This window comes from Ovis canadensis, chromosome 5 (genome assembly GCF_042477335.2).
Source record: "Ovis canadensis isolate MfBH-ARS-UI-01 breed Bighorn chromosome 5, ARS-UI_OviCan_v2, whole genome shotgun sequence".
Lineage (NCBI taxonomy): Eukaryota > Metazoa > Chordata > Mammalia > Artiodactyla > Bovidae > Ovis > Ovis canadensis.
Genome location: NC_091249.1, coordinates 54,053,254 through 54,125,342, shown reverse-complemented (window position 1 = coordinate 54,125,342; position 72,089 = coordinate 54,053,254). Strand labels below are relative to the sequence as shown.

Genomic DNA, 72,089 nt, shown 5'->3' with positions numbered 1-72,089 from the left:
CAAAGTAATTCAGCTAGATAGCTAGATACGGATATGGGTATAGATATAGATAAATACATATACATAACTATTATTTTTAATATTCTTTTCCATGATGATTTATTATAGGACATTGAATATAGTTCCCTCTGCTATACAGTAGGACATTTTTTTTTTATTTTATATATAATAGTTTATGTCTGCTAACTCCAGACTCCTAATTTATCCCCCTCTTTCCCCTTTGGTAAACATAAATTTGTTTTCTATGCCTGTGACTCTGTTTCCGTCTTATAAATAAGTTCATTTGTATTTTATTTTAGATTCCATATATAAGTGATGTCATATGATATATGTCTTTCTCTGTTTGAGCTATTTCACTTAGTGTTATAATCTCTATGTCCATCCATGATGTAGCAAGTGGCATCATTTCATTCATTTATATGGCTAAGCAGTATCCCATTGTTGATTTTCATTTCAGCAGTTGTATCTTGCATTTTCATTGTTCCTTTTCCCCGAGTCTATATTGATCATTCACTGAGCTAAGGTTGTCTAATATCCTCTGTAGACACAACCTCAACATCATTGGCTTTGTAAAGGATGCCGACATCCAGAGTACTTCTTTGTTTCTTAGAGGGAATTCAGAAAGAAAATGTGAAGCAGAGAAGTTTCCTTGTGACTGTGAGTGAGAACCTAGGGTTTCTAAGGTACTGATCTGTGCAGTGGAAAAAATGCTTGCCTGTGGGCTGTTTTCTGTGCATATGAGCTCCAATCATCACATGTACATGTTAACAAAAGTAGATTTACTCCCAAATGTTATACTTTAAAATGGATTTACATTAAGAATTTTAAGGTCATTTGATAGATTCAAGGAAAAGAATATTATCTCATTCATATTTTAATTCCAGAGTCTTTTACTCTGGGCTTCATAGAGTAAGGGCCCCCTATAGCTGATGGAATAAATTAAATAATATATGCAATGTCCTGTGTGAGATTTGCAATCACTGTCTAAAGAAGGTATTGTAAACCACATTTGTATATTAAATATGAGAAATCTGCGATGTGAGCAGATCCAAGGTATACAAATTTACCTTGTCTTAGCTCTAATTCTAGGTGTAGTGTTTGATGATGCTTCTGGTGTGCTCTACACACCCCATCAGGTCTCACATCTTCTTTCTATAAACATGCAGGAATTACAAGATCTGGATGTGGGATCAGATATGAAAACCAAACCCCAAAGAGTAAACTATCATGCAGTCCATAAATGTTAATTATTTTCCCCAAATTCAACAGCATGTGAAAAGATCTATGATGTAAATTATCTGTAAAATTTTCTGCAAAAAAAAAGGGCAAGATTCAGGCTTAAAAAGTTATCTGTCAATATCCCAAGATATTGGGGCTTCCTAGATGTTACTATAGGTAAAGAACCCACCTCCCAATACAGGAGACATAAGAGACGCAGGTTTGATCCTTGGGTCAGGAAGACACCCCAGAAGAGGGCATGGCAACCCACTCCAGTGTTCTTGCCTGGAGAACCAATGGACAGAGGAGCCCGGCAGGCAACACTCCATAGGGTTGCAGAGTCGGATACAACTGAAGTCAGACGCAACTTGACTTAGCACGCATGCGTGCATGCCAAGATATAGACTATACAGTGGTGGTGGTTGTGGTTTAGTCGCTAAGTCGTGTCCGACTCTTGTGACGCCAGGATACAGTCCATAGGATTCTCAGGCAAGAATACTGGAGTAGGTTGCCATTTCCTTCTCCAGGGGATCTTCCTGACCCAGAAATCAAACCTGGGTCTCCTGCATTGCAGGCAGGTTCTCTACGGACTGAGCAGGAAGGGAAACCCAGGTATACAGTAGTAATGCAATTATACTACGCCACTTGAGGGACACAAAAAAATATGGAAGGCAAAGTATGAGGTGTCTAATTCTGGGAGACAGTACTATAGATATTTAAAAGAATACATTTTTAATCTGCATATTCTTTCCTTCTCAAAGTCTTGTAAAATATATATACACAGGAATCACACTATTTTAAAATCATTAGTTTAAATATTTTTAAATTATATTAAGTAAGTCAAACACCAATAAATTATGTCAGCCTACCTCATCAGAGTATAGTGTTTGTGTGATTCACTGGTGAATTCCAATGCCTGGATGAGCTCCAAGCACATAGTAGGTACCAAATGCATACTTGCTGAATAAATTAATGATAAACCCATCCAAAATAAATGAAACTGTAATTTGTTTTTCTTTTTTCATTTGTTCAATCTTTTAATATGTTATTTTAAATTAAAAGATTCAAACAACTAAAATATTAATCAATTGCATGTGATATTAATAAGTATTAATAAGTTGCTTCAGTCATGTCCCACTCTTTGTGATCTATGTACTGTAGCCTGCCAGGCTCCTCTATCCATGGGATTCACCAGGCAAGAATACTGGAGTAGGTTGCCATGCCCTCTTCCAGGGGATCTTAATAAATTAGATCTTCTTAATTAAATAGACTTTAATACACTTGACTTTTTAATATTGCTATATTATGGATGGATTAAAACCTTTTTCTTTTTCAGCTCATCTCCTAATTCTCAGATTCACATATTGTATATTTTTTGTTAGATTGACAGAGTAACACTCAGAATGAATTGTGTATAGATTGCTTTAATTGAATGAATGAAAACAATTATTTCAGTCATGACTTTTTTTGTAAATTTAGCCTCACCTGTAATTAGTTTGATGAAGAAATACCATGCAACAAAACCCAACTGTCATACATTCAGTCCTCTCACTGATTACCTGCTTGTTAGATTTAAAAAACACTTCTTAATTTGATTTAACTTTTAGTCATACATCATTAGGATTGATATTAAGTTAAATTTTAAAAATATACTTTCAAAAGAATTTAATAATTGCATCTATCCTGAGTGTTACTGACATATAAACCTCAATGGGCAGAGTTGAATCTCAGAAGGTTGGTTCCATTGTTTACTAGCATGATTGGCAAATTACAGAAAAAAAAAAAAAAATATATATATATATCTGGGGAACAGAGTACTTGGAAAAGCCAGGTCCCTAAGAAACACAGAGTTATTGAAAGGAAAAGTCTGCTTTCTACAGCATCAAACTCTAATAGAAGATGGCAAATTTCCACTCAAGAAAAAAGCACAGCCCACATTTGGGTTCCAGAAGGGCAAGGTGGATATGGTATCCATGATTTAGGGCTCTTCATGCTGTGGTTATTGACAGGTAGGGGAGGTTCTTGTGGACAGGCTTGAAGTTTTTCCTAAAGAAATCTAAATGGTACGTTTGGTGTTGATGACACAAATTTTATTTTGGTTGTTGTGAGTGAATATATTGAATTCTAAAGACTAGTCTTCATTACCAAGGCAATTTTAGCCTTTGCTGATACTCTATCTACTTTGAGACAAATTATCTTGCCTAAATTGTTTAACATATAAAACTGAAAGTAATCAAAAATGTCTTGAGATGCCAAAGGCCATTTAGATGATTGTGCGACATTACATATAAAAACAATAACATTCTTGATTATATTTATTTTTGTATAATTTCATACATATAATTCTCATAATAAAGCTACAGCATTTGATCTGAGGTTACACTGTTTATTCTAGTGCTACGTAAACTCAGTACAGCATTTTAGAAAACAGATTTTTTCTTTTTAAATCTTAATGCAGTTAAGGTGACTCTAACTCTTGGAAATAAACAGTAAATGATCATTATTTCATTAGGGGTTGAGTTCCTCATTTCTGAAAGTATTTAACCAAAGAATGGTGATTAGTAAAGTTCAGCTTCCTTGTTCCCTTGGATGTGAATTATGGGAGAAATTTTATATGACTAGGAAATTGGGCCAAATGCCTTATAAACTTAGTCAATTATAATACAAAGCTCCTTTGCTTTCCCTGTGAGCTCCCTGTGGGCCCTTATTGTTCTCCATGTTTATTTTTTTAATCTACTCATTGTTTATATTTAATTGAGTCCCATGGTAATATACTTACAAAAAAGTGAAAAGATTAAAAAAAGAGATCCGTTAGTGTGTCCCTGGTAACAAATGCATGAAAGTGAAAATGTGAGTCCCTCAGTCCTGTTCGACTGTTTGCAGTCCAGTCCCATGGACTGTAGCCCACCAGGCTTCCCTGCCCATGGAATTCTCGAGGCAAGAATACTGAAGTGGGTAGCCATTCCCTTCTCCAGGGGTCAACTCAACCCAGGAACTGAATCCAAATCTCCTGCATTTTAGGCAGATTCTTTAATGTCTGAGCCACCAGGAAAGCCCAACATGGATTTGGTTAAAATACCATTTTTACTCTATATGACTATTTAATTGTCAAATGAAGATAATATTCCTAGTGACTTTAGCCAAGTGTTTAGAAGTGAAAACAAAACATAGCAAAAATGGAGAACTATGAAACTTAAGAATAAGCTGATTATATATATGGAATTTAGGAAGATGGCAATGACGACCCTGTATGCAAGACAGGGAAAGAGACACAGATGTGTATAACGGACTTTTGGACTCAGAGGGAGAGGGAGAGGGTGGGATGATTTGGGAGAATGGCATTCTAACATGTATACTATCATGTAAGAATTGAATTGCCAGTCTATGTCTGATGCAGGATGCAGCATGCTTGGGGCTGGTGCATGGGGATGACCCAGAAAGATGTTATGGGGAGGGAGGTGGGAGGGGGGTTCATGTTTGGCAATGCATGTAAGAATTAAAGATTTTAAAATGTAAAAAATAAAAAACTAAAAATAAAAAAAATAAAAAATAAAAAAAAAAATAAAAAAAAAAAAAAGAATAAGCTGATTGGCCACATTTTTTCATTTCCTTATCAGAAACAGTTCAGGGATATTTATGTTTCCTGTAGAATCTGGGTGTTGCTGTGGGCTTTAAGCAGAGGAATGGCATACTCTGTGCTAAAAGTTTTACTCTGGCTGTTTTACTGAGGATTTACTGAAGAAGGAAGGGCAAGGAGCTGTGGAGGGACTGCAAGGAGTCTGTTGAACAATCCAGGTAAGAGTAAGTGGAACTTTTTTTTTCCCCCAGAGAGGATGCGATGTAGTTGCCAAATGGTGAGCAGTTTCTGGATATACTTTCGGGTGAAGCCAGGCAATTTTGGTGAGAAATCCGATACTGGGTCTTTGACAAACAAGAATCAAATTTAATTCTGGCTTGAGTAAGTGGGAGGATGGAGGGACCTAATGAGATGAGAGAGACTTGCTTAGAGGAGACTGGGGGGTGAGGCAGGAATGCAGGATAGTTTGTTTTGTTTCAGATGCTGATTGAACGTGTCAGTATGCACTTCAAATAAGGCAGTTGTTTGCATGAGTCTTATATTCAGGCTTGATTCACACTTTAGGGGGTTAAAGGCCAAGCGATGACATTTAAAATCAAGAGACTGCTTGAAATCATGAGGGAAATGAGGTAGATTGAGAGGTGATCAGCCTCATAGTGATATATTTTACAGGTTAGAAGATGTGGAGATGCTAGAAAAAGGAAATGGATAAAATAGGGAAAGAAAAGTTTATAGCTGAACTCAGAGAGCACATGGTCATGCACAGTAGCCCCAGAAAGAGGGAAAAATCAAATGTGCCATACCATCAACACATCAGGACGATTAGGAACGAGGATGAATGATTGAAGGGCAATAGCGCAGCAGAATGATTTTGGTGTCGTGAAGAGGGCAAAGCATAATTCAGTGGATTCAAGAGGGAATACAGGCAGTGAAGAGAGACTCCCTTCCAGAATGGAGCAGGTTAAAATGAACAGACAAATGCAGGTAGTATTTGGAGAAAAGAAAAGCATCAAGAACTTTTATTGCTCTGGTTGCCTTTATAAAAGAGAGAGAAAGCCAGCATGCTGACAAGGTGAGGAAATGATCCAACTGAGAGGGGGCCACTGTTTATTAAGGGACTAAGGGGGTGTAATACTAGCAATACCTTCAACGATGTGGGAGGATGCAACACCTGAAGCACCTGTAGAGGGATTTGCCTTAACCTGGGCTTATGCTGTTTATTCAGAGGAAGAAATAGGGAGCAGACGCACAGGAACTCATAGTCGGGGAATTTAGTGGCCTGAGAGTTTGGATGTTCTCTTTGGAGGATTTCAGTTTTGTTTTTCTGGTTATTTTGTTGTTGTTGCTGCTGTTTAATAGTACAGTAGGTATTGATATTTTGCTGAGGGTATAGATACACAACAAGAAAGTGTTGGGAGTTTGAAAAGAGAAGACCATTATGATACAATCACTAAGGAAAATGGAAAGTGAATAGATAAAGGAAATGTAGAATGAATGCTCCAACCAATAAGGATGCATTGGAATGTATTGGTTGCAAATTTTAAAATGGCTACATTGTTGTCTCTCATCTCCTTTACAGAAAGAAAACTCATGTATGGCAGGTGAATGTTGACTAATAAAAACTGATTATGACAATGAATTGAATGAAAGCAAAAGAAAAATTTGGGCTTTCCTTGTGGTTTAGCTGGTAAAGAATCTGCCCGCAATGCGAGAGACCTGGATTCGATCCCTGGGTTGGGAAGATCCTCTGGAGAAGGGAAAGGCTACCCACTCCAGTATTCTCGCCTGGAGAATTCCATGGACTATATAGTCCATGGGGTCGCAAAGAGTTGGACACAACTGAGTGAATTTCACTTTCACTTCACTTTCAAAGGAAAAAATTTACTGTTGAATATATACACCAATACAATGGACATGAATTTAAGTAGGCTCCAGGAGTTGGTAATGGATAGGGAAGACTGGCATGCTGCAGTCATGGGGTCACGAAGAGTTGGACGTGACTGAGTGACTGAACTGAAGCGTATACAGAAAGGAGTGATTACAGTGGCTGAGCATGGTATCCAACTGGACAAGGACAGCAATGAAGGTGCAAGTTAGCTCAGTACAAGGCTTCACAAAGCTGTACACACACTCATGCACATGGAGAGCAGGTTATCCTTAAATATTGTTTGAAAGGGGAAAATTTCCCAAGATATCTTAGGAGTTATGCTGTGTCTAACTTATTTTTCAGACAAAGCCCACACATGAGAAAAGGAAGGTATTTGCTTCCTTATGTGATTGACTTTTTTTAACTTTGCTATTATTGTTAGTTTTGAAGTTTGATTTCAGTCAGAGTCCTTTTTGGCCTATGTTTTTGAACCTGAGACCACTTGTAGAATTCAGAAAATCCAACAAATGAAGTTTTCGGAAGTTCTTTCCAAGCCTTCATATCCACATTCAGCTTCTGATCTCAAAAGTATTCTTTAAAAGCAAGATGAAGTCTTGCATTTGCTCTTCTAAAATGCAGTACCTAAAGATCTGAACTAATTTAAAAATTAGTCTCTGAAGTTCCAGATGTCAGTATTTATAAATATTTTTATGCCTTGCAAACAATGTTTTTCCAAAATGTTTTCTTCTTCTACAGGCAATGAAGTCCCAAAATTTGTCCACTGTTACTGTGTTTCAGCTGCTGGGATTCCAGAACCTTCTTGAGTGGCAGACCTTGCTTTTTATCATTTTCTTGTTCATCTACTTCCTCACAGTGACAGGGAATATTGTCATTATTGTAGTGGTGAGCCAGAACCAGCGGTTGCACTCGCCGATGTACACATTCCTCAAACATCTCTCCTTTTTGGAGATCTGGTATACATCCACCATTGTGCCCCTTCTCCTAGCCACTCTGGTCTCCCAGGGCCAAGCCATCTCCTTCCATGCCTGTATAGCACAGCTGTACTTCTTTGTGTTCTTCGGGGCTACTGAGTGCTTTCTTCTGGCTGTGATGGCCTATGACCGATATCTGGCGATCTGTAGTCCACTGCACTACTCTTTCCTGATGAGTCCTGAGATCTGCACCAAGTTGGTGGCTATCTCCTGGTTGACAGGAGTTGGCACAGGATTTCTGCCCTCTCTAATGATTTCCAGATTGGACTTTTGTGGGCCCAACCAGATCAATCATTTTTTCTGTGACCTCCCTCCCCTCATGCAGCTCTCGTGTTCCAGTGTTTATGTCACTGAGATGGTCATCTTTATCCTGTCAATTGCTGTGCTGTGCCTTTGTTTTATTCTTACACTGGTGTCCTATGTTTTTATTGTGTCATCAATACTGAGAATTCCTTCAGCCTCTGGCCGAATGAAAACCTTTTCCACATGTGGCTCCCATTTAGCTGTTGTGACTATCTACTATGGAACCATGATCTCCATGTATGTTCACCCCAGTGCCCACCCGTCACCAGATATCAACAAGATTATTTCTGTCTTCTATACTGTGGTCACCCCACTGTTGAACCCTGTCATCTACAGCTTGAGGAACAAAGACTTTAAAGATGCTCTTAGAAAAGTCATGAGAAGAAATTGTGGCATCTATGGGGTAAGAATGAAGGAAAATCTGTTTATCAGATAAAGAAAATCAACATAGAATACACAGTGAAGGAAAGTTCAAGAAAAGTGAACGGCAGGTTCAGAACCTTGAAACATGATTGCCATCATTTTCATTACATTAAATTCCACAAGTTAATTGGAGGGCATCACTAACTCGATGGACATGAGTTTGAGCAGGCTTCAGGAGTTGATGATGGGCAGGGAAGCCTGGTGTGCTGCAGTCCATGGGGTCACAAAGAGTTAGACATGACTGAGTGACTGAACTGAACTGAAATTCCATAAGTCATAATAAAAGAGTGTCTGCATGACCCTTTGCCAACAACTGCTCAGAAGATAAATTGCCTCTTTCAAACTAATTTGGGTACAATTTTGTCCTGGACACGTTCTTTCATTTTTGATGGGAATCTGATTGTGTAATTCCAACACATGAAGATTACATATATAATATTCTCAGATTCTACGAAAGGGTTACTGTTAGTTTCATAACCCTGTGTACAAAAAATTATGCATCTTTTAAATACTATTAGGAAATTGGTCATGTAGACTCAGCTTCTGATGTTATTGGTCCTTGTTAAATATCTGTGAAATGAATGAATGAAAAAAGAAAAGATAAATGAAATATGTGTTGACCTGAATTATCTTCTAGTGACAGGAAAAAGCAAAGTAGGATTTTTGAAGTGCCAAAGATTAAGTATAGTGGTTTAGAGTTTTTCTGTTTTTTTTTCTTTTTTTTTTTAATGAAATTATATGAAAGAAAAGAAGGAAGGGAGGGAGAGGAGATAGAAGAGGAATAACTGGTGAGAGGAAACTTCTGTTCAGTTCAGTTCAGTCACTCAGTCATGTCCAACTTTGCAACCCCATGGACTGTGGCACACCAGGCCTCCCTGTCCATCAGCAGCTCCCAGAGACTACTCAGACTCATGTCCATTGAGTCAGTGATGCCATCCAACCACCTGATCCTCTGCCGACCCCTTCTCCCACCTTTCTTCTTTCCCAGCATCAGGGTCTTTTCCAATGAGTCAGTTCTTCACATCAGGTGACCAGAGTATTGGAGTTTCAGCTTCAGCATCAGTCCTTCCAATGAGTATTCAAGACTGATTTCCTTTAGGATGGACTGTTTGGATCTCCTTGTAGTCTAAGGGACTCTCAAGATGTCTTCTCCAACACCACAGTTCAAAAGCATCAAGTATTCAATGCTCAGCTTTCTTCACAGTCCAACTCTCACATCCATACATGACTACTGGAAAAACCATAGCCTTGACTAGGTGGACCTTTGTTGGCAAAGTAATGTCTCTGTTTTTTAATATGCTGTCTAGGTTGGTCGTAGTTTTTCTTCCAAGGAGCAAGCATCTTTTAATCTCGTGCCTGCAATCACCATCTGCAGCGATTTTGGAGCCCCCCAAAATAAAGCTTGTCACTATTTCCATTGTTTCCCCATCTATTTGCCATGAAGTGATGAGACCAGATGCCATGATCTTAGTTTTCTGAGCGTTGAGCTTTAAGCCAACTTTTTCACTCTCCTCTTTCACTTTCATCAAGAGGCTCTTTAGTTCTTCTTCACTTTCTGCCATAAGGGTGGTGTCATCTGCATATCTGAGGTTATTGATATTTCTCCCAGCAATCTTGAGTCCAGCTTATACTTCATCCAGCATTTCTCATGATTTTCTCTGCAGAGAAGTTAAATAAGCAGGGTGACAATATACATCCTTGATGTACTCCTTTCCCTATTTGATACCAGTCTGTTGTTCCACGTCCAATTCTAACTGTTGCTTCCTGACCTGCATACAGATTTCTCAAGAGGCAGGTCAGGTGGTCCAGTATTCCAATCTCTTTCAGAATTTTCCACAGTTTGTTGTGATCCACATAGTCAAAGGCTTTAGCAGAGTCAATAAAGCAGAAATAGATGTGTTTTCTGGAACTCTCTTGCTTTTTCCATGATCCAGTGGATGTTGGCAATTTGATCTCTTGTTCCTCTGCCTTTTCTAAAACCAGCTTGAACATCAGGAAGTTCACAGTTCATGTATTGGTGAAGCCTGGCTTGGAGAATTTTGAGCATTACTTTACTAGCATGTGAGATGAGTGCAATTGTGCGGTAGTTTGAGCATTCTTTGGCATTGCCCTTCTCTGGGATTGGAATGAAAACTGACCTTTTCCAGTTCTGTGGCCTCTGCTGCATTTTCAAAATTTGAAGGAAAATGAGAGAGAAAAGACAAAGGAAAGAAAGGAATGACAAGGGAAGAAAAGAGAAAGAAAAGGAAGGAAAAGAAAAATCCAAAGTATATATATTCTTGTGAGCCCTAGAAGTCAAAGACTGTACATCAAAAGGCTTTCATATTGTCTTTCATACTGTTTAAGTCAATTGATGTCTGTGGATTAAGAAGGTATGGCACATATATATAATGGCATAATTACCCAACTATGTTAAGAAATGAAATTGTGCTATTTGCAGAGAGAGGAATGGACCTAGAATCTATCATACAGAGTGAAGTAAGTCAGAAAAAGAAAAAACAACAATACTGTACATCAACTCATATATGTGGTATCTAGAAAAATGGTACACTTGAACCTGTTTCCAGGAGAGGAGTAGAGATGCAGTCACAGAGAAAGGATGTGTGGACAAGGTGGAGGGAAGGGGGTGTGGAATGAATGGGGAGACTGGGATTGACATGTATACACTGCCATGTGTAAAATAAATTGCTAGTGGGAATGTGCTGAGTAGCACAGGGAGCTCAGCTTGGTGCTCGGTGATGACCAAATGGGTGGCACAGTGGGGGTGGGAGGGAGGTCCAAGAGGGAGAGATATTTGTATACATACAGCTGATTCTCTTTGTTATACAGCAGGAACCAACACAACACTGTAAAGCAACTATACTATAATTAAAAAAAGAAGGCCTCTACTCATCTTGCTTACTATTTCACTGATTAATTCCACACATATTTTCAACCACTTGGTATATGCCAGTCTGCTTGTTGTAGTCTGTGTTACTCAAAAAATGGCCGGTGACTACCTTGCCTTAAGGGAGCCTCTTGTCTTGAGGGGGAGAGAAATATGTAATGAGTCATCAAAGAAAAAATTGACTTCTTGATATTTATTATGATTGCTATGAAATGATAAAATGTAGTCTTATGCATTAATATAGAACAATGAGGTCTAAATTATCACAGAAGGCTAGAAAAGCTTTCTACTGATATGTTTATATAGTGCTTTAACCTACACTTTAAGGATGAGGAGAATAAGAATGGAAATAGTGGTCCATGAAGAGAATATAACATGAATGGTGAAGCAGCCAGGAGAATCTGAGGATGGAGGAAATAGACAAGTCTGGAGAGAAAGGTAGAAGCTTGCCCATGTAGGCCTTTCAAAGCCCTGTAAGGTTTTGTTTTGTTTGTTTTGTTTTGTTTTTACACTAAGAAATGTAATTGATTATAAAAGGGTATCCATTTGGAAAGACATGATATATTTTGCCTTTGCAAATCTCACTACTGTTTAGAGAAAAGACTGAAAGAGAACAAGAGTTTCTGGAGCCATAGCACTAGTCCCCACAGAAGGCAAGGTTGGTTTGATTTAGGTTTGATGATGTATTGTAACCCATCACAGAAATGCCTCCCGATCATAATATTGGGAACAGACAATCTGGAATCATTTATTCCTGTCCAGTGACACCAGTTTGTAGTCTCTTCACACACTTGTGATATGTTCCACATCTATCCCTGAGCTTCAGAAGTAAGTGTTGTTTGATGCCTTAGCTCATATAATTTCATCTCCACACATGTCCCTGGTGTTTCTTCCCCTCCTTCTTCCAGTGCTCAAGTTCACACTTCTTCCAGGGACTTGACTTGTGAGAACAGTTGTTAGTCCTTATCAGATCCATCTGGTTCAAACATTAGCTAGAAGGAAAACAATGCACTGGATGATATAGGTAGGAAAACATCATTTATCTGGGCTTTGGGGGCAGAGTATCCAAAAACAACCAGATATCTTATCTTGCAAACTTTTGTCCTTGGTTATGTTCACTGTGCCTTGTATTTAACAAGACTTAAATTATCTTACCAGAAGATGCTTTCTAATTTTAAATTTGATGGGTGCCTTACTCTGTCTATGGGCTTCCTTTGTGGCTCAGATGGTAAAAGAATCTCCCTGCAATGTAGGAGTCCCCGGCTCTATTCCTAGGTCGGGAATAGAGAGTCTATTCCTGGAGAAGGAATAGGCTACCCACTTCAATATTCGTGGGCTACCCTTGTGGCTCAGCTGATAAAGAATCCACCTGAAATGCAGGAGACCTGGGATTGATCCCTGGGTGAGGAAGATCCCCTGGAGAAGGGAAAGGCTCCCCACTCCAGTATCTGGTCTGGAGAATTCCATGGACTCTATAGTCCACGAAGTCACAAAGAGTTGGACACAACTGAGTAACTTTCATTTTCACTTACACTATGGAGAGAAAAAGATTGCTGATCCACATATGAGGAACTTCAAAAAGTGATAACCAATGGACATTTGGATGTATAGATCTGGAGCTCAGAGGAGTAACCTGACTGAGAGATAAAAATTGGGAATTTTTACATATACATCACTTTTGAAAATATGGAAATGAATAAGATTTCCAAAGGAAAGAGTGTAAGCCAAAAGAAAAAGTGTGGAAGAATTTCAAAACATAACTTCATAAGTTTTAAGTAGAAAAGAGGAATCTGAAAAGACATTAAGGGGGGACAATCACAGGGATGGAAGGGCATTTCTGCAGTGATTATATAGACTCTGCTAAAGGAAGAGAATGTTGAAGGAAAAGGCACTGGGCATGGAAGATGAGGATTAAGGTGCTTTTCTCAAAGTTCTCAACACAGAGGATACCATTGTTTCTGGGAAGGGCAGCATCTTTGGACTGGAAAGTGTACACATCCAACTGATTACAGTGGAGGAGGGATTGATTTATAAGGAGACAGAAGCAATTGTGTATATGCAAATAATTACCCTGAGAAATGCAACTGTGGAAAAATGAGATAAATATGCTTATAGTGGAGGGGTTGTTGTGTTTTTGTAAGATGCAAGATTTTAGCATCTGATTGTTTGAAGACTTGCAGCAAGAGACCACTAGTGAGCAAAAATTTGAGGGATGAATAGAGAGTAATTAGTGACAACTTGAGGTTGGGATCTGGGGGCAAATGTGAGGAGATCAGTATTCAATAGGGAAAGCATTTTATTTAGTGTGAGAGGCAGCAGTGAGAGAATCATTTTAATTTGATGAGAGTTCAAATAAATAGATTTAGGACTTCTACAAATTTCCATTGAAGGACTTATATGATTTGTTTCTGAGACAAGATCAGAAGCTCTTATTTACCATAAAGAATGTAGGTTAAGGTTTAAAAAGAAAGAAAAGAAAAAAGTCTTTCAGTCACGTTTAACTCTTTACAACCCCATGGACTATACAGTCCATGGAATTCTCCAGGACAGAATATTGAAGTGAGTAGCCTTTCCCTTCTCCAGGGGATCTTCCCAACCCAGGGAGCGAATCCAGGTTTTCCGCATTTCAGATGGATTTTTAACCAGCTGAGCCACCAGGGAAGTCACCAGGAGAAAGTAGTAAAGCAGTCTAGACTCACTTTTTTTTTTTCTTTTCTCCTTTTTAATAGGATTGATAGCTAACTGAAGGCAGATAGGTGAATTTGGAAGCAAAGATGTGTTCCTAGTAGAAGTGTGTGCATGTTAAGTCGCTTCAGTAGTGTATGAGTCTTTGGGACCCCATGGACTCTAGCCCCCCACATTCCTCTGTCCATGGGATTCTTGGGTCAAGAATACTGGAGTGGGTTGCCATGACCTCCTCCAGGGGATTTTACAGACTCAGGGATTGAACCTCTGTCTCTTACATCTCCTACATTGGCAGGTGGGTGGTTTTTGTTTTTTTGTTTTTACCACTAGCACCACCTGGGAAGCCCCCTAGGAAAGTAGGCTATAGCTAATTTATTGTGATCTAAGCAACTTGTCTGTGTATTCTACTTTAAAACCACTCAGCTACTTTAGCTCAATCCCATATGGTGAAAGACAAAGTTCACTCTGAGTTGAGGCTTAGCTCTATGGTTAGAACTAGAGGTATAAGCAAGGAAATAATGGACATTAGAGTCTCAGGTTGTCAACAAGGGAAATAAATACATAGGAGGGAAATGAAACAAACATTGACTAGAAGTTCAGAGTTTTTTAAAAATACAGTTGTAATAGGATTATTTGTGTATGCTATGTGGATTGATAGGAAATTATATGTAGAAATTTATTGACTTGAAATAGCAATATAAGACAAGGTTTAATTTTGAATCACAAAAAAAGTCAAAAGTATTAAAAAAAATTGAGATAAATTAGGTCTTGAGAAGAAGGATGAATTGGCCACATGACTGAGGGCAAAAATTCTGGAAGGAAGGAAAGTCATGATGCCTGTATTGTCTGTAAATAAGAGGGAGTAGCCAGTAGCTTAGTGAACTGTCTCAATGAGGTGAGTGGGTTGTGTATTTTTCTAGCATGAACTTTAAAGGATTTCTTCTCTCTCTCTCTCTTTTTTTTTTTTTTTACAATCAGGAGAGCAATATTCAGGGCAAAGCATTAAACAACAAAGAGTGCATTATTCTACAGACTGACTCTCAATCAAGGGGAGGGAGATGTGAAGAAATTCCACATGAGAGAGTTAGTGGTCAGTTTCCATTTAAGCAAGGAAGTGGTATAAGATTAATAACGAACTGATGACTAAACAAGGAACATAAGTTCCAAAGGGAGGAATTACTGTGATTGATCTAGAGCCATTAGAACATTTCAAGACCCCTCCTGAGGTGGGGCTATCACTCTTCTCTAAAGATGTTACTCCAGCCTTTCATGGAGCATGCCAGGTGGAATATCTCAGAGTCCCTAACTTTGATGAATGTGGATTTAACATGTTTTAAATTAAACACAATTTAAATATCACTTCCTTTAAAAGGATCACATCACTGTGTTATAAAGATAAAGGAGCCAATATTACATGTTTTTCAATTATTCTCAGTTGTTCAAGAATTGAGAAGTTGTTTAAGTGTATCATTTTTTAAGGAATCATTTCATAAATGTGCAGTGATTTTGTCATAGCATGGACTAGGAAAATTAGATTGAAATTTCAACTTAGTCCATCACTTTAGTCCATCTATAAATGGACTGTCCTACTGTAAATAAATTCTGTTATTGTGTGTTTTACCAATGGAATCAAACAATACATCATTTTATTGATTGTTGTTTAAAAACTGAATCATGTGATTGACCTATTAAGTGTACAAAATAAAAAATATTAAAAATACATTCATTATGCCATAAGCATCATTTTTGTTAAATATACTACCTTATTGACAGTTTAATAATAATAAAGAAAAGGAAGCAAATAGAGGAAACAATTTATTTTCATGAAAATGATGGAGAATTAATATTATTAGCATTCCTGTTACATTTACTCTTCTTAACTACCAACATGCTTATTACAAAAATAAATAAGTTGAGTGGGATGTGAATCTAAATTCTCTGTTGGACTTCTATCTCTTATAACTTTGTTTGTCCATGTGTTTGCTTTAACTAATTAGACACAAGGAATGTAATTCAAGCAGTATCTTCTGTTCTATTTAAAGCTTTTCCCTTCTTGCCCTTGTTTTTAGTTTATGTCTTAAGGAATCTGTCCAACTCTGTAATTTTTAACTTGAGTTTGGATCCTTAAAAATACTTTCTGATGATTGAAAACCATCTCCCAGTAAGCCCTTAACCACATATACATACCCAAAACAAAATAAAGTATTATAAAATGGATCCTTTCTTATGTTATTAGCAAGCAATGTGTGGTTTCATAAAAGAAGTTATTGCTTGTTTCTGTCTCTGACACACACAAAATTAAAATTGGCCTTAACTTCTATTAACTTCAGCTAGATTTTACCATATGTTTCTGTGATCATGTGTCATGTGTGCGTGTGTGTGTGTGCGTCTGTGTGTGTGCGTCTGTGTGTGTGCTTAGTCACTCAGTCGTGTCTCACTTTTTGCGACCCCGTGGACTGCCGCCTGCCAGGCTCCTCTGTCCATGGCGATTCTCCAGGCAAGAATACTGGAGTGGGTTGCCATGTCCTCCTTCAGGGGATCTTCCCAACCCAGGGTTCAAACCCAGGTCTCCTGCATTGCAGGCAGATTTTTTACTGTCTGAGCCACCAGGGAAGCTGTGTAATATATAGGTTATCTTAAAGATTAATTACCCTAAATCTGTCCTGTGAGAGTAGGGACTATTAGTTTATCCCTGGTTTTTAACGGCGAAATGAAATATCTCCTGCCATATCAATAAATAAATGTCACAGCCGTCAGCAATTTCGATTTCAGGCCTCCAAATGTGAATGACTCCCATAATGGAATACAATGCCTGTGAACCAGCAGATGGCGCCAACCCCTCTTCCCGCCCCACTGATCGCTGAGGAGCTGGGGGAATGCAGGAAGCAGCCATCCCATCTACCACAGCTGCCATCCTTTAAAGTGAACAAAGAATTAGGCATTTAAACAATCGGAAAACAGGATTTGACCCCAGATAGCTGAGGTGCATATAAAAGGAATGAATTCAGTGAGCCCAGAGGCTTGAATCTTCTCATACATAGAAGAACACTAAATTCCTAAAATTGATATCTGGTTTTCCTTACTACTTAACATAATCTTTGATCAGACTGCCTGCCCCCTTTATTATAAAGTTGTATATAGACTGACTTCCTCTCCTGCCTCCTTGGAGCAGTTTTCTCAGGGGCACTGAGATGCCACCTCCCAAGCTCAAAGTCCTTCACATTCCCACCGAATAAAGTAACTCCCTACAGCAGCAGCAGCAGCTACTTTTAGGCTGTGACTAATTTTTTAGTTGACATAACTTACAGCTTTGCTTTCAACAGGCACCAAATGAATAGATACAGATGAAGAACCAGGATGGAGTGCTCAGGAGGGTCAAGACATTACTGGCCCCATATCAATTTATGGTGTTCCTTTCACCCACTGTTTTGCAACATTTGGAGTTTGGATGATTAGATTGTCAGTTCATTTACAATGTGGTGTTAAAATTAAATACTTATTATATAACATAGTGGTCAAAAGGACATACTGTTCAATCAGGGAGTCATTCTTTCAAATTCCAGCTCTTCTACACACAGGGAGCATAGCATGTCATGTAACATTAATTAATGTCACCCTTAAGTAATTCACATTTTGAAAGAAGGAAAGCAATATCCACCCCATAGTAGTTTCTATGTAAAATCCTTAAGGGAGTCCTGAGTAAATTAGGTAATTAATAACTATTGGGCTCTTATCTGCAGTGAATATGTTCATGTTCTCCTTAGGTTTTCTTCTCAGGCCAAAACACCCATTCACTACTGATGACTCACAGTTGCACCCATCTATAGGATGTTCCCCAGAACAGCCTATAACCCCTGATTGGATACAGAGTCCCGCCCTTTGGCACTAGTTCTTCACAAAATGCATGAGGCCTCAGAAAGAACTGCCTTATAGGGCAGCTTCATCCTTTGCCCATGTCTGCCGTTGTCACTTTCTGTAGTACTTTATTAATAGGGATTCTAACAGTCTTTCAATCCCCTGGTTCCTATGCATCAGAGAACTACCTCTAAATAGAACACAGTGCTAGTTATAGCAATCCCAGGTGGCATAAAATTGGAGAGGAGAGAATGAGAGAATGCAACAAAAGATCTCACTTAATGTGAGGAAAATACCTTTGCTATCACAAACAATGCATGCAATCACACTCATATATTTAAACTCTGCAGCAATAAAAAAAATAGTACAGACAGATAATGAGAAAACATGTGCATTATGAAGGAGATTGATAGATCACATGCGCTATCACGACAGGATGTGTGGTTGAGTGGCAGTATAATGTGTAAATAGTTACATCTCCTCCATGTTCTCTCAAAAAATCAGTTTTAGAAATGGAATCCAGAGTAACATGTAAGTGTAAAAATAGATTATTTTTGTTGTTCAGTCGCTAACTGGTCTCCTCTCTTTGTGACCCCGTAGACTGCAGCATGCCAGGCTCCTCTGTCCTCCACTATCTCCTGGAGTTTTCTCAAACTTAGGTTCATTGAGCCAGTGATGCAATTCAATCATTTCATCCTCTGTCTCCCACTCTCCTCCTGCCCTCAATCTTTCCCAGAATCAATCTTTCCACATCATGTGGTCAAAGTATTGGAGCTTAAGCTTTAGCATCAGTCCTTCCAATAAATATTCAGGGATGATTTACTTTAAGACTGACTGGTTTGATCTCCTTGCTTTCTAAGGGACTCTCAAGAGTCTTCTCTAGTACCAATAAGCAGAGTCTCAATTAAATAGGGTCAAGAGACTAGAAAGTGGAACTCTCACGTCCTGTGACAATAGCAGTGCCCAATAAGAATGGCCTCCTCTTCTTTCCTGGCAACAACTCAGTCAGTGAAAAGCAATGGACTCTTCATTTATTATATAACCCTCACAAATTCCTTTTCCCCTCTGTAAAGAGTTCTCCTTCTCTTGCTGTGTGGGCACTTGCATGTGTCTCATTGAAATGGAGCAGGACCCTATGGTCTTTACCTCCCCATGTCCTCTGCCTGCTTTTTGTCTGTGGAAAACTTTAGTCAAAGAATGTTTAATCACAGAAATGATAGCATGCAGAAATAAAGGAAAGCAGTCAAAGGAGACCAAATTATAATAATGTAGTCAATAAACATAGACAATGACCTTTAGGGCTGTACTCCTTCTAAGGGCTGTAGACAATATTCTGAGACATATCCAGTGAGATGTTTTATAGATACTGAAACCTCAAGTGGAGAAGTTAACTACATGATAACCAGACTATATCCATGACATAAGCTGCCACAATTCCAAGAACTGGAAATAACTGACCCTGGAACTGAATATTAACTTTACTAAAAACAACCATGATGATACTAGATCAGACCACTGATGACCAATTTGAAGTTGACTGTCAGAGCTGACTATGCTCTTTCTGCATGTAACCTATCAACTCCTTCTTCCCCTCCCCTGACTATAAAAGCTCTTATCCACTGATTGTCTGTCAGGGGAGTCAACTTTTGGACAGATGCCTGCCCTCCCCTTCAGTTGCCAGATCTGAAACAAAGCAAATTTTCCTTTCCACCAACCTGGCCTGTTTATTGGAGTTTGAGTGACAAGCAAGTGGAGCCCACACCTTTCAGTAACATTATTATGGTTGCAGACCCTGAAATGCAAGTCTCTACTGATCCCAAATAAACACAGTTTTGGTGGAGAAAAAGCTAGAAGTCTATTTACTTTGGCTCCAAAATCACTGCAGATGGTGATTGCAGCCATGAAATTAAAAGATGCTTACTCCTCGGAAGAAAAGTTATGACCAACCTAGACAGCATATTGAAAAGCAGAGATATTACTTTGCCAACAAAGGTCCGTCTAGTCAAGGCTATGGTTTTTCCAGTTGTCATGTATGGTTGTGAGAATTGGACTGTGAAGAAAGCTGAGTGCTGAATAATTGATGCTTTTGAACTGCGGTGTTGCAGAATACTCTTGAGAGTCTCTTGGATTGCAAGGAGATCCAACCAGTTCATTCTAAAGGAGATCAGTCCTGGGTGTTCATTGCAAAGACTGATGCTAAAGCTGAAACTCCAATACTTTGGCTACCTCATGCAAAGAGTTGACTCATTGGAAAAGACCCTGATGCTGGAAGGGATTGGAGGCAGGAGAAGAAGGGGATGACAGAGGATGAGATGGCTAGATGGCATCACCAACTCTATGGACATGAGTTTGAATGAACTCCAGGAGTTGGTGATGGACAGGGAGGCCTGGCATGCTAAAATGATTCATAGGTTCGCAAAGAGTCGGACATGACTGAGCAACTGAACTGAACTGAACTGAACATTTTGGTGAACCATATGGTGAGCAAAGGAGATTCTGATGACTCCAGGGCTGGTGATTAAACAGGAATGGTACTCACAATTGAACCCACTGTTCCTTCAGGATCTTATGAGGCCTTCCAGAGTCGTCCCCTCCTCTATATCCTTTGCTTTAGCTCCTCTCAAAAGTATCTCCTTTACAGATGTTAAAACCATCACCAAGTGAAGGAAATAAAATACTTGATGACCATGAATATACACTGGCAAGGTGGAACTGTGGTCAAAAATCTGCCTGCCAATGCAGGAGACACAAGAGGTGCAGGCATGATCCCTCAGTTCAGTTCAGTTCAGTTCAGTTCAGTCACTCAGTCATATCTGATTCTTTGTGACCCCATGGATTGCAGTATACCAGGCTTCCCTGTCTATCACTAACACCCAGAGTTTATTTAAACTCATGTATATCGAGTCGGTGATGCCATCCAGCCATCTCATCCTCTGCCGTCCCCTTCTCCTCCTGCCCCCAATCCCTCCCAGCATCAGAGTCTTTTCCAATGAGTCAACTCTTTCCATGAGGTGGCCAAAGTACTGGAGTTTCAGCTTCAGCATCAGTCCTTCCAAAGAACACCCAGTACTGATCACCTTTAGAATGAATTAGTTGGATCTCCTTGCAGTCCAAGAGACTCTCAGGAGTCTTATCCAACACCACAGTTCAAAAGCATCAATTCTACAGCCCTTAGCGCTCTTCACAGTCCAACTTTCACATCCATACATGACCACTGGAAAAACCATAGCCAGATCAGCCCGGGGATTTCTTTGGAAAGAATGATGCTAAAGCTGAAACTCCAATACTTTGGCCACCTCATGTGAAGAGTTGAGTGTTGGAAAAGACTTTTGGAAAAGACTTTGATGTTGGGAGGGATTGGGGGCAGGAGGAGAAGGGGACGACAGAGGATGAGATGGCTAGATGGCATCACTGACTCGATGGACGTGAGTTTGAGTGAACTCCGGGAGTTGGTGATGGACAGAGAGGCCTGGTGTGCTGCGATTCATGGGGTCGCAAAGAGTCGGACATGACAGCGACAGAACTGAACTGAACTGAATTGACTAGATGGACATTTGTTGGAAAAGTAACATCTCTGCTTTTGAATATGCTATCTGAAAGTGAAAGTGAAAGTGAAGTTGCTCAGTCATGCCCGACTCTTTGCGATCCCATGGACAGTAGCCTGCACCAAGCTCCTCCATCCATGGGATTTTCCAGGCAAGAGTACAGGAGTGGGTTGCCATTGCCTTCTCCAGGGAATCTTCCTGACCCAGGGATCGAACCCAGGTCTCCTGCATCGTAGATAGATGATTTACCATCTGAGCCACCAGGGAAGTCCAATATACTATCTAGGTTGGTCATCACTTTCCTTCCAAGGAGTAAGCATCTTTTAATTTCATGGCTGCAATCACCACCTGCAGTGATTTTTGAGCCCCCCAAAATTAAATCTGACACTGTTTCCACTGTTTCCCCATCTATTTCCCATGAAGTGATGGGGCCAGATCCCCTGATCTTAGTTTTCTGCATGTTGAGCTTCTGGTCCCATCACTTCATAGCAAATAGATGGGGAAACAGTGAGAGACTTTATTTTGGGGGGCTCCAAAAGCACTGCAGAGGGTGACTGCAGCCATGAAATTAAAAGACACTTGCTCCTTGGAAGAAAAGTGATGACCAACCTAGACAGCATATTATAAAACAGAGACATTACTATGTCAACAAAGGTCCGTCTAGTCATAGCTATGGTTTTTCCAGTAGTCACATATGGATGTGAGAGTTGGACTATAAAGAAAGCTGAGCACCAAAGGATTGATGCTTTTGAATGGTGGTGTTGGAGAAGACTCTTGAGAGTCCCTTGGACTGCAAGGAGATCCAACCAGTCCATCTTAATGAAATCAGTCCTGGACATTCATTGAAAGGACTGGTGCTGAGGCTGAAACTCCAATACTTTGGCCACCTGATGTGAAGAATTGACTCATTTGAAAAGACCCCGATGCTGGGAAATATTGAAGGTGAGAGGAGAAGGGGATGACAGAGGATGAGATGGTTGGATGGCAGAGGATGAGATGGTTGGATGGCATCACTGACTCAATGGACATGAGTTTGAGTAAACTCCGGGATTTGGTGATGAACAGGGAGGTCTAGTGTGATGCTGTCCATGGGGTCACAAAGAGTCAGACATGACTGAGTGACTGAGCTGAACTGATCAAGAAATATGGCTAAAGGTAAAAAATAAAATTGAATATCTGGGATATTTCAAACTTGAGCTAGTTCAACCTCTCTTTCTTGTTCAATGCAACCAAATTCAAGAAGTGAATTTGATTTTGTTGCTTATCTATGAATGAAGTAGTTCTACGAGGTTTACAAAGAAGACCTCGTGCAGAGACAAAACCTGATTTAACAAAATGATAAAAATCCGAAGTTGGTAATGTTAGTTAATGCAAGATTACAGTTGAAGCTTAAATATCTCAGAAGTTATTCTTTTATTAATCATATATCTGTGTGTGCATGTGCCTTCTTCCTCAGAGATTTAAAAGGTTTCATTTTCCTGATTTCGTATAAAGTAATATACACATAGAAACCTTCTTTACTACACTATTATTAATTACCTTGATCATCTTTACTGACAGTAACATCACCACATGAGGGTTTAGTGCAACATGCAGTACTATAAGCACCATTATCTTCATTACCAAATTATGAGTTTCAGTATTTATTCAGCTTTCTATTTTGTTTCATTGATCTATATTTCTGTCTTTTTGCCAGTACCATACTATCTTGGTGACTGTGGCTTTGTAGTAGAGCCTGAAGTCAGGCAGGTTGATTTCTCCAGTTCCATTCTTCTTTCTCAAGATTGCTTTGGCTATTCGAGATTTTTTGTATTTCCATACAAATTGTGAAATTATTTGTTCTAGCTCTGTGGAAAATACCGCTGGTAGCTTGATAGGGATTGCATTGAATCTGTAGATTGCTTTGGGTAGTATACTCCCTTTCACTATATTGATTCTTCCAATCCATGAACATGGTATATTTCTCCATCTATTAGTGTCCTCTTTGATTTCTTTCACCAGTATTTTATAGTTTTCTACATTTAAGTCTTTAGTTTCTTTAGGTAGATATATTCCTAAGTATTTTATTCTTTTCGTTGCAATGGTGAATGGAATTGTTTCCTTAATTTCTTTTTCTACTTTCTCGTTACTAGTGTATAGGAATGCAAGGAATTTCTGTGTGTTGATTTTATATCCTGCAACTTTACTATATTCATTGATTAGCTCTAGTAATTTTCTGGTGCAGCCTTTGGAATGGGAGAAAATAATAGCAGATGAAGCAACTGACAAACAGTTAATCTCAAAAATATACAAGCAACTCATGCAGCTCAATTCCAGAAAAATAAACGACCCAATCAAAAAATGGGCCAAAGAACTAAATAGACATTTCTCAAAAGAAGACATACAGATGGCTAACAAACACATGAAAAGATGCTCAACATCACTCATTATTAGAGAAATGCAAATCAAGACCACAATGAGGTACCATTTCACACCAGTCAGAATGGCTGTGATCCAAAAGTCTACAAGCAATAATTGGTGGAGAGGGTGTGGAGAAAAGGGAACCCTCTTACACTGTTGGTGGGAATGCAAACTGGTACAGCCACTATGGAGAACAGTGTGGAGATTCCTTAAAAAATTGCAAATAGAACTGCCTTATGACCCAGCAATCCCACTGCTGGGCATACACACCGAGGAAACCAGAATTGAAAGAGACACGTGTACCCCAATGTTCATCGCAGCACTGTTTATAATAGCCAGGACATGGAAGCAACCTAGATGTCCATCAGCAGATGAATGGATAAGAAAGCTGTGGTACATATACACAATGGAGTATTACTCAGCCATTAAAAAGAATACGTTTGAATCAGTTCTAATGAGGTGGATGAAACATGAGCCGATTATACAGAGTGAAGTAAGCCAGAAAGAAAAACACCAATACAGTATACTAATGCATATATATGGAATTTAGAAAGATGATAACAATAACCCTGTATGTGAGACAGCAAAAGAGACACAAATGTTTAGAACAGACTTTTGGACTCTGTGGGAGAGGGAGAGGGTGGGATGATTTGGGAGAATGGCATTGAAACATGTATAATATCATGTAAGAAATGAATCTCCAGTCTAGGTTCGATGCAGGATACAGGATGCTTGGGACTGGTGCACTGGGATGACCCAGAGAAATGGTATGGGGACGGAGGTGGGAGGGGGGTTCAGGATTGGGAACTCATGTACACCCATGGTGGATTCATGTTGATGTATGGCAAAACCAATACAGTATTGTAAAGTAAAATAAAGCTAAAAAAAAAAAAACAACCTTATCTAGCCAACTTGAAAAGTAAATTGTATATAAATTCAGTTTAGCTATACTTTTATGAGTGCAAATAATACAAAAAAGATAACAAATTCATACCCCATTTTCATGAACTCATTTTCTTAAAGCCAAAAACACTCAGGTTTGAGATCATACTCAAAGATCCTGTCACTTGAACCTGAATCCCTTAACAGAGTTCTGGCATTTGACTAGTGAGTCCTTCAGAGCTTCTTTCATGGTTTCATTTCATAGACTGAAAACAAACAGATTCAGGAGTCGTGTGAAGACACTGAAGAAGACAAGACACCTTGTTGAGGTGCAGGGTGCCCTTTTGTGAGGGGCAGACATAGACAAATATACAGACCCCATAGCCCATGGAGACCACAGTGAAATAGGAGGCAGAGATGGCAAAGTCTTTGTTATGACCTTGGCCTGATTGTATCTTCAGTGTGGTGGAGATGATGTAAACATAGGAGACCACTGTAAGAGAAAGGTAGCTGAGGAGCAGGACAAGGGAAGTGAAGAAATCCAACAGCTCAATGATATGGATATCAGCACAGGCCAAGTGGAAGAGGGGTCACTGTCACAGAAAAGGTGATCAACCACATTGAGGCCGCAGTATGGCAGTCGTGCCTTAAGGGTGATGGATGGGAGGATAAGGAGAAAGCCACCCATCCAGGAGAGGATGACAAGACAAAGACAGTGTAAACTGGTCATAATCACAGGGTACTGAAAGGGGCTGCAAATGGCCACATTTGCAGTCATAGGACATGACAGCAAAAAGGATAAACTCAGTGTATCCAGACAGGAAGTAGAAATACATATGGGCAAAGCATCCACCAGCTGAGATGTTCTTTCTACCTAACAGGAAATTTGGCAGCATTGTGGAACAGCACAAGTTGTGGTTAATTATTTCACTGAAAGAGAGATTGCTGAGGGAAAAATACATGGGTGAGTGAAGCCTGCAATCCATCAGAATCAAGGTAATAACGAGAGTATTTCCAAGTAGACCAAAAGAAAGAGCAAGAACAGCAAATTCCCAAAGACTCTTGTGATTGGGATCCCTGTAAGGCTGATCTCTGTCATCAGGGTCAGTTCTCCCTATCCATTCTCAGTAAGGATTCTCTAAAACAAGTTAAGAAAAAGGAAGAAACAGGATTTGCCAATAATTAAAACTCAATATTTTCATTTATATGGAGTTTAGGTCATTTTACTTATGCTTCCTCTTCACAAGAATAAACTACATGATTGAAAAATATGAGTTCCTTTTTTCTTATAATTTTCAGATAAGAATATATAAAAACCTGTTTCTAATAATTAGAATGTATATAAAAATAAACTTTCCTAATGTAGTCTTTACTAACCTTGTATTTCTATTTTAGAATACAAATGATGAAAAGGCAGTAACTACAATGTATTGACATCCTGTCTATATATGTCCTTATGATTACTTGTAAAGTAATTATTTTAATCAATGTAACAAATAAATAGACCTCTTTAAGTAATTACTTCATAATTTAATTTTGTAACTGATTTTCACTTTCAGAAAAACTGGCCTGCACTATATATTTGAGCTACCATCCAATTAGCACAAAGACTTAGCTTGGAATCATCAGGGGACATACAAGCAGGTGCTGAATCTAAATTTGCATGGTTTACTCTTGAGAGTGGATTGTTCACTTCAAGCAATACCAGTTGCTGGAATGTAGAAATCAAAATGAATTTATTTGTTAGTTTTTTAGATACTTTAAGTGGTCAACTCTGCAAAATTAAAACTTTTACTAATGCTTTCTTTAAATTTTACTGTGGTTAATGGAGTTAGCAAGAGAGTTCCAGAAAAACATCTATTTCTGCTTTATTGACTATGCCAAAGCCTTTGACTGTGTGGATCACAATAAACTATGGAAAATATTGAAAGACATGGGAATACCAGACCACCTGACCTGACTCTTGAGAAATCTGTATGCAGGACAGGAAGCAGCAGTTAGAACTGGACATGGAACAACAGACTGGTTCCAAATAGGGAAAGGAGTACGTCAAGGCTGTACATTGTCACCATGCTTATTTAACTTCTATGCAGAGTACATCATGAGACGCCCTGAGCTGGATGAAGCTCAGGGAATCAAGATTGCCAGGAGAAATATCAAAACCTCAGATATACAGATGACACCACCCTTATGGCAGAAAGTGAAGAAGACCTAAAGAGCCTTTTGATGAAAGTGAAAACTCAACATTCAGAAAACGAAGATCATGGCATCTGGTCCCATCACTTCATGGCAAATAGATGGGAAAATAGATGGCAAATAGATGGAAAGTTTTTTTGTTTTTTTTTTTCCCCCACAGACAGAAATCTAAAGTGTTAAATCCTATAGTGTATCTAGACTGCTGTTTATGATTGAGTATGTTGTGTACTGCGGTTCCTTGGTGACTCAGTGGTAAAGAATTAGCCTGCAATGCAGGAGTCTCAGGAGACACAGGTTCAATCCCTAGGTTGGGAAGATCCCCTGTAGTAGGGCATGGCAACCCAATCCAGTATTCTTGCCTGGAGAATCCCATGGACAGAGGAGCCTGGTGGGCTACAGTCCATAGGGTCGCAAAGAGTCAGATGATACTGAAGTGAGTAAGCACACTTGCAAATGTTGTGTACTGCACAAACACTTTTTCCATGGCTGTGCATAGGGTCTGAAGTACACCATTCATTGCATGGCCCAAGCAGGTCAGTGGCTTCCTCAGAATTAGGGCATAGGAGAGGGTTTTTTTTAAGCAATTTTTCAAAAAGACAATGAAGATATAAGGAGTTAGAGTAAAGAAGAGAGAATTCAGAAGGAGAACTGCAGAACAGATAAAATGAACCATTTCTACCAATTGGAGATCACCACATACCAGTTGCAACATGGGGGCAGTGTCACAAAAAAAGTGATCCATAATATTGGGACCACAGAATGGTAATTTTATGGTTGCAATGGAAGGCAATAGATTATACAATAATCCTCTCACTCAAGAGGCTAAGGTCATCTTCAGGCAAACCTGGATTCTCATAATGGTTAGGTATCTCAAAGGGATACTGATGACAACATAGCGGTCAAGTGCCATAATTGCCAAGATGAAGAACTCTACTGTTCCAAAGAGAAAATAGAAGAAAGACTGAGTGATACAGCCTTCAAGGGATATGGTGTTTATTTGTGAAATTGTAATGGCCGACATCTTAGGTGTTCACAGAAGTGAGCATGATTTCTAAAAGTGAGAGGTTTACAAGGAACAAATACATGGGTGAGTGAAGGCAATTATAACTCCACACCAGTAGGATGATCATAGCATTACTTAAAACTGTCACATACACAGTCAGGAATGTAAAGAAGAGCAAGATCTTCATGCCCCAGGTAGTGTGCAAACCAAGGAGGATGAATTTCATCACAGTTGTAGTTTCATTGTTAAAGGTCATTGCCCAGTGAAAACATTATCTGCAGAAAAGGAAAACAATATTGCCTCTAGACCGTTTTCTTCCAGGTTTAGAAAGACTTTTAGCTTCAATAGTTAGTGTTGACACAAGGTTACCAAACATTAAAAACCTGTCTATTTGTATGCCTTTTATATAAATCACATACATAATTCACACTATCTTTTAAAATGGAAAATCATACATTTTGTTCTCATGGTTTTCTTTATGCTTTCTGTGAATAATTTTATCTCCTCTCAAGGTTTCACATTTACCAAACTCTCCTATTTTAATTTTTGGAGTTCCAGACCTATGACCCAATCTCTTTTACAATAGGAGATTTACTACATTTAAATGAACAGAGTGTATTTTGACAGGCTGCCCTATTTTTATTTATTTTTGTTGCTAGTCTATTGCATATCCCATCATGACCATAATTTGTTGATAGACATCTCTAATCATTTTCTTCTGGTTATATCTTAACTTCTACATTCAACCAATTATCACTTTTTAATAAAACTACTTCAAAAACGTTTCTCTGAAACTACCATATGACCAAGTAATCTCCAATCAGTCAGTTCAGTAGCTCAGTAGTGTCCGACTCTTTGTGACCCCATAAATTGCAGCACATCAGGCCTCCCTGTCCATCAACAACTCCTGGAGTTCATCCAAATCCATGTCCATCAAGTCGGTGATGCCATCCAGCCATCTCATCCTCTGTTGTCCGCTTCTCCTTCTGCCCCCACTCTCTCCTAGCATCAGGGTCTTTTACAATGAGTCAACTCTTCACATGAGGACATATACCCTGAGAAAACCATAATTGAAAAAGTACCCAAATGTTCACTACAGCACTATTTACAGTAGCTAGTACATGGAGGCAGCCTAGATATTCATCAGCAGATGAATGGATAAAGAAGTTGTGGTCCATATACACAATGGAATATTACTCAGCCATAAAAATGAACACATTTGAGACAGTTCTAGTGAGGCGGATGAACCTAGAGCCTATTATAAAGAGTTAAGTAACTCAGGAAGAGAAAAACAAATATTCTATATTAACTCATATATACATGGAATCTAGAAAGATGGTGCTGGTGAACCTACATGCGAGACAGTATTGGATACACAGGTACAGTGAACAGAATTGTAGATACAGTGAGGGAAGAAGAGGATGCAACAAACTGGGAGAGTAGCGTTGAAACATATACATTGCCATATATAAAATAACCAGTGAGAATTTGCTGTATGATTCAAATCTGGTGCTCTGTGGCAATGTAGAGGGGTGGGATAGAGTGGGAGGTTCAAGAGGAAGGGCACATATGTACACCTATGGCTAATTCATATTGATGTATGGCAGTAACCAATACAATATTGTAAAGCAATTATTCTCCAATTGAAATAATTAAATTATATAAAAATATTTTTCAACTCTCATCTATTCTGTCCATTTTTAGTAAACTGTTTTCCTTTAAAGTCCTAATTATCTTGCAAAATTGTAATGACTTATAATTTATCTTCAGACTTTATGTTGATCATGAAGTGTAGCTGCCGTTTTGTTTTCTCTAATGGACATGAGTTGGAGAAGCTTCTTAGATAGAAATGACTGTCTTGTGCCCTATTTGTGGGAGATGATTCTACTTTCCTCCATATTTACTGGTAAACCTCACTAATAGGAGATGGATTGATGCAGAAATAGGGATTTCTAACCCAATGAAGGATCAGATTCATTGAGTCACTGGACCTCTGGAATGAATCCAGGCACAGGCATCCTAGACATGAGTAACTACATTTGTCTCATACAGATAACATCACCATAGCATCCTGGTTATGCTGACAATGCAAGTTGTCTTTTGACTATGAAGGGCACATTATTCAGACAATAATTTCTATTACTATTTAATTGATTAAAATAGTTGCACCATTATACATTGCTCTTATCTACAAATGCTGGGCTGGATGAAGCACGAGCTGGAATCAAGATTGCTGGGAGAAACACCAATAACCTCAGAAATATGGATGACACCATCCTTATGGCAGAAAGCAAAGAAGAACTCAAGAGCCTCTTGATGAAAGTGAAAGAGGAGAGTGAAAAAGTTGGTTTAAACTTGGCTGAAACTCTGATACTTTGGCCACCTGATACGAAGAGCTGACTCATTGGAAGATATCTTGATGCTGGGAAAGATTGAAGGCAGGAGGAGAAGGGGACGACAGAGAAAGAGATGGTTGGATGGCATCACCGATTCAATGGACATGAGTTAGTAAACTCTGAAAGTTGGTGATGGACAGGGAGGTCTGGTGTGCTGCAGCCCATGGGGTCACAAAGAGTCCAACATGACTGAGCAACTGAACTAAACTGAACTGATCTACAGTGAGAAACTTACCTAATATGTAAATCCTCTGCTTTTTATTACACACTCCAGGTGATATCAGAAAGTTATTCTCAGCATCTGGTTCTAGCATTCTTTTCTGGTCATGAGCAGCTGAGTCCAAAATTAACTATGTGTCTCAAACAAATAACTATATTGTTTTTATCAAAAAAAATTCAGGACCCTTCAGAAATCACTCCTCACTATACACTTTGTCTACTCTTTTAATTTTCTTATCTATATCAAACAAGACTACACATCCCTTAAAATTTGAGACTAAATATTTCAGCACATCTGGGTACTTTTCTTACAACCCCGCTCAAATTTATTAACTAATCTCCTTTGGCTTCCAATGTTTTTAATATATCTGTACTATTGGAATTAATATGCTACCTTTCTTCAAACTACAACTTTAATTTCTTCTTCCTACATCCATTACAGGATACTTCCTGGAATAAGAACCCTTGATGTTAGTCATAGTCATATAACTATGATATGAGTAAATTCAATATTCATATCATATTGACATTTCTAAAAATATAAATTTTTCTTAATAAATTTCTTGAATGAAAAGTATTACTGACAGAATTAAATGAACTGTAGAATTAGGCAGAAGGACAAAGCTTTACTCACCATGGTAAATACACAGATCAAATTTGAAAATTAATTTATAGCATCACTAGTATAATTTTGACAGTAACATGTTGAGTCAATAAAAATTGCTTTAAATCATATATTTATGTAGGACAGACGCTGGGGTTGATACTTCCTTGTTTAATGGATTCATGAATCTTTGCAATATAATTAGCAATCAGAGTATAAATGGAGCCTGTACAGTCACTGATTTTGCTTAAATCTTTAACTGCTTCAAGCACTGCTACTGCAAATTCTTTTGTTCTCTCTAATTTTTCTTAACAATGGAGAGGAGTAATTGAATTTTAAAAGATATTTTAATAGCTAAATAAGCAAAACCAATATACAACAAAGACAAAAGGTTTTATACAAAATAAACATATATCTAAAACTGTTCAATCAGTTCAGTTCAGTTCAGTTCAGTCACTCAGTCGTGTCCGACTCTTTGCGGCCCCATGAATCGCAGCACGCCAGGCCTCCCTGTCCATCACCAACCCCCAGAGTTCACTCAGATTCACGTCCATTGAGTCAGTGATGCCATCCAGCCATCTCATCCTCAGTCTCCCCTTCTCCTCCTGCCCCCAAGGCCTCCCAGCATCAGAGTCTTTTCCAATGAGTCAACTCTTCACACGAGGTGGCCAAAGTGCTGGAGTTTCAGCTTTAGCATCATTCCTTCCAAAGAAATCCCAGGACTGATCTTCAGTATGGACTGGTTGGATCTCCTTGCAGTCCAAGGGACTCTGAAGAGTCTTCTCCAACACCACAGTTCAAAAGCATCAATTCTTTGGTGCTCAGCCTTCTTCACAGTCCAACTCTCACATCCATACATGACCACTGGAAAAACCATAGCCTTGACTAGACGGACCTTAGTCGGCGGCTGCATCAGGGGCTCGCTGGAGTTCGGCCCTGGGCACCTGTGTCGTGCAGAGAGCTACTGACCAAGAAGCAGATGATCTGGTGAAATGCGGCGACTAGAAGCCCTGCTTGAACATCAGGAAGTTCACGGTTCACATATTGCTGAAGCCTGGCTTGGAGAATTTTGAGCATCTATAACTGTTACCTTCCACTAAATAGAATATTTTGAATAAAATGTACAATATATATTCCAGAGCTTTAGAATCATTACTAAGATAAATGTGCACACACAAATACTCTTTTATGTTTCCAACAATCTCAAACTCTATAAATCAATAATATTGATTTTCAAAAATCTGAGTTATAAAATTATGATATTGGTTTGTGGAATTAACCTAAAACATACATGCTTCATTCAGGAGGTACTTGGCTGTATTTTTCAGAGTTTAAAATATGATGTGTTCTTTCTGAATAAATGTGACATTTCTGCTGCAGACTTTGAGAACATTGTATGTAACTCTGAAGCAGGTTGTGTCAACTGATAAAATTAATAATCCAAAGCATCATCAAGCCATGCAATAAACTAACAATTTAGTTAGATAAACTTTTTTGTCCAGGTAATGTTATTCAGCTTCTTTGTACAGTTTTATATAATTTTTTATTCACAGTAGGCTCATATTTAAACCTGTGTACACAATTTAAGCATAACCTTTATTTTCAAAACATCCACACATCTAGGGAAGAACAGATGCACAACAGTAGATTGAACTTACTGATGTCTTCCATTAGTAATACATATAATTGTAGGGTATATAACTCCTTTGGAAATTATGTCCACTCAGTTTATTAAGGTAGATATTTGTCGACATTTCTTAAGTGTTTTATTTGGCCTAATGAGAAACTTTAAAAAAGTAATATATTAAAACTATCACTTTTTTTCATAACAGTTGAATTAAAGTCTATTTTCTCCTATAGGAGCAAAAAGTTTCATAACAGTTTTCATTGTCTACTTCCTATCTACAGAAAAGTGCATCTGTTTCTCAAAAATAGAAATAGAAGTTAGAATAACTTGGCCAGGATAAAAATTTTAAAAGACTAAAAGAAAAATGAAAAACACTGGATACTGGTACAGACTGGAGACATTAGGTATCTTTTCTAAGGAAATTACAAAACCCAAATACATACAGTATAATATGAAAGGGACTAAGTAGAGACTACAAATAAATTCTTATCTCAGAGGAAAAATCCATAAAAATATACATTTCTAAGTTGTTCAATTTTTTATTAATTTACATTTACTTTTCAGAAATATAGTCAATATTAAGTTTATTAAACATGATCCATCTTATAAGTACATTCTCTAAAGACAGATGATGTAATGTGTTTGTGTGTTTTTAAGAAAAGAACTAGCATTTAATTTAGTGTGAATCATCATCCTCTTGGTGATTCTATTCTAATTCTCAAATATGAATTGAACTTTCCAAATATGTTGATAGTGTGGTAATTCTTAATAGATATATGATTTCTGACAAAATTTATAGAACCAGTTGATAAAGTGAAGTCATACCCTCTTGTGACCTAAGATGAAGAGAATATGAAAATAGAAGTCATCCTGTTTGTTTGAAATGATAGAACTGCCAGGAGAAATAAGTATTCTGAATTTATTTGGAAAGCTCTTAGGGAGAATTCCTGGAAGACAGAGAGATTCCCCAGAGAAGTACTTTCATGTAGGGCTGTTAAAACCAAGAACACCAGCTAGATTTTTACTAAATAAAACCAAAATAATTAGCTGAAGAAAACAAATTTGACTAAAATTGGGTGACTCTTTCAGCACAGTAATATGACAAATAATTTTGTAGTTTAGTTTATTTATGGCATCAGTTCAGTTCAGTTCAGTTCAGTTCATTTCAGTCACTCACTCGTGTCCGACTCTTTGCGGGCCCATGAATCGCAGCATTCCAGGCCTCCCTGTCCATCACCAACTCTCGAAGTTCACTCAGACTCACGTCTATCAAGTCAGTGATGTCATCCAGCCATCTCATCCTCTGTCATCCCCTTCTCCTCCTGCTCCCAATCCCTCCCAGCATCAGAGTCTTTTCCAATGAGTCAACTCTTCACACGAGGTGGCCAAAGTACTGGAGTTTCAGCTTTAGCATCATTCCTTCCGAAGAAATCCCAGGGCTGATCTCTTTCAGAATGGACTGGTTGGATCTCCTTGCAGTCCAAGGGACTCTCAAGAGTCTTCTCCCACACCACAGTTCAAAAGCATCAGTTCTTCAGCGCTCAGCTTTCTTCACAGTCCAACTCTCACATCCATACATGACCACTGCAAAAACCATAGCCTTGACTAGATGGACCTTGTTGGCAAAGAAATGTCTCTGCTTTTCAATATGCTATCTAGGTTGGTCATAACTTTTCTTCCAAGAAGTAAGCGTCTTTTAATTTCATGGCTGCAGTCACCATCTGCAGTGATTGTGGAGCCCCCAAAAATAAAGTCTAACACTGTTCCCACTGTTTCTTCATTTATTTCCCATGAAATGATGGGACCAGATGCCATGATCTCTGTTTTCTGAATGTTGAGCTTTAAGCCAACATTGTCCACTTTCCACTTTCACTTTCATCAAGAGGCATTTTAGTTCCTCTTCACTTTCTGCCATGAGGGTAGTGCCATCTGCATATCTGAGGTTGTTTTATAATTCTATAAAGTTTGAGGCTATGAAAATAATTTTAACAACTGAACTTTTACTCATAATATTTTAATTAAAGGATTTATATAAAATCTTATGAGAAAGTAATTAACTGTTTACCTTGCTAGAAAATAGAAATAAAAACCATTCTTATCATTATAATGCTGTCAAAACTAAACATCTTGAAAATATACATATATCTGTTTTCAGTATTCAAGTTAAGTACATTAAGTTTGAGGCTGGCAAACATTTGCCTTTTGGGGGGGGTTATAACAATTTGCTAAATAGAGAATTAGTTTCAGTTCAGTTCAGTCGCTCAGTCACATCCAACTCTTTGCAACCCCATGGATCGCATCATGACAGCCTTCCCTGTCCATCACCAACTCCTGGAGCTTACTCAAACTCACGTAGATCATGTCGGTGATGCCATCCAATCGTCTAATCCTCTGTGGTCCCCTTCTCCTCCAGCCTTCAATCTTTCCCAGCATCAGGGTCTTTTCAAATGAGTCAGTTATGCACATCAGGTGGCCAAAGTATTGGAGTTTCAGCTTCAGCGTCAGTCCTTCCAATGAATATTCAGGGCTGATTTCTTTTAGGATTGACTGCTTTGATCTCCTTGCAGTCCAAGGGACTCTCAAGAGTCTTCTCCAACACCACAGTTCAAAAGCATAAATTCTTTGGTGCTCAGCTTTCTTCATAGTCCAACTCACATCTATACACGCTGCTGCTGCTAAGTCGCTTCAGTCGTGTCCGACTCTGTGCGACCCCATAGGTGGCAGCCCACTAGTCTTCTCTGTCCCTGGGATTATCCAGGCAAGAATACTGAAGTGGGTCATCCATACATGACTAATGGAAAAATCATAGCATTAACTAGATGGACCTATGTTAGCAAAATAATGTCTCTGCTTTTTAATATGCTGTCATAGCTTTTCTTCCAAAGAGCAAACGTCTTTTAATTTCATGGCTGCAGTCACTATCTGCAGTGATTTTGGAGCTCCCCAAAATAGTCTGTCACTGTTTCCATCATTTCCCCATTTATTTGCCATGAAGTGATGCGTTGCCATGATCTTAGCTTTTTGAATGCTGAGTTTTAAGCCAACTTTTTCATTCTCCTCTTTAACTTTCAAGAGGTTCTTTAGTTCTTCTTTGCTCTCTGCCATAAGGGTGGTGTCATCTGCATATCTGAGGTTACTGATGTTTCTCCTGGCAATCTTGATTCCAGCTTATGATTCATCCAGCCCAGCGTTTCTCATGATGTACTCTGCATATAAGTTAAATAAGCAGAGTGACAATATACAGCCTTTAGGTACTCCTTTCCCAATTTGGAACCAGTCTGTTGTTCCATATCCAGTTCCAACTGTTGCTTCTTGACCAGCATACAGATTTTGCAGGAGGCAGGTAATGTGGACTGCAAAGATATTCCCATCTCTAAGAATTTTCCACAGTTTGTTATGATCCACATAGTCAAAGGCTTTGGCATAGTCAGTAAAGAAAAAGTAGATGCTTTTCTGGAATTCTCTTGCTGTTTTGATGATCCAACAGATGTAGGCAATTTGACCTCTGGTTCCTCTGCCTTTTCTAAATCCAGCTTGAACATCAAGAAGTTCTCAGTTCATGTACTGTTAAAGCCTGACTTGGAGAATTTTGAGCATTACTTTGCTAGCCTGTGAGATGAGTGCAGTTGTGCAGTAGTTTGAACTTTCTTTGGCACTGCCTTTCTTTGGGATTGCAATGAAAACTGACATTTTCCAGTCCTGTAGCCACTGCTGAGTTTTCCAAATTTGCTGGCATATTGAGTGTAGCATGTCTACAGCATCATCTTTTAGGGTCTGAAACAGCTCAATTGGAATTCCATCACTTCCACTAGCTTTGTTCATAATGATCTGACTCTAGTTCAATGATCACAACATCATGATTATACACATTAGTACATGACGTTTGTTTCACGTCTTCTTAACCAATCCAGTTTCCTTTTTATTTCTTTTTTCCTCTATTCATCATAGCTAGGGCTTCCAAAAGTATGTTAAATAATAGAGTGGGTGTGATCAGAGAGGAAATGCTTTCAGTTTTTTATCATTGAGAATAATGCTTGCTGTGAGTTTATCATGTATGGTCTTCATTATGTTGAGGTAGGGTTTTCTATGTCCATTTTTTGGAGATTTCTTTTCATAATTATTGCCGAATTTTGTCAAAATGTTTTTCTGCATCTATTGAGATTATCACATGGCTTTTATCTTTCAGTTTGTTAATATGGTGTATTGCATTCATTGATTTGCATATATTGAATAATCCTTCAGCCCTGGGATAAAGCCAACGTGATCATGGTGTATAATCTTTTTAATGTGCTGCTGAATTCTGTTTGCTAAAATTTTGCTAAGGTTTTTGCATCTGTGTTCATCGGTGATGGTGGCCTACATTTTTCTTTTTTTGTGATGTCTTTATCTTTTTTAGGTATAGGGGTGATGTTGGCCTCATAGAATAAGTTTGGAAGTGTTTCTTCCTCTGCAATGTTTTGGGAATAATTTCAGAAGGATAGGCATTACTTCTTCTTTTTTTTTTTTTTAGTTTTTTATTTTTTAAATTTTAAAATCTTTAATTCTTACTTGCATTCCCAAACATGAACCCCCCTCCCACCTCCCTCCCCATAACATCTTTCTGGGTCATCCCCATGCACCAGCCCCAAGCATGCTGCATCCTGCGTCAGACATAGACTGGCGATTCAATTCACATGATAGTATACATGTTAGAATGTCATTCTCCCAAATCATCCCACCCTCTCCCTCTCCCTCTGAGTCCAAAAGTCCGTTATACACATCTGTGTCTCTTTCCCTGTCTTGCATACAGGGTCGTCATTGCCATCTTCCTAAATTCCATATATATGTGTTAGTATACTGTATTGGTGTTTTTCTTTCTGGCTTACTTCACTCTGTATAATCGGCTCCAGTTTCATCCATCTCATCAGAACTGATTCAAATGAATTCTTTTTAACGGCTGAGTAATACTCCATTGTGTATATGTACCACTGCTTTCTTATCCATTCATCTGCTGACGGACATCTAGGTTGTTTCCATGTCCTGGCTATTATAAACAGTGCTGCGATGAGCATTGGGGTACACATGTCTCTTTCAATTCTGGTTTCCTCGGTGTGTATGCATTACTTCTTCTCTAAATGTTTGATAGAAGTCACCTGTGAAGCCATCTGACCCTGGGCTTTTGTATTTGGGGAGTTGTTTTTTTTTTTTCACAGCTTCAATTCCAGGACTTGGGATTGGATTGTTCATAATTTCTCTTTCTTCCTGGTTCAGTCTTGGAAGGTTGAACTGTTCATTTCTTCCAGGTTATCCATCTTATTGCCATATAGTTGCTCATAATCATCTCTATGATTCTTTGTATTTCTGTCTTCTTTTCTAATTTTGCTATTTTGATTATTTTCTCTTTTTTCTTGATGAGTCTGGTCAATGGTTTGTCACCTTTGTTTATCTTCTCAAAGAATAAGTTGCCGGGAGCCACCACAGGAGATCCCACCCATGACAAGGTCATGTGGAAGAGAACTGTTAATCAAGGCTTCAGAACTCAAGGGGCACCCTAGGCTTTCTCGAGCATCTACCCCCAAACCAGAATCTGTCTGTTTTACTATTTCATGACTCACCAACTCCTCTGACATTAACAGGGGGCTAACCCTGACCACCTTTCTCTGGAGAAAATCAACTTAGGGCTATAGCTAATAAGTCTCCTGGACATGAGAGGAATATTTCAAATCAAACCCCCTCTGTTAGCATTCTAGCTTGCTCAGTAGGTATATCCAGACTCTTACAGCTATGCATGTGATTATTTACAGCCTCCCAACTGTGAGAGGCATGGAAAGCCTAAAACATAGAGCCTTTGAAAGAGTTAAAAGTTATTAGAGTAGTGCTGGTGTAGGATTTCATTATTGGGCCAATGCTTGTTGCTAAGTTCCCATATCTTTTATCCACTGTGCACCTGGGAGTGCATTAGTTAACATAGTGAGAATGCAAGAAAAACAAGTGTAGCCTTGAATTTAACCACATCAGATCTTTGAGCTAATTGGTTCTTTCTTGTAACTCACTACACCTTTACTCTGTGAAAAATGTAACTCTGTTTGGCATTTTCTGAAGCTGACATAGATTATGTTTGGCATTTTCTGAAGCTGACATAGATTAGAAATATAAAGAAAAAACACTTTGAGGGAAAATAAGTTTTCTGGTTGAGCAGCCTTTATCAAGAGAGGGTCATAAAATGTTCACAGGCCTCCAAGGCCAGAAGATACTGTACACAACATCATTTGTGGGAAAGGTAGGCAGAAAAAATCCTGGTTTTGATAAAGGCAAAACTGCTGGAATGTTTGGGCTGACTCTGTATGACCTTGCATCTTTCATTTCCCTCTATGTACAAACAAGTATATAAGTACCTTTTGAAAATAAAGCTATTGGGCCTCACTCACCAAAATAGCTTGGTCTCCCCATGTCAATCATTCTCTGTCTCTCCCCCTCCCTCTCTTTTTCAGGCTGATCCCTTGGAGCATAGAGGCTCCCTGCATTCACTTATCTGCTCGGGTTTCTAAGACCTGAACAGGAAGACATTCTGCGTCTTCACTCCCTTGGGAGACCGGGAGGGCACCTGCAGCCTCCGTGAACAGGGCAAACTTCTTGTCTTGGAGTTTTATTATTTCTCTATGTAAAGCAAGGAATATCAGCCTCTTTCTCTCCTCTATTTTCTTATCTACAACATTCTTTCCTTATCTCTTTCTCTAAATCAATCACTGATGCCGTTTCTCCTTCAGATTTTCTTGGATCCTGCAGGGGCTGGACCCCAGCAATGAGCTTTTAGGTTTTTTTAATCTTTATTTTGTTTCCTTCATTTCTTTTCCTTTTTTTTTTCTGCTCTGATCTTTGTAATTTCTTTCTTGCTACTAACTTTAAATTTTTAATTCTTTAAAAAGTAACTGTAACATAAGAAAATGATTATATATGTTCTTCCTACATTATGATTTTAATACATCAAGTTACACCTAGGTATGTCACTAAGATAGGAAACTTGCTTTAGATAAAGCAATGTAACAAAGTTGGACTGCAAGAAGATCCAACCAATCCATCCTAAAGGAGATCAGTCTTGGGTGTTCATTGGAGGGACTGATGCTGAAGCTGAAACTCCAATATTTTGGCGACCTAATGCTAAGAGCTGACACATTTGGAAAGACCCTGATGCTGGGAAAGATTGAGGGGAGGAGGAGAAGGGGACAACAGAAAATGAGATGGTTGGATGGCATCACCGACTCAATGGACATGAGTTTAGGTGGACTCTGGGAGTTGGTGATGGACAGGGAGGCCTGGCGCCCTGAGGTTCATGGGGGTGGCAAAGAGTTGGACACAACTGAGTGACTGAACTGAATTGACATAACAAAGTTGAAATGTGAATCATAAGCTGATTTCATTACTGTGGAATACCACAGTAATATTGATATTGCCTTAATTAATTTATGTACATGTGTGCTCAGCTGCTATCATGTCTGACTCTGTAGCACCATGGACTGTATCCTGCCAGGCTCCTCTGTCCATAGGATTATCCAGGCAAGAATACTGGAGTGGGTTGCCATTTCCTCCTCCAGGGGATCTTCTCAACCTCAACCCAGAATCGAACCCACATCTCCTACAAGTCTTCTTCATTACAGAATGACCCTTTACCACTTAGCCACTGAGGGTTTCCCTTAAATAAGGGGGGATGTATTTTTTATTTCTCACTGGTTTTGTGGCTGAATATGAACATTCATGGTGACTTTAGAAAAAAGACTTGGGAAAGGCTTGGTCACTCTTAATTTGCATCATACAAATTTCCTTATTACAAATCCCCTTCCACATGACAACTAGCTTCTTTTAAGTTTTATTGAAGTATAATTGACAAAAGTTTTATACACATTATATTTAACATGCAATTTAATAATTTGACATATATATACATTGTAGAATGTAGTATGTTTTTAACCGTTTTCTGCATCCAATAATATAATTTTCTCATCCAATAGGTAATTGCTGCATTAATTGGTTGGTTTTTGAAGATATAAATAGCAAAGCATTTTTATAATAAAAACGTAGTAAAATATGACATGTCATCCTTTTTCAGTTTGAAAGGACTGCTAATATTATGAGAAATATGTGTTGAATTCATTAAGAATTTTTTTTTAAATTTTTGTAATGTTCTAACCTCAGATATGCAGATGACACCACCCTTATGGCAGAAAGTGAAGAGGAACTAAAAAGCCTCTTGATGAAAGTGAAAGAAGAGAGTGAAAAAGTTGGCTTAAAGCTCAACATTCAGAAAATGAAGATCATGGCATCCGGTCTCATCACTTCATAGGAAATAGATGGGGAAACAGTGGAAACAGTGTCAGACTTTATTTTTGGGGGCTCCAAAATCACTGCAAACGGTGATTGCAGCCATGAAATTAAAAGACGCTTACTCCTTGTAAGAAAAGTTATGACCAACCTAGATAGTATATTCAAAAGCGGAGACATTACTTTGCCGACTAAGGTCCGTCTAATCAAGGCTATGGTTTTTGCAGTGGTCAGGTATGGATGTGAGAGTTGGACTGTGAAGAAAGCAGAGAGCTGTATAATTGATGCCTTTGAACTGTGGTGTTGGAGAAGACTCTTGAGAGTCCCTTGGACTGCAAGGAGATCCAACCAGTCCATTCTGAAGGAGATCAGCCCTGGGATTTCTTTGGAAAGAATGATGCTAAAGCTGAAACTCCAATACTTTGGCCACTTCATGCTAAGAGTTGACTCATTCGAAAAGACTCTGATGCTGGGAGGGATTGGGGGCAGGAGGAGAAGGGAATGACAGAGGATGAGATGGCTGGATGGCATCACTGACTCGATGGACGTGAGCCTGAGTGAACTACAGGAGTTGGTGATAGACAGGGAGGTCTAGTGTGCTGCAATTCATGGGGTCACAAAGAGTCGGACATGACTGAGCGACTAAACTGAACTGAACTGAACTGAACTAGAAGTTATTATTATTTTAATGTGGATTTTTGAGATTATAAAATCAGTTGGAAGGGGTTCTTCTTCTATTTTATGAAAATAGCATTTGAAAGACTATTTCTTCCTATATAGCTATAATTTATTTATAAAGACATGAGAATATGAATTTTTCTTTGCTATTTTAAAAATATATGAAACAAATTAATTTTTTTTGCTTATATTTGAGTTGCTCATGTAATCATTGACTATAAGAAACCATCAAATGCTCTGCTTTCATTATTTAAAGTTGCTTTGTAGTAGATGGTTGAAATATAGCCTTATCCTCTTTAGAGATGATGATACATTTTATTTTCTCCTTTTGTGTTAAAGTGATAAATTACTTCCCTTATTAATAAACATCAAACATTAAACCAAATTATATTATTCTATTTAGCCATCTAGATTTTCTGTATGCTTTTCTACATGCTTCAATTTTTAACTTTATAAATTTTTGTTATAATACTTGCCTCCATATTAATGTGCACCATTATCCTTTAACATCCTCTTCTTGAAGTATCCCTATTTGATTTAGATTACAATTGTACACTAGACTTCCTAGGTGGCTCAGATGGTAAAGAATCTATCTGCAATGCAGAAGACCTGGATTCAATCCCTGGATGTGGAAGATCCCCTGGAGAAGGGAATGGTTACTTACTCCAGTAATCTTGCCTGAAGAATTACTTGGATAGAAGAGCCTGCTAAGCTAGAGCCCATTTGGTCATAAAGAGTAGGACATGACAGAGTGACTAACACTTTCATTTTTCACAAGTGTATACTAGCTTAATAGAATGAGATAAAAACGTTTTGCCCTTTGATTTTCTCTGAAAAAATAGATCTAAAATGATAATCATTTTTTCTTTGGATGCTTGGAAGAATACAAATGAGAAATGGGTGGTTCATTCCCTGGAAATTTCTAAATCTTTTCAACACATGTCATAGTTGTAGATGGAGAAGGCAGTGGAGTCGCTATGAGTCGGACATGACTGAGCGACTTCCCTTTCACATTTCAGTTTCACGTGTTGGAGAAGGAAATGGCAACCCACTCCAGTGTTCTGGCCTGGAGAATCCCAGGGACAGAGGAACCTGGTGGGCTGCCGTCTATGAGGTCGCACAGAGTCGGATATACTGAAGCGACTTAGCAGCAGCAGCTTAGTTGTAGAAAATAGATGAAACCATTGAAGAACTACAGTACTTCATTTTATATAAGCTATGCGCAAACGTGCTGAGTCTCCTCATTCATGTCCGACTCTTTGCAATCTTATGGACTATAGCCTGCCAGGCTCCTCTGTCCATGGGATTCTCCAGGCAAGACTACTGGCATGGGTTGCCATGCCCTTCTCCAGAGGATCTTCCCAACCCAAGGGTTGAACCCATGTCTCCTGTGTCTCCGGAATTGCAGGTGGATTCTTTACACTGAACCATAAGAGAAGTCCGGTATACAAGCTAACTTTCACTCAAATACCAGTATTTCTTGCCTGAAAGCTGTTAATGGCCTCTTGTACCCATCTGTGTAGCAGAACAATGGCACCAAAGATCTGATGTATTCTGTACTCAGTTCTTCATCAGTGACTGACGGAAATTGGCATATTACCTTGTCCCGCTGATGAAATAGCCCTATTATCTAGTGGCTGTAAGAGTTCTCTTTGAATGCAGCTCCATTTTTCTCAAAATAGCATTTTGAAATTGGATTACTTACCAGTAAGATGACAAGACACCAGCAAGGTAGAGTGGTTGCAACCACTGACATTCTGAAGTGTGAACATTTCTAATAATTTCAGTACAGTGAATTGGTACAGGATGGAGGTAGAATGAGATATGCTTTTAATACTCCTTTAGCATTTGAGATATTTTAGACAATGATATTTTTAATATTCAAAAATTTATTGAAAAATGTTATGTACCAGGTACTATGCTAGGTGCTGAGGAACAACAGTTATTGTTTTAATATAAATGAAAATATTGTTATCAATCATTATTTTTACTAAAAGAGGGACAGTCAAGATTTTCAAGTCAGAGAAATGGCGGGCAGAAAATTAATATCTAGGAATTAGGAAAATTGATTATAAAGAAGCTGACACTAATTGACAAATAAATACAGATCATTGTAGCTCTTTATATCTTGTTTTTTAAAATCACAGACTAAAGACATGCTTGGATCATTTACAGAGTATTCAATGGTCAAAAACTGAGGCTGTATATGAGAAGAGTATCTTTATGATTTATGCATTTAAACCACCTTCTATGCCAACAGAATACTTTCAAAATTACTTGTTTTTGGCCCCCACATCTGTGCCATGCCTAACTACCAGCCTCAAGCACCATTGTGGGAGGTTTTTCTACATAAGTGGAGAAGACAGTTATTGTAAATAGGAGAAGCACAACATATTTTAAGGATGTCTGAAGATTAAGAAAAAGTGAAATTATGCCTTTTTGAACCAGCTATCCAGAAATTTACTAAAATGGTAATCCAAACGGATCTGGAGATGTTATGAAAGTGCCAGATAAATACTGAGAAATATTAGAGGTGCTGAACATGGGACCAGTGACATGAAGAGCATGTCAATGCAGGACGTACAGTTCAGCAACTCTGCTGCAATATTGGAGGAATGGAGAAGCTTTGTCTGAAAGTCCAAAAGGGTGACCTAGGACTTCTAAAGAGAATGATAGGTTCTGTTGAAGACGTGTCAGCTGCAACAGCAGGATTTTTCCAACTCCATCTAAAATCTGTAGAAGAACTTAAGAAACAATTTAATGATGAAGAAACTTTATTACAGCCTTCTTTAGATCCATTACTGAGAACATTTCACACTACTGAAGATGAAGCTGATCCTCAGAGTATGACTCAGATGTATGTGTTGCCTGAAACTCCTCAAGATTAAAATGCTGCAGAATCATGGGAGACCTTAGAAGCGGACTTAATTGAACTTAACCAACTGGTCACACTGATTTCTCTCTCCTAGTGAATTCTCAGCAGAAGATTGACAGCACTGAAAATCATGTCAACAGTGCTGCTGTGAATGTTGAAGAGGGAACCAAAACCTGGGGGAAGGCTGAAAAATACAAGCTGGCAGACCTGCCTGCGGCAGGTACACTCATAAGAGGAGAGGTGAAGGGTCGGACTGGCCTCCTTAATGCTTCAAAGTGTCAGAAATTGCAGCTGCACTTGGTGGTGGGGTGTTGCACTTCACAGGTGGAAAGGTGATACCAAAAAAAAAAAAAAACAGAAAATGATGGGGAAGCTCACTTCCAGCTGTACAGCTCTCCCCAGCCGTCCAGCTCTCCCCAGCCCAACTGACCAAAAAATGCAGTTAAAAACCAAACTTTACTAATTATTGACACAAGCATGTCTATCCTAATGAGGACCTTTGCTGCTGTTGGACACTCAGTTGGCTTTCAGAATATGATTATATTGAAACAGCGGCTACAGATACTCAAGTGGGATTGAACTGTGATAAGAGGATATATTTTGTTGTTTGCTGGGTATTAATGGAAATGTGAGAGACTTAGAAGCCTGGCATGAGGCTGACAATATTTGTCAGGTAAAGTTTAAGGGCTGGCAGGGAGCAGAATTTTTACCTGAAATATGAAAACTGAACCCATAACTTTGATAAGGACATGTTGGGTTACAGAAGGATAGTTTTTGGAACAGTTTCTTCCATGACCCTGACTTGGAGACTCCAAGGTTAAGCATATTATAAATATGTTTCTTTTTTCTCCTAAATGTAGATTACTTAGGCATTTTAGCAGAGAAAAGAATGGAAGTTTAAGAGCTTTTCATATCAAATAGGGAAAACAGGATTTAGCAAGGAGCATTAGTGAACTGCATAATGGAATCCATTTGGTGAGCCCTATTGCATTTTTGCTTAACAATATTATACAGTAAAGGAAATAAATAGTGTAAGAAAATTGGGGGGGGGGAATTACTTGTTTCTTACAGGAGACAATTTGGCGATTTATAGTAACAATGATGGATTGTACTTCACGTTCAACTAAGAATTTTGAAATGCTGCTGCTGCTGCTGCTAAGTGACTTCAACCGTGTCCGACACTGCACAACCCCATAGACAGCAACCCACCAGGCTCCTCCATCCCTGGGATTCTCCACTTGCTGGAGTGGGTTGCCATTTCCTTCTCTAGTGCTGCTCAGTCGTGCCCAACTCTTAGCGACCCCATGGACTGCAGCTTACCAGGCTCCTCTGTCCGTGGGATTTTCCAGGCAAGAGTCGAGAAGTGGGTTGCTATTTCCTTCTCCAAGGGATCTTCCCAACCCAGGGATCGAACCCAAGTCTCCCATATTGCAGGCGAATTCTTTACCAGTTGAGCCACAAAGGAAGTCCTTCCTTATGTGAGCATATTAATTTGGAAGTAATTGCATGATAAAATAACTTTAATGCCAGACATGAAGATATCTTTGTTGTAAAGATATCATTTTTGAGATTTTAAAGATCTTAAATTTGTTAGCATAATCACATATTTATTGACACCATCTCTCAGGGAACCTTTCACTTTCTCATTTCGAAGACTGTAGATGAAAGGATTCAACATTGGTGTCACAATGGTATTTAGCACTGTGGCAAATTTGTTAACATCCATCACATTACCCTTTTGTGGGCGGACATAGATGAAGATGGAGCTTCCATAGTAAAGTGTTACTACTGTGATATGAGAAACACAGGTGGAGAAATATTTCTGTCGTCCCTGGACAGAGGGAATTCTAAAGATAGTAATAATAATATATGTGTAAGACACTCCTGTCAGGAGCAAGGAACCCAACAGCAACACAGCAGAGGAGACAAAGTCAGCCAGCTCAGCCAGAGAGATATCTGCACAGACCAACTTTAGCACAGGAGCACTGTCACAGAAGAAGTGATTAATTACATTTGGTCCACAAAAGGGCAGAGGGGCAGTTAATATTGATGAGACCAAAATTGACAAAAATGCACCTACATAAGATCCTAGAAGCAATGATATGCATGTTTGTTTGTTCATGATGATGGCATACCTCAGTGGGTGGCAGATGGCAACATATCGATCAAAGGACATAACAGCCAAGATGAAGAATTCTGTAGATCCCAAGAGAAAGTAGAAGAAAGACTGTGTAAGACATCCCACAAAGGATATTGCTTTGGTGAGGGAAAATGTGTTGGCTAACATCTTAGGCACTACCGTGGAGGTAATTGCAACCTCAAGGAAAGAAAGATTGGCTACAAAGAAATACATGGGTGAGTGCAGACGGTAGTCAACACACACCAAAAGGATAATCATGGTGTTGCCAATCAGAGATGTCATGCACATAAGCAGGAATGCAGAAAAGAGAAGAGTTTCTACTTCTTTCCCGTTCTGAAATCCTAGAAGAATGAACTCAGTGACCATGGTCTTGTTTCTTTGATCCATAATTTCTCACTTCCACCTGGCATAATAAAAAAAGAAGTTTATGATTGGCCTTTGTATTTAAATCTTGGAAATAATCCACATATAGATTATAACTATATTTTCTTTTTATGGAAGAAAAACAATAAAAACAAATCATTATTTTTCCAGTGTATAAACATCTCCTGAGATAAACTGTGCCAAAGGTAAGAGTTCAAGTGTGAAATTCACTCATAATATTTGAATTCGTTCCACAATAAGATTATGATAAATATCAGATTGAAAGACCTGTGAGTTTCCCCTCATTGTAGAGAATTTAGTGAATTTAGTTCTTCACAAGTCTTGTGAACAGATGCATAGAGTGTCCTTTGGGATAAACCTATCACAGTGTCCTTAATCCATTCAGATGTAAAGCAATTCAGAGTGCTGGAAAAGTTGCAATGAAGTCTAGTTCTATATTATTATATATGTACAAAATGTCTTTTAAAGCTGGCTTATCATTGAGAAGAAAAATTCTAAAATAAACAACTAAACATGATTACATAATACATTTATTACTTTTGACTTACAAGTTCCAGCCACTGTACTGTTAGATGGCCACTATAAAGTCAACTTTATGTAATTTCCATTAGAATCACATCTTATAGCAAATGAGAAATTCACAGGTATTTAAAGAGTAAAGGAAAGGTTTAAATAAATGACTTGTCAATATTGCTTATATTTTTGTTAGAATTCAGAGAGACAGGGCAAATACTCAGCCAGGAGGGAGTAGAAAAATGAAACTTTTGAATTTTGAATATTCCTAAGAGAAGTAGTGAAAGCATAATTTTGTATTCTTCATACTAGAAAACAAGGACCAAAAGCACAAAGAAAACAGGACACTTGTTGGAGAGAAGGTGATTTTGCTGGATGGCTATGCTGATATTTTGGATAAGCAAAAATAAAGATTTGGATTGGGGCTAATTTCAAATTCCAAATCATAAAACACATAAAATTTTATATTGATAGGTTATGAAAGGGCTACTTTTATATGTGGGAATTTTTGTTGCTACTTTTCAATAGACGTGATGGATGAGCCTGACAGAAGTGAACTAAAATTTACATAAGAGGATTAGAAATAAGACAATACCTTGTGTCTTTAAACCATTTTCTTCTGATCCTAAATGTTTATTAGCTTATTATTTTACTCACTTTTATTATTATCTATTTACTGCATAATGAGGAAACAGCTAAATATATAATTCATGTATGTTACACTTTTTTGAGTAAGAGGAATAAGTTGGACCAAAATTAAAGCTAAAGCACTATGATTCTTAACAATGACCACTCAATACAATAACACAAATTCATTATTTAAATAAATATGAACTAAATGTGTCAATATGTACAGTGGCTTGATATGAAACACAGCAACCAGTTTACTTTCCTATAATCTTGCAAAGAAAAGGAAATATTGATGGATTTGATGAATAAGGGAAAAGTAATTGTGGAGTATATTACTTGAAAGAGGCTTTCTTGTGGTCTCATAAATGGTTGGTTTGAATATGAACAATTGATGGGCATCTCAAAGGCTATAGTGATGCAGGACAGAAGCTAAAGATTCAGGTGTTGTTGTTGTTCAGTCACTAGGTCATGACTGACTCTTACAACCCCATGGACAGCAGCATGCCAGGCTTTCCTGTCCTTCACCATCTCCTGGAGTTTGCTCAAACTCAATTGGAAACAATAAAGATTTATTCAATCAGTTCCAAAATTTTGCTTTAAGCTTGTCTAAACAAAAAGAAGAGATAGAACAGGAGGAAATGATAGTTTTGGGGAAAACAAACAAAGAACCCAAAAGCAATGTGAGCAAAGAGTATCAATTTAAAAAGAATACGGTAAATTCTCACCTGACCTGGTGAAGCATACCTCAAAATTGTTACGACTGTTCAAGTGCATGGTTTCCAGGTATTCCTTCTCTGTAACTTCATGATTTTGTCTATGGTTGGAATCATAGTTTACTTCCTTCTTCTGACAGCAGAAAGTTAAGAAACAAAGTCTGGCGATTGCAACAATATTGATATGTGAATTTTTAAACACTTTGTTGGGGAATGAATGATTCATAACTATGAAGTGCCAGTGTATAGCTGTAGATTATTAGAACTTGGAAAAGGAAGGGAAGTCTGAGTTCATTATTTCTGCTTCCCTAAGGGCAGGGTTTCTACTAGTACAATAGTCTCCAGAGAATAATTTATTTAAAAAAATCCAGTTAAAATAAAAGTAAAAATGCCCCCAAATTAGAAAAGTGAGAACTTACAAACACAATTTCTATAAGAAACACATTAAACCCAGCAAAACCATTACAGATGCTTTGCTCAAGACTCAGTCTTTTAACTACTGTATAATGTCATGTACAGGCATCAGGTCATGAGAAGGATCTTGATATTTATCGTTATCAGTAGCAACAGCGGCATAATCACCAACTACATTTATTGAATGCTATGTCCTGGAAACTCTTCCAAAAATTGTACTTTTATCTTTTTTAACTTCATAAAAACTATATGACATAGACCATATTGTTACATTGACTTATGCTCTTTCACATAATTAATAAATAAAAATTATATCAAATATCAGCCAAATTTCACAAAATTAATAAATAAAATTATATTAAAATATAAATTTTGTCTAATATTAAAATTATTTAAAAAAGAATGGGCACATGGGCTTCAGTAGTTGTGGTGTGTGGGCTCAGTTGCCTCATGACATGTGAAATCTTCCTGGACCAGGTGGATCCCAGGTTCCTTGCTTTGGTAGGTGTATTCTTTACCCCTGGAACACCAGTTGAATGAAGTCCCTATATATTTGCTTTAAGCAACTGAAGACCTTCACCACTCATCACACCCAAAGTTTCTAGAACCTCAGACACCTTTTCTGATCTCTTATTCTACTTAGTGTTTGTTTCTAGAACTACAGGGAGCTATAAATTGCAGTGGTATTTGCCTCTATTTTCAGTGGCTTCCAAATTCTGCCACAGGGCCCAAGAGCACACTGAGGCTGCACATAAACCAGTTACTTGGGCTGCCTCCAAACAAGGAAGACATTGAACATACAGTCCCCTATTTATTTCAATCCAGAAGAAGGAATCTTGATATGCAATGTTCCTCCCAGTTTCGCTATTCTCCTTGGGTATAGGAATATCATAGATAAGCATGCAAATGCTCTGAATTTTCCTACCACTTTTGCTTGAATCCTTTCACGATTTTACATCATCCTCTGTGTTGTAGCTTCTCAACTGGCCTCTAGAGTTCTCAAATTTTCCCTAGCCCTTATATTATTTTTAACTTTCTGTCTTTGTAGGGGAAAGATATTTTTGGCCTTCCATTTTGCTAACATCTCTCTATATATCAAGTTTAAATCAACCTTAATTTTTTCTTCTTTCTTTCTTGTCTTCCATGGTATAATTTTGAGTTTCAACTGAGATAAGATAAATTACTGAATTGTCAAATTACACATAGAAAGCCCAGAGATCTCATTTAGTACCCTTTTTTAAATGTATAATTTCAAACACAAAAATATCTGAGTTTTTTTGACCTCTAAGTCTCCTGGTGAACTCTAAGCTCTTGAATGAAGTTTTTCAGAGAAGTACTATATATATCAAGGCATCCTTCCAACTCAATTTAATATATGATACTTCTGTATAATATGTGTAATCACAGCACATGTATTGAATACAAAGATTTGGTTAAAGAAACCTGCCCTATATAAACATATCATTTTTAATTTGCATGGCATTTACCAGGAAGTCCTAGTCAATAAATACATAAAGTGTTATATGCTATAAGGAATCCTAGACAGCCCGATACATCCTGCCAAATGTATTCTATAAATAAAGACTTCCCTGCTAACAAACTTTTTTTTCCTGCAAAAGGTGTACTATACACTTAATAGCTGCAACATTAAGGGAGGTTCTATTCATACCTATTATGGTTTTATTGTGAATAAATTTTTACTTTTATTATTTTCATATATTTGTTTAGTTGATCATATTATTTCTTTCATTTATTCATGTAAATAATAAACTGATTGATTTTTTAAGACAAACTTTCATTCCTTGAATATGTATCAATAATGTACAATATAGAGTTCTCTTTTAATAGAGAACATAATCATATCATATTTGCTTATATTTTGAACTCTTTTGTCTATATTTATGAAGAATATTATTCTTTGACTGTTGATTTTGTCATGTTCTTCTCAGTTATCAGTTTAGTTCAGTCACTCAGTCCTGTCTGACTCTTTGTGACCCCATGCACTGCAACAGGCTTCCCTATCCATTACCAACACCTGGAGCTTCCTTAAACTCATGTTCATCAAGTGGGTGATGCCATTCAACCATCTCATCCTCTGTCATCCCCTTCTCCTCCTGCCTTCTCAGTTAAAACTATACTTTATTATTATAGTAATACTATACTTTCATAATTTTATAATAATTGCAATACTACTATAGGTCTTTTTGAGCTCATAAATGGGTGGGTAGAATTCTTTTACCTCTATTTCCTGAAATAATTTGTGTAAGGGAAATAAACCTTAATAATATTCACAAAATTTCACTTATGAAGTCATGTGGATATATAAATTCTTCTGCAGATGTTTTGCAGGTCAAAGTAATGTTTTCTATTGTATCATTATTATGACCTTTTTGGCAAAAAAATATGTCAATTTTCCAGTTGATGCTAGTGGTAAAGAACCTGTCTGTCAATGCAGGAGACATAAGAGACGTGGGTTTGAGTCCTCGGTCAGGAAGATCCCTTGGAGGAGAGCATGGCAACCCACTCCAAGATTCTTGCAAAAAGTCAGACACAACTAAGAGACTTAGCACATGGAACATGTTAATTTCATCAAAGTTATCATTAAAATGACATAAAGTTTATGCTGTATCATGCTTCCTTTTCAATATTTGTGGCATTTGTAGTGATGTTGCATCTAGCTTTAGAACCCTTGTGTATTCACTCACTTTAACATTTCATTGATGTTTTTTAATTTTCAACATTAAAATACAAATTTTGTTTACATTTTGTTTTTCTATATACATTATTTTTCTACCAAAAGAAGTGACTGAAAATAACACATTTTTAAACTTAAATTTCTGGTAGTCAATAATCTTACATGTGTTTTACTGGACTAAATTCAATCTGTTAACATGGGTATAAAAACTCCAAGGGATAATCCATTTTATTCTTTTTTTTTAAGCTTCTAAAGAATTTTTCAGTTTGTTGATCATGTGTGCATGTGTGCTGAGTCTTGATCATACCCACTTTCCAACTCAAAGCCTACATTGACTAGTCAATTCATTTGCACATAACCACCTCTCTGGGGGAAGAGCCACAAGCCACAAAGTGCAAGCAACTCTAGAACATGGAGAAAGTAAAGAAATGAATTCTCCCTGTGGCCTGCAAAAGGAAGACAGCCTGGCTGACACCTTGATGTTTTGGACTTCTGACCTGCAGAACAGTTTAAGGGAAAGAAACCTGCAGCAAAATTTGAATGATGGACAACTTGACCTTGAAAAGATCTTGTGGTGATTTGAGACCCTGATGGCTCTCCAAAGGGTGAGGAACCCTTTGAGAGCACAGTTTCCTTTGGTTGGTAGCAGAAGACTAAAGCAAAAAGTTTCAAGCATGAGAAGAATTTAATGAGATATCCTTAAGATGGCAGAGTATAAGGACATGTGTTCATCTTCTCCTGTGAGAAACTACAAAATTAAAACTAACTGCTGAACAATGGTTGACAGGAGAATGTTGGATCCCACCAAAAAAAGATAACCCCACATCCAAGGGCAAATGAGAAGTCCCAGCAAGATGGTAGGAGGGGTGAAATTATGTTTAGAATCAAACCCCATACCCTGGAGAGACACTCCAGGGCTCAAACAAACCTTGTGCACACCAGGACCCAGGGACCCCACAGAGACTGAGCCAGAGCTGTGTGTCTGAGTGTCTCCTGAAGAGGTTCAGGTCAAGAGTGGCCTGCCTCAGGGACAGGGGCTCTGAGTGTACCAGACCTGGGTATGGCATAAACACTCTTGGAGGAGGTCACCATTAAACCCAACATAGAGCCATCATAACTTACATAGGAAAGGAGCAGTGATCCCATAAAACACTAACCCAGACTTGCCTGTGAGTATCCAGGAGTCTCCAATGGAAGCATGGGTCAGGGGCACTTACTGCAGCAGTGCATGCATGGGACCTTTAGAAGAAGAATTAAAGAGTCTCTTGATGAAAGTGAAAGAGGATAGTGAAAAAGTTGGCTCAAAACTCAACATTTAGAAAACTCAGCATTCAGATCATGGCATGTGGTTCCATCACTTCATGGCAAATAGATGGGGAGACAATGGAAACAATGAGAGATTTTATTTTAGGGTGCTCCAAAATCACTGCAGACGGTTACTGCAGCCATGAAATTAAAAGATGCTTGCTCCTTGGAAGAAAAGCTATGACCAACCTAGATAGCATACTAAAAAGCAGAGACATAATTACTTTGCCAACAAAGGTCCATCTAGTCAAAACTACGGTTTTTCCAGTGGTCATGTATGGATGTGAGATTTGGACTATAAAGAAAGCAGAGAACCAAAGAATTGATGCTTTTGACTATGGTGTTGGAGAAGACTCTTAAGAGTCCCTTAGACTGCAAGGAAATCCAATCAGTATTGTAGCCTGAAGAATTCCTGTGTACTGTGTAGTACATGGTGTCACAAAGAATTGAAAGTGGTCAAACATAAGATGGCAAGAGTGAACACCGACACTTTAGGAATCAGTGAACCAAAATGGACAGGAATGGGTGAATTTACCTCAGATGACCATTATATCTACTACTGTGTGCAAGAATCCCTTAGAAGAAATGGAGTAGCGATCGTAGTCAACAAAAGAGTCCAAAATGCAGTACTTGGATGCAGTCTCAAAAACAACAGAATGATCTCTTCATTTCAAAGGCAAACCATTCAATATCACAGTAATCCAAGTCTATGCCCCAACCAGTAATGCTGAAGAAGCTGAACTTGAACGATTCTATGAAGACCTACAAGACTTTCTAGGACTAACAGCCAAAAAATATGTCCTTCTCATTATAGGGGACTGGAATGCAAAAGTAGGAAGTTAAGAAATACCTAGAGTAACAGGCAAATTTGGCCTTGGAGTGCAGAATGAAGCAGGGCAAAAGCTAATAGAGTTTTGACAAGAGAAGCACTGGTCATATCAAACACCCTCTTCCAACAACACAAGAGAAGACTTTACACATGGACATCACCAGATGGTCAATACAGAATTCAGATTGATTATATTCTTTACAGCCAAAGATGGAGAAGCTGTACACAGTCAGCAAATGGGCTCAGATAGTGAACTCCTTATTGCCAAATTCAGACTTAAATTGAAGAAAGTATGGAAAACCACTAGACCATTTGGATATGACCTAATAAAATCCTTTATGATTATACAGTGAAAGTGACAAATAGATTCAAGGGATTAGATCTGATACAGAGAATGCCTTAAGAACTGTGGATGGAAGTTCATGACATTGTACAGAGGCAGTGATCAAGACCATCCTCAAAAAATGAAATGCAAAAAGGCAAAATGATTGTCTGAGGAGGCCTTACAAATAGCTGTGAAAACGCCAGTCAGAAAGGCTGTGATCCAAAAGTCTACAAGCAATAAATGCTGGAGAGAGTGTGGAGAAAAGGGAACCCTCTTACACTGTTGGTGGGAATGCAAACTAGTACAGCCACTATGGAGAACAGTGTGGAGATTCCTTAAAAAACTGGAAATAGAGCTGCCTTATGACCCAGCAATCCCACTGCTGGGCATACACACTGAGGAAACCAGAATTGAAAGAGACATGTGTACCCCAATGTTCATCGCAGCACTGTTTATAATAGCCAGGACATGGAAGCAACCTAGATGTCCATCATCAGATGAAAGGATAAGAAAGCTGTGGTACATATACACAATGGAGTATTACTCAGCCATTAAAAAGAATACATTTGAATCAGTTTTAATGAGGTGGATGAAACTGGAGCCTATTATTCAGAGTGAAGTTAGCCAGAAAGAAAAACACCAATACAGCATACTAACGCATATATATGGAATTTAGAAAGATGGTAACGATAACCCTGTATGCGAGAGAGCAAAAGAGACACAGATGTATAGAACAGTCTTTCAGACTCTGTGGGAGAGGGATAGGGTGGGATGATTTGGGAGAATGGCATTGAAACATGTATAATATCATGTAAGAAATGAATCACCAGTCTAGGTCTGATGCATGATACTGGATGCTTGGGGCTGGTGAACTGAGATGACCCAGAGAGATGGTATGGGGAGGGAGAAGGGAGGAGGGTTCAAGATGGGGAACACGTGTATACCTGTGGCAGATTCATGTTGATGTATGGAAAAACCAATACAATATTGTAAAGTAATTAACTTCCAATTAAAATACATAAATTTATATTAAAAAATAGCTGTGAAAAGAAGAAAAGCTAAAGGCAAAGGAAAAAAGGAAAGATATATCAATTTGAATGCAGAGTTCCAAAGAATAGTAAGGAGAGATAGGAAAGCCTTCCTTAGTGATCAATGTAAAAAAAGAGGAGGAAAACAATAGAATAGAAAAGACCAGAGATCTCTTTGAGAAAATTAGAGATACCAAGGGAATATTTCATGAAAAGATGGGCCCAATAAAGGACAGAAATGGTATGGACCTAAAAGAAGCAGAAGATATTAAGAAGAGGTGGCAAAAATGCACAGAAGAACTATATAAAAGAGATCTTCATGAACCAGATAACCATGATGGTGTAATCACTCGTCTAGAGCCAGACATCCTGAATGTGAAGACAAATGGGCCTTAGGAAATATCACAACAAACAAAGCTAGTGGAGGTGATGGGATTCCAGTTGAGCTATTTCAAATCCTAAAAGATGATGCTGTCAAACTGCTGCACTCAATATGCCAGCAAATTTGGAAAACTCATTAGTGGCCACAGACTGGAAAAGGTCAGTTTCCATTCCAATCCCAAAGAAAGGCAAGGCCAAAGTATGTTCACACTACTGCACAGCTGCACTAATCTCATATGCTAGCAAAGTAATGATCAAAATTCTATAAGCTAGACTTCAACAGTGCTTGAACTGAGAAATTCCAGGTGTTCAAGCTGGATTTAGAAAAGACAGAGGAACCAGAGATTAAATTGCCAAAGTCTGATGGATCATAGAAAAAGCAAGAGAGTTCCAGAAAAAATATCTCTTTCTGCTTTATTGACTATGCCAAATCCTTTGACTATGTGGATCACAACAAACTGGAAAATTCTGAAGGAGATGGGAATACCAGGTGGGAATACCACCTGACCTGCCTTCTGAGAAATCTGTATGCAGGTCAAAAAGCAACAGATAGAAATGAACATGGAACAACAGACTGGTTCCAAATCAGGAAGGAGTATGTCAAGGCTGTATATTGTCACCCTGCTTATTTAACTTATATGCAGAGTACTCAAGAGAAATGCTGGGCTGAATGAAGCACAAGCTGGAATCAAGATTGCCAGGAGAACTATCAATAACCTCAGATATGCAGATGACACCACCCTTATGGCAGAAAGAAAGAAAAACTAAAGAGCCTCTTGATGAAAGTGAAAGAGAATAGTGAAAAAGTTGGCTGAAAGCTCAACATTCAGAAAACTAAGATTATGACATCTGGTCCCACCACTTTATGCCAAATAGATGGGGAAACAACAGAAACAGTGGCTGACTTTATTTTGGGGGGGGGCTCCAAAATCACTGCAGGTGGTGACTGCAGCCATGAAATTAAAAGATGCTTTCTCTTTGGAATGGCCAAGTTATGACCAACCTAAAGAACATATTAAAAAGCAGAGACTTTGCCACAAAGTTCCATCTAGTCCAAGCTATGGTTTTTCCAGCAGTCATGTATGGATGTGAGAGTTGGACTATAAAGAAAGCTGAACACCAAAGAATTGATGCTTTTGAACTGTGGTGTTGGAGAAGACTCTTGAGAGTCCCTTGGACTGCAAGGAGATCCAAGCCGTTCATCCTGAAGGAAATCAGTCCTGAATATACATTGGAAGGCCTAATGCTGAAGCTGATACTCTAATACTTTGGCCACCTGACTGGAAGAACTAACTCTTTGGAAAAGACCCTTATGCTGGGAAAGATTGAAGGCAGGAGGAAAAAGAGATGACAGAAGATGAGATGTTTGGATGGCATCACTGACTCGATGGGCATGAGACTGAGTAAGCTCTGGGAGTTGGTGATGGACAGGGAAGCCTGGCATGCTACACTCCATGGGGTTGCAAAGAGTTGGACACTACTGACAGACTGAACTGAACTGAATGAATGGGAGTATTACTTCAGCTATTTTTGGGAAGGGGTGGAGATTTCAAGGATTTGGGCCACCTCCATCTCCTTGGTCTTTTAACAGTGCTGTGGAACTGTCATGGCACCTCTGGGTGTGTCATTTCATTTGTTTATTGAGGACTAAGGTCTAGTCTTGTCTGCCATCTTGGTCTCGGTTTTTGTTGTGTCCTTGGGGTATGTCATTCTTTCAAAAGTTGTGCTGTGCCCTTTTCCCTCCTGTTACAGCCTGATGGGACTTCCCTTGTATGTTATTTGTCATTTTTCTCTTGTTACTTTTAATATTTTATCTTTGTCTTTAACTTTTTTTAGTTTGATTACTATGTGTCTTGGTGTGTTCCCCCTTGGGTTTATCCTGCTTTGGACTCTCTGTGCTTCCTGGACTTGGTTGATTATTTCCTTTCCCATATTAATGAAGTTTTCAGTTATTATCTCTTCAAACATTTTCTCAGGTCCTTTCTCTCTCTTCTCCTTCTGGGACTCCTATAGTGTGAATGTTAGTGTGCCTACTGTTGTCTCATAGGTCTCTTAGGCTGTCTTCATTTCTTTTCATTCCTTTTACTCTATTCTATTTTATCATATCCCCAGGCTTGGAAGCCTGTCATTGGCATTCAGATCCTATCCAACAGGGGGAGAACTTCTTTGGTGTTATTGTTCTCCAGTTTGTGGGTTACCCACCTGGTTGGTATGGGATTTGATTTTACTGTGATTGCAGCTCTCCTACCATCTTGCTGCAGCTTCTTCTTTGTCTTTGGATATGGGGCATCTTTCATTGGTGTGTTCCAGCATCCTTCTGTATATGGTTGTTCAACAGCTAGTTGCAATTTTGGTGTTCCCACAGGAGATGAGCACATGTCCTTCTACTCTGACATCTTGAATCAGAAGTCATTACAATCTATTCTAAATTGATAACAACTTAACTTTAAGTTCAGCATATTTACTGCCTTCTAAAATTCATGTCAATGTATGGCAAAACCAATACAGTATTGTAAAGTAAAATAAAGTAAAAATAAAAATTTAAAAAAATAATAAAATAAAATATTTTTTGTATTACTATTCATATTTCTTTATTGTGCCCTTATTAATTACTATAGCTACAACTTTATTTAATACTTTTGACTTTTAATATTTATACTACAGCTAATAATGATTTTATGTAACCATTACAGTATTATGCAGAATGTGCTTATATGTTTATATTTACCTTTAAATTTATACAGTCACATGTTCTCATATTACTACCTAATTTCCTTTTATTTCAACTTGAAAACTCTGTTTTGCATTTCTTGTATGGCAGCTTAGTAGTGATGACATTGTTAAAAATATTTAACTTATTTGCTAATCTTTTATTTAAAAAAGTCACTTTTTCAGTATTTGTATTGAAATTTACTTAGGTATCACAAAAATGAATGTTTGCATTACACTTTTGTCTCAAGGAATTTGTATACATGAAAGTCTATCACAAATGAACACTAATTAAATTCCAGCTAACTTATTATGCTCTTTTTACCAAAGTATAAGTAAACTAGTGTTTAGTTGGTTAAGTCACTTTCTGTGTGCTACATTGCATGTACAAATTGAAGGCTTTGACTCTATGATATTGATTGATTGGTTTCACTCAACAGAATCAAGTATTTGCTAGTATTAGGAGAAAATATGACTGATATCTCACTATTAAAAATGCAAATATGTCTTTTTTTTATTTCAAGAAACTAATAAAAATATATTTGTGCTGCAGGACTTGCCAAGTGGTGCTAGTGGTAAAAAACCCAACTGCCCATGCAGCAGAGGTAAGAGACACGAGTTTGTTCCCTGGTCCAGGAAGCTCCCCTGGAGGACCGAATGGCTACCCACTCCAGTGTTCTTGCCTGGAGAATATCATGGACAGAGGAGCCTGATGGGCTAAAGTCTATAGGATCTCAAAGAGTCGGACACAACTGAAGTGACTTAGCACATACATGCTCTCTATGAGTGACATTACCAATACCTGGGAACATGCTAATTACATATATTCTTTTCTGTATCAGCTCAGTGGATGATAGGATAAGTATGTTCCTTAAATACCTTCTTACTAATTATGGGGACTCTTGATTACATGCCAGTATTTGAATTTTAGCTCACTAGGCTCTTCATTCCGTGGAATTCTCCAGGCAAGAGTGCTGAAATGGGTAGCTTTTCTCTTCTCCAGAGGATCTTCCAGACCCAGGGAAGGGATCCAGGTCTCCTACATTGCAGGCAGACTTTTTACTGTCTGAGCCACAAGGGAAGCCTTTGAAATTACTTATTAGTAAGGAAAAGTCAGTTGTTGTACTTAATTTCTTCATATCAGATAGTGCCAAGATTTGTCTCATAATTGAAAGGGACAGATAAGCCAATTTCAACAAAAGTGGCAGCCTCTCTGTTTGGAATATTTCCAATTTTAAGCCACTGGGACATGGGCAGCAGATATAAAATCATCACCATTCTTAATCTCTTGGTTGGTTGGTTGGTTCAGTTGCTCACTCACCAATAAATATGTTTGCTCACAGGAAGTGTAGTGCCTCTTGGAGAGGAAAAGAGCTTTTTCATATTTGAAAGTCAAAGTTAGTGTTGTCCATCTGGATGAATCATCAGTAATAATTTGAACAGTGACTATGACATGAAGCCTGCTGTATTCTTTCATCTTCTATAGAACAGATACTTTAGTGAGTTTTATTTTCTTTCATTCTGACTGCTGATTACAATTTCAGTCAGAATATGAGAAGCCTGCAAAAAAAGTCTTATTTAAATTCTGTAGTTAGAAAGTTTCTTCGGTAATAATACTTAATTTAATATCTCTAAAGCATGAGTTGCTAAGTATAGGCTACAGAGAAGTTTTCAGTATCTATCTATATTCTAAAATGAGCTCATATACAAAAGACATATTAGTCTTTGTAATTCTTTATTTACATAACTTCTTTGTAATGACAACAGCACTCTGATTCATTGTAATGAGAATGAAAAATCAGTTGAAAATATTAGGTAAATTAACCACAATTAAAAAAATAGCAAAGAAAATGAGTAAAATGCTGAAGTGAGAGATCAAATAGTTACATATAATTTGGCAATGTGTTACCACTAAAATGTACTGGATATTACTGGAGGAAGCAAATAATTACTATAGTAATTATCAATTAGCTTTGTTTAGTTTTGATTTATGTAAAGTATTGCTTTGAATTATACAATACACATATGGAGGTTAGATTTTTAAAAGTATTTTGGAATTCTATGCATTTGAGCCTCTAAAATGTAAGCTCAACTATAGTTCAACTATGTCTTTCCACTTTGTTAAATCTGATAACACTTAAATGAATATAATTTGGAAATGATTAGTTTTAGGTAATTTTTTCTAATAAAGTGTAAGAGGAAATACATTGCATTCCAAATATCCCATCACAAATATTTTATATTCACTTAATTTTTATTTATCTACACTATTCAAAGTATGAAAACAGGAGATCTATCTATTTATCTTAGAGACAGTCAGGTTGACAGAGAGTAGGAGAGATAGTAGATGACATTAAGGGAAAATATAATAACACTAGCCAATCTGGGAAATAAAAAATATATATACATATATATATAAATGTAATCACAAAACACACAAAAGTATATTTTAATAAAAATCATGCGCTGAAGAAAGGATACACACATATCACAGATGTCAATTAATTTCAGCATTTTACACTAAATTTGTTTCCATTAAATTTTTTAAACAATTCTATTTTCTTATCTATTTTACTCAGTTTTATTAATTGAATTCTTGAATGGGTAAAAAATAATTATTGATCATTGAGTGAGAAAGACAGGCCAGAGATAATAGTTTCATTTATGGCATTAAAAATTATACCAGAAATATGTTGAGGTAAGACTATTAATAAATAGACAGATGATAGAGAGATAAACTTATAAATATGCGCTTCTAAATATATGTACTCATGTATATTTATATCTATGCCTATGTCTATAGCTTTGCTTTCATTTATCTATATCTTCCCTACCAAGGGATAGACAGATTTTAAATCAAGTAGAGAAGAAGATAGAATTTACATTTTAATATGGAGTTATACTTAGGCAAAACATTGAAAAGAACTCATGACATCTAGGAAGCATACACATTAGGGGTGAGAAAAATGACATTGGGAATTAAAATACAGAGAAAGGAAATGTAGTTCTGTAGACAGAAATTTAGCTTTTCTTATATTTCCATGTTTGTAGTAATATATTGAAGTATGACCTAGTAAACATATGTGTGAGTTTATATTTGTTTCTAACTTTCTATCATCTATCTAGGCAGATGAATTTTAAAAATAAATGAATTGAATTTAAAAAGGTGAAAACTGGGTAACCAAAATGATATGAGAATCTCAAGGGAGAATAAACAGAAACCCAAAAGGCCCAAAGAAAAAATTCTGGAATATGACATTTAATCCATTATTCAATAATCTAAAATCTTAGAAGATATAAGAAAAGATTAGAGTTGTATGCATGCTCAGTTGGTTCAGACTGTAGCCCACCAGGCTCCTCTGCCAATGGAATTTTCTAGGCAAGAATACTGGAGTGGGGTATACCATTTCCTTACTCCAGGGGTTCTTCCCAAACTAGGGATTAAACCTGCATCTCTTGCATCTTCTGCATTTGTAGGGAGATAGATTCTTTACCATTAGTGCCACCTGGGAAGCCTAGAGTTGCGTAGAAAGGAAGCAAATTTAACATAGAGAGAAGAATTTCTATTATGTTATGAATTTATTTTTAAGACAAAAATTGGAGCAAATAATTATGTCAAACAGTCAATTGATGATTGAAAGACAAACAAAATACAAGACAAATAGACATAAGATGTGACATAGCATCACCGTATATTCCATATCTTTCTCTTACTTTAAATTCATATGTAAATTAGGATTCTATTATGCTCTTGATGAAAGCGAAAGAGGAGAGTGAAAAAGTTGGCTTAAAACTCAGCATTCAAAAAATGAAGATCATGGCATCCAGTTCCATCACTTCATGGGAAATAGATGGGGAAACAGTGGAAAGAGTGTCAGACTTTATTTTGGGGGGCTCCAAAATCACTGCAGATGGTGACTGCAGCCATGAAATTAAAAGACTCTTACTCCTTGGAAGAAGAGTTATGACCAACCTAGATAGCATATTGAAAAGCAAAGACATTACTTTGCCAACTAAGGTCCGTCTAGTCAAGGCTATGGTTTTTCCAGTAGTCATGTATGGATGTGAGAGTTGGACTGTGAAGAAGGCTGAGCGCCAAAGAATTGATGTTTTTGAACTGTGGTGTTGGAAAAGACTCTTGAGAGTCCCTTGGACTGCATGGAGATCCAAGTCCATTCTGAAGAAGATCAGCCCTGGGATTTCTTTGGAAGGAATGATGCTAAAGCTGAAACTCCAGTGCTTTGGCCACCTCATGCGAAGAGTTGACTCATTGGAAAAGACTCTGATGCTGGGAGGGATTGGGGGCAGGAGGAAAAGGGGCCGACCCAGGATGAGATGTCTGGATGGCATCACTGACTCAATGGATGTGAGTCTGAGTGAACTCTGAGAGTTGGTGATGGACAGGGAGGCCTGGAGTGCTGCGATTCATGGGGTCACAAAGAGTCAGACAAGACTGAGTAACTGAACTGAACTGAACTGATACTGAGAATCTGAAACAATTTGTTATATAGTTGCATAGCATTATAACAGTTTGTAGACACAGGAAGAGAAACTGAAAAAAAATGTCATAAAGTACATATAAAGTAAATGATTGATATATAGGCTTATATTGATGGAGAAGATATACCGTTGAAATTATTTTTTGCTTCTGTCTCTTTCACACACACACTCAACACATTAATTAAAAAGATGATCATTAAATAAGAACACTTATTAGAGTTGTTGTTTTTCAGGCATGCTGCTGCTAAGTCGCTTCAGTCATGTCTGACTCTGTATGACTCCATAGACGGCAGCCCACCAGGCTCCCCCATTCCTGGGATTCTCCAGGCAAGAACACTGGAGTGGGTTGACATTTCATTCTCCAATGCGTGAAAGAGAAAAGTGAAAGTGAAGTCGCTCAGTTGTGTCTGACCCTCAGCAACCCCCTGCTGAGGTAATATTAACTATATTTAGGATTTACAACCACTTTAATCAAACTTTTTTCTTTTTTCTTAATGCAGAATATTTCATCAAGAATGAACAATGTCTCCACAGTATCCAAATTTCTTATCTTTTGTTTTTCTGGCCCATGGATTTTTCAGTTCTTACAAGCTGGGTTTTTCATAGTAATTTACCTGGCAGCTCTAATGGGGAATGACCTAATTTTTACTATAGCATCCTTCAGTTCAGTTCAGTTGCTTGGCCATGTCTGACTCTTTGCGACCCCATGGACTGCAGCACACCAAGTTTCCCTGTCCATCACCAACTCCTGGAGCTTACTCAAACTCACGTCCATTGAGTCGGTGATGGCATCCAACCATCTCATCCTCTGTTATCCCCTTCTCCTGCCTTCAATCTTTCCCAGAATCAGGATCTTTTCAAATGAGTCAGTTCTTCACATCACGTGGCTAAAGTATTGGAGTTTCAGCATCAGTCCTTTCAATGAATATTCAGGACTGATTTCCTTTAGAATGGACTAGTTGGATATCCTTGCTGTCCAAGGGACTCTCAAGAGTATTCTCCAACACCATAGTTCAATAACATCCTCAGACCCATGCCTCCACACATCCACGTACTTCTTAAGAAATTTGTCCCCGTTTGACATTTACCTCACTTCAGTTGTTGTGCTCAAAACTGTTGTCAACATTTTGACCCACAGGAATTCCATCACCTTTCTTAATTGTGTCACCCAGGTGTTTCTGGTGCCTTTTTCAGCAGTGGCAGAATGATTTCTCCTCACAGGCATGTCCATTGACTACTATGTTGCCATTTGCCATCCCCTGCACTATGAAGTCATTATAAACAGAGGCACATGTGTCCAGATGGTGGTTCTATCCTGGTTCAGTGGTGGCTTGCTATCTGTTATGCACACAGCAGAAACATTTTCTTTATCTTACTGTGGGCTCAACAAGATCCAACAATTCTGTGATATTTCCCAGTTGTTAGCTATTATTTGCTTGAAGAATATAACTGCAGAAATTGTGCTGATATTTGTTAATGCAGTCCTGGATTCTGTTGCTTTATGTGCATCATAATGTTATACTCTACATCTTCTCTACTGTCAGAATGATTCCATCTACAGATGGGAAGTCAAAGCCTATTCTACTTGCCTCCCACACTTGGAAGTTAGTGCACTTTTTCTCTCAACTGCATTTATTGCATACTTGAAGCCTATTTTAGGGTCTACATCATTCACTGATCTCATCTTATCTTCTTCTATATTTTACTGCCCTTTCTTAATCTCATCATATACAGCCTAAGAAACAAGGCCATGAAGACAGGTTTAGATAACTCACTCACTAGAAAGCTCTGACAAAGGAGAATATCCTTATCTTTCTCCAAGAATAGAGGCAGTTTTCTTCTTAATATTTGTATAAGTACAGGATGGATCTGGCTGATTTCTTGTGTTAATCTCCAAGATTACCTAGACCCATGGGAACTTCCCTGGTGGCTCAGATGGTAAAGTGTCTGTCTACAATGCGGTAGACCTGGGTTCGAGCCCTGGGTTGGGAAGATCCCCTGGAGAAGGAAATGGCAATCCAGTCCAGAACTATTGCCTGGAAAATCCCATGGACAGAGGAGCCTGGTAGGCTACAGGCCATGTGGTCACAAAGAGTCAGACATGACTGAATGACTTCACTTGACATGGTGATGATGCTTGGTCAGTCTGCAATAAACCATAAAATCTAGTATGAATGAAGCTGCACTCAGATCTGACAGTTCCTGTTTTGGAGAATTGCTTGAGAAAATGTGCATTCAGGGTTCATAAATAGTTACCATTAGGCCAGTTTAATTTCTGTTTATTGAGTCAGCTCACACATCCTGGTTTTGGATTCTTAACTAGAGAGCAGCTTCCTCCTTGAGTAAACCTGGATTCCCAGGTGTCCTGCTTTGCATTTTGGAGAGGAAATACATCCTCTCTGGAGAATGTGACTGAGAATGGCCCCTGGAAGCTGAGCCAGGGTGTTCTGAATCTCCTTAATACTGCATTACACTTTCTTGTTCCTGTTGCATTGTACCATTTACAGTAACAAACCTTTTCTGAGTATACATTGTTACATTATTTTCAGTCTTTTATATAATCTAAATCTATATGAATGGAACATAGCTAAATAAAACACTTGTTTCTGTCCCAAAGCTTTTCATAAGTATCACTGAAAACTAAAACAGGAGAGATGCTTTTCCTGGAAGATTTACCTTGGAGAAATGTCTATTTAGATCTGCTCACTTTTTGAATGGGTTGATTGTTTTTTCTTACCCAATATTTTGAAAAGTTTTTAATTATTTATTATAACTGACCAGTACACAGAAACAATTTATGTGATATCTTTTGATGTATGGTCTGTTAGTGTTTTCTTTTGGCACTGCTCATACAAACTCTTGCCCAAATAATGTAGGAGAAAAACAAGCTGCTACAAACCAAACTCAGACAGATTTCTTAGAAAATTATGCTGCTTGATATATATGTTTTGTTTATAATATTCTATCTTTTTTCTGGGTCAAATCTTAGTTAAATGCAAATATTTAACAAGCAAACATTTTAACTTAGACAGTAGTTAGAATTTACTAGTGTATAAGGAATGGGTGATGATGTCTTTGATTTGCTTATACCATCATTATTTTGCAAAATAGATATTCCTTGAAATCACTTACTTAGTTTATTAAATAAGAGTATTATAATTTTTACTGCTATTGCCATTGACTCATATTTATAACTAATATAAAATTTTAACATAAAATACCTACATCTTCAAAAATTTAGTTCAGTTCAGTTCAGTCGCTCAGTCGTGTCTGACTCTTTGTGACCCCATGAATTGCAGCACCTGTCCAACACCAACACCGGGAGTTCACAAAAACTCGTGTCCATTGTGTTGGTGATGCCATCCAGCCATCTCATCCTCTGTTGTCCCCTTCTCCTCCTGCCCCCAATCCCTCCCAGCATCAGAGTCTTTTCGAATGAGTCAACTCTTCCAATGAGGTGGCCAAAGTACTGGAGTTTCAGCTTGAGCATCATTCCTTCCAAAGAACACCCAGGACTGATCTCCTTTAAAATGGACCGGTTGCATCTCCTTGCAGTCCAAGGGACTCTCAAGAGTCTTCTCCAACAACACAGTTCAAAAACATCAATTCTTCAGCTCTCAGCTTTCTTCACAGTCCAACTCTCACATCCATATATGACCGCTGGGAACACCATAGCCTTGACTAGACAGAACTTGGTTGGCAAAGTAATGTCTCTTTTTTTCAATATGCTCTCTAGGTTGCTCATAACTTTCCTTCCAAGGAGAAACAGTTTTTTAATTTCATGGCTGTAATCATCATCTACAGTGATTTTGGAGCCAAGGAAAATAAAACAGTGTTTCCACTGTTTCCCCATCTATTTCCCATGAAGTGATGGGACTAGATACCATGATCTTCTCTTTCTGAATGTTGAGCTTTAAGCCAACGTTTTCACTCTCCTCTTTCACTTTCATCAAGAGGCTTTTTAGTTCCTGTTCACTTTCTGTCATAAGGATGGTGTCATCTGCATATCTAAGCTGATTGATATTTCTTCCAGAAATCTTGATTCCAACTTGTGTTTCTTCCAGTCCAGCGTTTCTCATGATGTACTCTGCATAGAAGTTAAATAAGTACAGTGACAATATACAGCCTTGATGTACTTCTTTTCTTATTTAGAACAAGTCTGTTGTTCCATGTCCAGTTCTAACTACTGCTTCCTGACCTGCATATAGGTTTCTCAAGAGGCAGGTCAAGTGGTCTGGTATTCCCATCTCTTTCAGAATTTTCCACAGTTTCTTGTAATCCACAGAGTCAAAGGCTTGGGTATAGTCAATAAAGCAGAAATTGATGTTTTTCTGGAACTCTCTGGCTTTTTCGGTGATCCAGCAGATGTTGGCAATTCCCTGGTTCCTCTGACTTTTCTAAAGCCAGCTTGAACATCTGGAAGTTCACGGTTCACATATTGCTGAAGCCTGGCTTGGAGAATTTTGAGCATTACTTTACTAGCATGTGAGATGAGTCTAATTATGTGGTAGTCTGAGCATTCTTTGGCATTGCCTTTCTTTGAGATTGGAATGAAAACTGACCTTTTCCAGTCCTGTGTCCACTGCTTTTTCCAAATTTGCTGGCATATTGAGTGTAGCACTTTCACAGGATCATCTTTCAGAATTTGAAATAGCCCAATTGGAATTCCATCACCTCCACTAGCTTTGTTCATAGTGATGCTTTCTAAGGCCCACTTGACTTCACATTCTAGGTTGTCTGGCTCTAGGTGAGTGATCACACCATCGTGATTATCTGGATCATGAAGCTCTTTTTTATATAGTTCTTCTGTGTATTCTTGCCACCTCTTGTTAATATCTTCTGCTTCTGTTAAGTGCATATCATTTCTGTCCTTTATTGAGCCCATCTTTGCATGAACTGTTCCCTTGGTATCTCTAATTTTCTTGAAGAGATGTGCAGTCTTTCCCATTCTGTTGTTTTCCTCTTTCTTTGCATTGATTGCTGAGGAAGGCTTTCTTATCTCTCCTTGCTAGTCTTTGGAACTCTGTATTCAGATGCTTATATCTTTCCTTTGCTCCTTTGCTTTTTGCTTCTCTTCTTTTCACAGCTATTTGTAAGGCCTCCTCAGACAGCCATGTTGCTTTTTTGCATTTATTTTCCATGGGGATGGTCTTGATCTCTGTCTCCTGTACAATGTCATGAACCTCAGTCCATAGTTCATCAGGCACTCTATCAGATCTAGTCCCTTAAATCTATTTCTCACTTCCACTGTATAATCATAAGGGATTTGATTTAGGTCATACCTGAATGGTCTAATGGTTTTCCCTACTTTCTTCAATTTAACTCTGAATTTGGCAATAAGGAGTTCATGATCTGAGCCACAGTCAGCTCCCGGTCTTGTTCTTGCTGACTGTATAGTGCTTCTCCATCTTTTGCTGCAAAGAATATAATCAATCTGATTTCAGTGTTGACCATCCAGTGATATCCATGTGTAGAGTCTTCTTTTGTTGTTGGAAGAGAGTGTTTGCTATGACCAGTGCATTCTATTGGCAACACTTTATTAGCCCTTGCCCTGCTTCATTCTGTATTCCAAGTCCAAATTTGCCTGTTACTCCAGGTGTTTCTTGCCTTCCTACTTTTGCATTCCAGTCCCCTGTAATGAAAAGGACATATTTTTTGGGTGTTAGTTCTAAAAGATCTTGTAGGTCTTCATAGAACCATTCAACCTCAGCTGCTTCAGCATTACTGGTTGGGGCATAGACTTGGATTACTGTGATATTGAATGGTTTGCCTTGGAGATGAACAGAGATCATTCTGTCATTTTTGAAATTGCATCCAAGTACTGCATTTCAGAATCTTTTGTTGACCATGATGGCTACTACATTTCTTCTAAGGGATTCCTGTCCACAGTAGTAGATATAATGGTCACCTGAGTGAAATTCACCCATTCCAGTCCATTTTAGTTCACTGATTCCCTAATGTCAACATTCACTCTTGCCATCTCTTTTTTGACCACTTCCAATTTGCCTTGATTCATGGACCTGACATTCCAGATTCCTATGCAATATTGCTCTTTAAAGCATCAGACCTTGTTTCTATCACCATTCTCTTCCACGACTGGGTATCATTTTTGCTTTGGCTCTATCTCTTAAATCTCTCTGGAGTTATTTCCCCACTGATGTCCAGTAGCATATTGGGTACCTACCTATCTGGGGAGTTCCTCTTTCAGTATCTTATCATTTTGCCTCTTCATACTGTTCATGGGGTTTTCAAGGAAAGAATACTGAAGTGATTTGCCATTTTCTTCTCCAGTGGACCACATTATGTCGGACATCTGCAACATGACCGGCTCGCTTTGCTGGCCCAACAGGGCATGGCTTAATTTCATTGTGTTAGGCAAGACCGTGGTCCATGAGATCAGATTGGCTAGTTCTGTGATTATGGTTTCAGTGCGTCTGCCGTCTGATGCCCTCTCGCAACACCTACCATCTTACTTGGATTTCTCCCAATAAATTCATAACTTCTTTACTAATTATATTATAGCTCTCTATATTTGTTTAACTACATGTGCACATATATTTAATCGTCTTCTTTGAAATTATGTTTTAAGTTGAGGGAAATAACATATTGCAAAGTTTGATGTAAACTTGGTATTCACCAAATACTCTCTAACTGACTTCTCTGTTATTTCTAATGTTTGTAGGCTTGCTTCCTATTTCAATGTGTCTAAAATCTCTGAGCATTTGTTTTGTCAATGGCCGTGGGTAAATATAGAATACCATATAATTCAATAAGTACAGGAACTTAAGTAACATATATAAGGTATGTATTATGATTTGTAGCTAGAATCTACATAATCACTTTCTAATGTAGTTGAGGATTAAAGATGTTATTTAAATGAGACCATATTTTAATATAATAAATCTATCAAAGATATGGAAAGTCTATCATTTAAAGTCCATCTCATTATATATATATATATATATATATATATATATATATATATATATAGTGGTGACACCAGTAATTGAATATAAAAGTGTTTAACTTCACCTTCAGAACAATTACTAAAAACTAATAAAATTCTATGGAGAGTAGTATCTTTTAAAAATAAGAGAAAAGAATTAGCTTTGATGGTAAAAGTAAAATAATAGATAGTACTTCAATTCAGTGTCTCAGTCGTGTCCAACTGTTTGCAACCCATGGATTGCAGTACGCCAGGCTTCCCTGTCCATCAGCAGTTTCTGGAGCCTACTCAAACTCATGTCCATCGCGTCAGTGATGCCATCCAACCATCTCATCGGTCGTCCCCTTTTCTTTCTGCCTTCAATCTTTCCCAGCATCCATGTTTTTACAGTCAATCAGTGGTTCGCATCAGGTAGCCAAAGTATTGGAGCTTCAGCTTCAGCATCAGTCCTTCCAATGAATATTCAGACCTGATTTCCTTTAGAATTGATTGGTTAGATCTTCTTGAAGTCCAAGGGACTCTCAAGAATCTTGTCCAACAACACAGTCCAAAAGCATCAATTCTTCGGCACTCAGCTGTCTTTATATTCCAGCTCTCACATCCATACCTGACTACTGGAAAAACCATAGCTCTGATTAGATGGGTCTTTGTTGGCAAAGTAACGTCTCTGCTTTTTAATATGCTGTCTAGGTTGGTCATAAATATCCTTCCAAGGAGCAAGCATCTTTTAAATTTAAGGCTGCTATCACCTATGGAGTGATTTTGAAGCCCCCCACAATAAAGTCAGCCACTGTTTCCATTGCTTCCCCATCTATTTGGTGTGACATGATGGGACCCGTTGCCATGATCTTAGTTTTCTAAATGCTGTTTTAGGCCAACTTTTTCACTCTCCTCTTTCACTTTCATCAAGAGGCTCTTTAGTTCCTCTTCACTTTCTGCCATAAGGGTGGTGTCATCTGCATATCTGAGGTTATTGATATTTCTCCCAGCAAGTTTGATTCCAGCTTGTGTTTCTTCCTGTCCAGCCTTTCTCATGATGTACTCTGCATAGAAGTTAAATAAGCAGGGTGACAATATATAGCCTTGATGTACTCCTTTTCCTATTTGAAACCAGTCTGTTGTTCCACGTCCAGTTCTAACTGTTGCTTCCTGACCTGCATGTAGGTTTCTCAAGAGGCAGGTCAGGTGGTCTGGTATTCCCATCTCTTTCAGAATTTTCCACAGTTTATTATGATCCACACAGTCAAAGGCTTGGACATAGTCAACAAAGCAGAAATATATGTTTTTCTGGAACTCTCTTGCTTTTTCCATGATCCAGTGGATGTTGGCAATTTGATCCCTGGCTCTTTGCCTTTTCTAAAGCCAGTTTGAACATCAGGAAGTTCACAGTTCATGTTTTACTGAAACCTGGCTTGGAGAATTTTGAGCATTACTTTAGTAGCGTGTGAGATGTGTGCAGTTATGTGGTAGTTGAGATTGGAATGAAAGCTGACCTTTTCTAATCCTGTGGCCACTGCTGAGTTTTCCAAATTTGCTGGCATATTGAGTGTAGCACTTTCGCAGCATCATCTTTCAGAATTTGAAATAGCTCAACTGGAATTCCATCACCTCCACTATATTTGTTCATAATGATGCTTTCTAAGGCCCGCTTGACTTCACATTCCAGGATGTCTGGCTCTAGGTGAGTGATCACGCCATCGTGATTATCTGGGTTGTGAAGCTCTTTTTTATACAGTTCTTCTGTGTATTCTTGCCGCCTCTTCTTATATCTTCTGCTTCTGTTAGGTCCATACCATTTCTGTCCTTTATCGAGCCCATCTTTGCATGAAATATTCCCTTGGTATGTCTAATTTTTGACAAGCTCTCTAGTCTTTCCCATTCTGTTGTTTTCCTCTATTTCTTTGCATTGATCACTGAGGAAGGTTTTCTTATCTCTCCTTGCTATTCTTTGGAACTCTGCCTATTCTTTGGAACTCTGGCTATTCTTTGGAATGCCAGCTGCGATGAACTACACAGAAGCATGGCAAGGAGGAAATACCCTTCGCCTAGG

General features: G+C 38.2%; 2 protein-coding genes and 2 pseudogenes across 2 annotated transcripts; 3 read left to right on the top strand and 1 right to left on the bottom strand.

Annotated features, from left to right (window-relative positions):
- Window positions 1-7,421: 7,421 nt before the first annotated feature.
- LOC138441781 (olfactory receptor 11L1-like) lies at window positions 7,422-8,393 on the top strand. The gene has a single exon (XM_069592849.1). The coding sequence runs from the start codon at window positions 7,422-7,424 to the stop codon at window positions 8,391-8,393; it is 972 nt and encodes a 323-aa protein (XP_069448950.1).
- Window positions 8,394-44,054: 35,661 nt separating this feature from the next.
- LOC138441581 (syntaxin-17 pseudogene) lies at window positions 44,055-44,990 on the top strand (annotated as a pseudogene).
- A 1,095-nt stretch (window positions 44,991-46,085) lies between these two features.
- Window positions 46,086-47,033, bottom strand: LOC138441580 (olfactory receptor 6J1-like). Its single transcript, XM_069592703.1, has one exon. It carries the CDS (start codon window positions 47,031-47,033, stop codon window positions 46,086-46,088), a length of 948 nt encoding a protein of 315 aa, XP_069448804.1.
- A 16,575-nt stretch (window positions 47,034-63,608) lies between these two features.
- Window positions 63,609-64,885, top strand: LOC138441579 (olfactory receptor 14A16-like; annotated as a pseudogene).
- The last annotated feature ends 7,204 nt before the right edge of the window (window positions 64,886-72,089 follow it).

What these genes read in the sequence shown, in the direction of transcription:
- LOC138441781 (XM_069592849.1), top strand. Translation starts at nt 7,422, where the DNA reads ATGAAGTCCCAAAATTTGTCCACTGTTACTGTGTTTCAGCTGCTGGGA.
- LOC138441580 (XM_069592703.1), bottom strand. Translation starts at nt 47,033, where the DNA reads ATGGTCACTGAGTTCATTCTTCTAGGATTTCAGAACGGGAAAGAAGTA.